This window comes from Lissotriton vulgaris, chromosome 4_1 (genome assembly GCF_964263255.1).
Source record: "Lissotriton vulgaris chromosome 4_1, aLisVul1.2, whole genome shotgun sequence".
In the NCBI taxonomy this organism is placed as follows: Eukaryota; Metazoa; Chordata; class Amphibia; order Caudata; family Salamandridae; genus Lissotriton; species Lissotriton vulgaris.
The window spans coordinates 14,856,178-14,928,266 of record NC_141691.1 but is presented as its reverse complement, the minus strand read 5'-3'; the positions used below and the strand labels follow the sequence as shown (position 1 = coordinate 14,928,266).

The 72,089-nt window shown below is 44.8% G+C and overlaps 1 protein-coding gene across 1 annotated transcript; it reads right to left on the bottom strand.

Annotated features, from left to right (window-relative positions):
* Window positions 1-30,004: 30,004 nt before the first annotated feature.
* On the bottom strand, window positions 30,005-55,795 carry LOC147718225 (indolethylamine N-methyltransferase-like). Its single transcript, XM_086966647.1, has 3 exons — window positions 55,616-55,795; window positions 41,818-42,025; window positions 30,005-30,651 (listed from the first exon to the last, which is right to left on the bottom strand). Exons 1-3 carry the CDS (start codon window positions 55,761-55,763, stop codon window positions 30,225-30,227), a joined length of 783 nt encoding a protein of 260 aa, XP_086822773.1. The 5' UTR covers window positions 55,764-55,795; the 3' UTR covers window positions 30,005-30,224.
* Window positions 55,796-72,089: the final 16,294 nt, after the last annotated feature.

Below are 72,089 nucleotides of genomic sequence, written 5' to 3'. Positions count from 1 at the left end.
CGGCTTTCACCATGTGCAATGGAAAAAAGGAAGAAGTCAGGCTTCACATTTGCGACCCGCAATTCAGCATCCGCCAGGCAGGCAGTGGACAGGGTGTTTTCTGGTCACCAACATTGATCGACGGAGCATCAGATGGAATTTAGGAGTACCGCAAATATGAGGAATGGCTTGATGCATGCAACTTCCCAAATTCAACAAGACAAGTACAACAACATACAGAATTAATATCCATTATTTCTACTTATCTTTTAAGTAATGGTATTGCTGTGAACGTCTATGAGTGTGACTCTGCATTTCTTTTCAATCTGCTTCTAAATTCATCCCTCCAGCCATTGTATAGTTTTACTTTGCTATTTTTCAAACTAATTTAATGAACAAAGTGTTTCTCTGAGTGCTGAGATAGGCAAAAATGGATGATTACTGCAGGCCTGTACTGTTGCATTCTTTCATTCATTAGGAAGTACTACTTAGTTTTGTAAGGCTACATTTTGGCACTGTTCTAGTGTACTGTCACGTGCTATAGTATCTATTGTACCGTTCGAATGCTCCGCTCAGGCCAATCAAGGTTTCAATTTGTTTTTTTACTTATGCTGCAACTGCCACTGTGTACCACCACTAGTACCACCGCAATTATGCCATTTCAACAGCCCAGGATTGCCATCCTTAATCGGCATTTGCCATGCAGCCAGCCCTGTGCCTAGCCTGAGGTACCGGGCTTTTATGGACCCGGCAGTGCCAGGGGAACACCCAAAGACCTCTTGAGTCCTTCCTGTTTCGGACCACGGAAACACAAAGTCTTCTAGATGATGTCAAGGATCGAGTTTATTGGCTGCAACCAGTAACAGGTATCCTAGAAGTACAACAGCATGAAGCACATGTATGTTCTCAGGAGACTGCTCATTTTTACAGAACCAGCCTTCTCTTTTTATACAAAATATTACACTTCAGGCAAGAATTCTTTGTTTTTACAGTCGATCATATAAATATTTCTACTACAAAGAAAGAGCAGAGTCATTATGGCAAGCCCATATTTTAGTTTGTCCAGTTCGTGATAGATTACCCAGCAAGGCCCAGAACTTCCATCAGATATCGATGAACCCCAAATAAAATCGGGCACCTCCTCCTTGTAAAAATAGTCATAAAGAAAAAACAGGGACAGATGTGTGTGTGATTAGCCATAGCTTGTATGCGATGAACGGTTTATGACATGTTGTGCTTTGATGCTAATCTCGCTTGGTCATTGGGATGGGGACTGCCCGAACAGGTTTGGCTTGAGGCAGTGGAGTCAGCTCACCCAGGTCACAGAGGAGTCAGCAAAGGTGTACGTGTCCTTTCAGATCGAATTCGGCCTTGGTCATTTGACTATGTAAGGGCAACCACAAAATGGATGCCGCTCACAAAATGGAACCCGAGGGTTCAAGACAGAAACTATGATTTCAGGGTGATTTCGTCACTCGATCATGACGCAAATGCATAGGTATTGTGTTTTGATCATTACCGGTCCGCCGATACCAAAATCGATGCTATTTTTGACACGAGCGTAGAGCTTCGGTACCACATAATAGCAGGGTCCAGAATTTTCAGTACCACAGACCCTCCTTTTTCCCTTATATAGGCAATAACCTATACTCATGCTAATCTGAGTCCAGGTCTGTGTACATAAAGTCATTGAGATGCTGCTGTAGCATCATCCTATTACTTACTTCATCTCCTGATACAGGCTTCCTTACACATGATGTAGCACAGAGGCCACATATTGCAGGAGCGCACTGTACACACAGGCAGAACATGAACAGAATGGCTAAGACCATCCTAATGACTATCAGAATTTTCCATCCCCAGGCAGATATCAGTTCCCAGAACCACCCCATTAAGACCAGTCCCCTTTATCCACGTGAATGGACTCAGAGATCTTATGTAGTTTGGAGATGGCCTGGTACACTGTCGGAGCATTATCGGGGATGAAAATGCAGCAACTGGATTGGATCACTTTACATACCCCACCACGATCTGCAAGTATGATATCTAGGGCAACCCTGTTCTGAAGAGTCATAAGGCGGTCCAACTGGAGCTCCGCAGTCAAGTTACTAAGGGCACCAGCCGTTTCAATCACGGTGGATTCAACTACCCTTGTCAATTGGCGAATGTTCCTGCTGTTCACCATAGGCCCCCAAAACGGCAGAAAACCTTTTGCGAAATCCCCAAACTCGTGTTCCGAAGTGTCGTCTTTACTCACAACACCCCTAACTTTCCTTGTCCTATGGTAATCTGCTTTGGCCGTGTAGGTGGGTGGCAGCAGGAACGAGATGAAACATTGAGGTTCCGTGACGATTTGAACCCGTGTTTTCAACATTGTCGTAAATACATAATTTTGGTATCAGTGAACCGCAAATGATCCATTTAGCATATCCTGGTGTTTTCGCTATGCTACGAGCAAGAGCACTCCTGTTACAAACACGTTTCTGATCTACCCATGGCATCCATCTTAGATTACGGCAGCCATTTTGTATTTCTTGCCCTCACATAGTCAATGGACATGCGATGACCTCTGATTACTTCATTTCAATTAAGGACACGTAGGCTTTGGCCGGCAATTCACCTCTCTAGTGACACGTGCACCTTAAGACAGAAAACGCCATGGTTGCATGACTCGACAGAAACTGCCTCCTCTGCCTGAGGCCAGTCCTGCTATACTGGTTCTCGTGTTCGTTGGCCTGATCATGATTAAGCGCCCGAAGCTGGTAGCCTTGCCCATTTACGAGCCACAAACATCTCCTATCCTGCTTTTCTATCTCCTGCACCTGGCTCTGCTCCTTTCCTTCTGGGCCTTTATTAGGGGGAGGTAACGAAATTTACGATGAGGCGGTCCGGCTCTTGAATGAAAAGTTGACATGAGATTTTGATGGAATAGTGGGAACCCCTCGTTCGTAATGTTTTGACATCAGATATTGTTGACAATTCCTGTGCAACGCCAAATATTTATTGTTTAGAACACAAAGGTTTAGGAATGTACTAACATGTAAAGAATTTGCCTGAAGCCTAATATTTAGTATATAAGGAGCAACCCTCTTTGTACAAATCGAACAGGCTCCTAGATACTGCCCGTGTGTAGTTTCTGTGACTTCTGTGTCCCTGCAGTAATAAACCTTTGGTCTTTGACGCCACCATCGAGAAGCCCGTGTTTCTGTTTATTTGTGCACCGAGACAGGTAGAACTCCGGGGTCTTCGGGTGTTATCCCTGACACCTCTGGACGGAACCAAAAAGTCCAGAACTCCAACATGTGCCCGAAAAGTCAGGGGGCAGCCATGTATATGCTCTATCATGGCAGATGAAGTAGGTACCCTTAGCTGCTAAGAATGAAGGGGAGGTCTGAGACGAGAAAACATATGTTTCAGTACAGACACTCTTCCCTAACTGAGCTCTGGGGTTTTTGCCATTTCCCTGCAGACATAGATGACCCTGATGAGGTACTATCCAGATCGGGGAGGACTTCTTTGCTCGCTGGCTCTCACTCAAGGAAATTCCATATTTTGTTATATTCCATCTACTGTAAGCCTTCAATTCGTCTCTGGGAATCGTTCTTTACGTGTCGATATCTCTACTCATATTTCTGATTCCTGCCACTAGTGCCTTGTTGCTCGAGTTTCTTTGTGGGGAATATGGTTCGAGGGCAAATAGGAACATTGTTTGAAATGCCCACAAAGAACCATAGTAGCTAAATGGCAGGACAAAATACGGGATACCTTTATCTGTTGTGTGTGGCATAAGTCTACATACCCAACAATTTGTCGTGTTCATTACAAACTGGTGTTGGTGTAAGAGCTGAACGAATGAGTTATTTATAAATTTTAATCTTCTAGCAGACTCGTGTTCAGGTAGAGGGTGAAAAGAATGCGTGGAAAAAGTAGGAGGAGGTGTGGGCTGTGTGGTGTGTGCAAATGATACTCGAAAGGTGAATAAAGCATAGCCTATTAAAAACATCATTATAGTACACAACATGAAAATGCATATTATCAAAAATCGTGTTTTTGCCATCATAGTGCATATTCTGGTTTCAAAGTTCGTTGATCTGGCAGGTCTCTCCATCTTGGGAAACTCCATCCTCTCTAATTTGCTGCCCGCGGTGGGAGGTTGTTTCTGCTGAAGAGTGCTTCTGTCAGTCCAGAGTAGCTCCCTTGAACCAAACAGAACTGTCGACCTAACCATCTCCAGCTGCATTACAAAGACTGTGGCAACCGGGACCCTAGCAGCAGAACCGGATGGCGGTTCGAAAAACAAAAATGAGCAAGTTTCCTAGATGAGAGCTGCACAGTAAAAATTAAAAAAGGTTTATTTGTCCATAGTCATAGGTCTTGGCCTTAAATTGTAACGGTTTCTGCCAGGCGCTGTCTGGTCCAGAAACAAAAGTTCAGGCTCGGTAGTGTTCAATCGAATTGACGGAGGCACAGCCTCTTGCAAAATATTGTTGCTCTCCTTTTCAGAATTTGTCCCTTTTAAACGTGCATCACTGAAGGGTAGGAACCGAGGCACAGTCTCAGCCTCAGAGTCAGCAATTCCCTCCTGGACCCATCGGTCATACGGAAGAGGCAGAGGGACCCTCTTGCAATGGTTTCCGTGCACCCAATGTTTCTTTCCCTCCATTCGGACAGCAGATCTCGTGGAGAGGAGGACTAGGTGGGGACCAGTCCAGCGGGGCTCATCATTCTTTGTCCGCTGGAAGTTTTTCACGAGGACATAGGTTCCAGGATCAATAGGGTGTCCTGGAGCTTCCGATGCCTGAGGTAGAATGTCATGGACCTGTTGGTGTAAAACACGCAATTTACCGTCAATTCATACAGATAGTCGAGCAGTGCAGGGTGCTCTATTTCACTGAACCTGGTGGGCCTTGGCACTCCCCATATGTTGGCCGGGCGGCCGAACACAATTTCATGTGGACTAAGTCCCACTCTAGAGTGAACAGTCGTTCTTGTGGATAGGAGGGCCAAGGGCAGAGCGTCAGGCCATTTAAGACCTGTGCTTGCTTGGATCTTGGCAAGTTTCAACTTTAGCGTGCCATTATAGCACTCTACTAGTCCAGCTGATTGGGGGTGATTTGCAGTGTTGAACTTCTGTTGTATGCCTAGCCCCTCACACACTCTCTTCATCACTCGTCCCACGAATTCCCTCCCATTATCACTCCAAACCATTCTGGGCATTCCAAACCTAGGGAAGAACTCTTTGACAAGGGCTTTGGCTGTGGATAAGGCAGTGTTGTCCTTCAGGGGGTATGCTTCGACCCATTTTGAAAAGGCGCAAACAACAACGAGTACGTATTTCAAATTGTTGCACCTTTCCATGTGGATGAAATCTAGCTGCAAAACCTCAAACTGATACGTTGGAGGGAGGCGCAAAATGACCAGCTTGAGTTGGGGTTCCCCTACAAGGATTGTATTTCAGACACACCATACAATTCTTGACCACATTCTCTGCACACTTAGGGATTCCATCATTTTGCCATACTGGAGCCAAGAACTTACAGATCCCTTTCACGCTGATATGAGCCATTCCATGAGCCATTGTCACCACTGCAAGCACATACGCATTGGGTAACAACCATCTCTGGTGTTCTGACAATTCAATCCAACAACCATTTGCATCCAATTTACCCCTACTTTCTCTCCATTCATTCACCTCTTTCTCTGTGGCTTCAGTTTGGATAGACTTCACACTCTTAATCGTATCTTCGCACATACCAACATCACCAATCCATCTCGCAGGGCCTGCAACATACATTCGGCTCATTACATTCCTTGCAGTTTCTTTTGCAACTTCATCCGCAAACGCGTTTCCACGACCAACATCATCAGTGACCTTTTTGTGTGCACTGCATTTCACAATCGCAACTTGTAACGGCAAGGTCAGTGACTCGAGAAGCTCATTTACTAACTGACCATGCTGGATCTTAGTACCTTGCGACGTCAGGAACCCACGTTCTCTCCACAATCATCCAAAACTGTAAGCCACGCCAAAGGCGTATTGGCTGTCCACATTCACTCGCTTCCCTTTTGCCAACACACATGCTCTTGTAAGTGCAATCAACTCTGCTGCTTGCTCCAAGTTGTGGGGGATACGTGCAGCTTCAACAATCGTATGCAAAGTTGTCACAGCATATGCTGCAGTAGTATCACCATTCGGCAACTTGAAACACGAACCATCAACCCATAAAGTATCATTACATTCAGAAAGAGGAGTGTCCTGTAAATCTTTTCTCCCTCTTGTCTCTTCTTCTGTCCTAAAACAGCAGTCATGTTCTTCGACCTCATCTGTCTCTACTGGAATGGGCAATAAAGTGGCTGGGTTCAGTGTATCGCATCTCTTTATGTGTACATGATTCGCTAATAGTGTCAGCTCATAACTTGACAATCGAGCACTAGTTAAATACTGTGTCCTTGTTCTGTTTAGCAAAATGTCTACTGGATGTGGGACAATGACAATCAGCGTATTATTCATCACTAGCCCAGCATACTGTCGAATACAGACAGCTGCTGCCGCAGTGGCCCTCAAGCAACTTGGTAAAGCCTTAGCTACCGGGTCTAAAGTCGCCGAAATGTATGCGCATGAATGCTGTTTGCCCCCAAAAGATTGTGTCAGGACTGATAATGCGCAACCTTCTTTCTCATGGACATACAGTGTAAAAGGCTTACTGTAGTCGGGGGTACCCAACACAGGAGCCAAACACAATGCATCACGCAATTCGTAAAAGCTTTTCTGACACTCTTCAGACCACAGAATGGGTTTCGGTGTATCTTTACGAGTTAATGCCACCAAAGGTTTGGCCAACAAGGAGAAATTTGGTATCCATTGTCTGCAATATGATGTAATGCCCAAGAAAGCACGCACTTCTCTCTGTGTTCTTGGGACACTCAATTTCACAATTGCCTGAATTCTCTCTGGGGTCAGTTTCCTTCCCTCCTTCGATAAGAGGTGACCTAAGTAGGTCACTTCTTGTCGACAATATTGCAACTTTGAAAGAGAGACTTTGTGGAGCAGATCACACAAATGACGCAACAATGACAAAGTGCCTTGCTTGCAAATCTCCTCAGTATCTGCAGCTATCAGTAAATTATCGACGTACTGAATAAGGGTAGCGCCGTCAGGTTAAACAATTGTGTCAAGCTGTGATTTCAGAGCTTGACTGAATATTGATGGACTTTCGCAGTAGCCCTGAGGAGCGCGTTTGAAGCGGAAACTTCGGCCTCCTAAATTGAAGCCAAAAATATCTCTGCTCTCCTCGGCAATCGGGATGCTGAAGAAAGCATTCTTTAAGTCAATCACTGAGAACCAAGTGGCTGAAGCTGGAATCATAGTCAATAGGGCGGTGATATCAGGAACAACTGGAAACTGTGGCACAACAATCTTATTCACTTCTCTAAGGTCAATTACGAACCTATAGACACGCTGTTGGGAAGGATCAGTACGCTTCAAAACCGGCAGAACAGGATTGTTACAAATTTTGCCTGTTGTCTCTTCAATGACATCTTCCTCAATCAGATCATAAATGATCGCTAACAACGCCTTCTCACCTTCGCTAGAGATCTTGTATTGGGGAATACGTGGCATTCTAACATTTGTTTTCAGCGTTACAACATAAGGCGCTATTTCCAAAAGACCCACATCATTAGAGCCAGTGGCCCATAGTATATCCGGAAGAGAAGACAATTCTGTTGGAAGTTTTTCCCTTGACAAATTCATTGGAGAAACCACCTTCTTACCCAGAGTAAGTTGTACTCCCGAAGAAAAAACAGTACAAAGTCTCATATAATCTCTTTAACAGATCCAATCCCAACAAGTTCTCACCACAACCTGTTGTAAGAATGAGGGGTGCTTCTAATTCACATGGCCCAACAGAAAGAGACATAGGACTAGAAATCGGGTTCCTAACCGGGGCACCAGAAAAACCTACTGAAACATTCATTTTGCCAGACAAAGGTGCACAAGGAAGTTTTGAGTGCATAATAGAACTCTTTGTAGCACCAGTATCCAACAGAAAAGGCTCTGACACACCTGATGTAATCACCTCAACATAAGGTCCATTCTGATCTACTGGAACTGAAACAACTCCCTCTCTTTGTCCGTGGCTATCCTAGCAATCATTACCCTCCATATTCTCATTTTCTGCATAGTAGTCATCAGCATAGTACTGAGCTGTCCTAGAAAACGTGTTATTCTGCTTGTTGAAACTATTCATAGAATTCTGAGGCGGGAAAGAAGGAGCATTCTGGGGTAAATTTCCACGGCCCCTACCTCTACGAGCCTGTTGAACACCTCGACCTCTTGCACCAGAAGCACCATTCATATGCCGTAACAAAACTGGACAACTGCTCTTGAAATTACCCTCTTCCTTGTAATAAGCACACTGATTCGGACCATACGGTAAACGATGTTGAGAAGACTTGTTTCTTTGCGAGTTTCTCGAATACTGCTGGGGTTGCTGATAATTGTGCTGACTAGCAGTATGAGGCGGATAAGCTTGCTGCAGAAGGACTTTAGTTTTCAATTCTTTAGTCTTTTTATCCGCTTTCTCTAACTCATCTTTGCGTCTATTCTCATAGTACTGGGCTGTAGCTAGAATCTGTGCTGATGTGGAAACCGCCCAAGCACTCTCAGAATCCTTCAACTTATTACATATTTCAGGAAGCAAATTATGTACAAATTTGTCAACAAACAATCTCTGGCCACCCTCAGTAGCCATATCCTGACCACTATGATCGACGAAAGTCTCCTCGAACCTTGTGAAGAAGTCAGACACAGTCTCATCTTTCTTCTGTTTGCATGCTGACAACTTGTCCCAATTCACACGCAATTCGGACATTAAAGTCTTCATATACGCAATAATCCTACCAGGAAGTTCTGCTACTAAAGGCTCGGGCTTAGAGCCACCAACTTGTCTAGCAAAAGCAGCAGCAATATTAACCCATGTATCGCCTAACTCTTGGTCATGATCTGCATGACGAATCTTTCCCCATAAGGGCTGTGGAACAACATTTCCAAACAACATGTCTATATCGGCTAAATTCATGATACAGGAGCTGGCAGTCTGTGATAACTCCTTATAATACCCTGCTGGATTTTTACGGGGATCAGGCAATGTCTGTTTGAGCGCTAACTTCCGACTTCTAAGTGTTTGTTCATTCTATTGCTCTTCCTCATTATCCCTGAACGCAGCGGCAGCTTGTACCATTGACATACCTCGTTTATTTTTCTTTGCTAATTTCATTTCTTTCTGTTTGGCTTCTTTGCGCCATAGGCGAAAGGAGTCAAACATCGCCGGCCGGGCTTTCTTCTTGAAAAGTTTCACCTCTAGATTATCTAAAATCTCTGTGTCAAAGCTACCATATTGGGGCTATTTTAAAACACCATTGTTTCTGGTGTATCTGATCCACACTTTATTATATGTGATAGGGCCTACGCCATGATTCACATAGAGCTCATACATTGGAGTTCCAATCGGAGGAACCGGACACGAGTCCTCCAATCGGGAGTCCCTACTACAACCCAGACAAAACAAATTTCCAAGTCTGCTAATACCAGGCAGCTTCACTCTCTAGTCTAGCTTCAAGCTTCAAAGGATTATCGAATACGATAGTCTCGTGAATAAACGAGTCCCTCGGCTTTGGCGCTTGCAAGTTCCAAATCAAAGCTATCCTAAAGGATATCAAACTAAGAACCAAACTAAGGACTGGGAGACGCTCCACTTATACTTAACTGAAGTATCGATGATCGATGACGTCACCAGAAGACTCATCTATCGTTTCGCTCTACCAATCATCAAGGGTCCAAAACAGGGCGATAGTCAGAGCAGCAGTCCTTCGTAGCCGTCGGGACGCGGGAAACCTCGCAGCAAAGACCTTCGGAACCACGTCGACATGCAGGGGTCGCTGAAGTGGCTGGCCGTCCTCTGGAATTTTCACACGAAGCTCCTCACGAACATCTGCCTTGGACCGATACCGCTTGATACCGCCCGAGTTGGGCGCCAACTGAGGTACCGGGTTTTTATGGAACTGGCGGTGCCAGGGGAACACCCAAAGACCTCTCGAGTCCTTCCTGTTTCGGACCACAGAAACACAGAGTCTTCTAGGTGATGTCAAGGATCAAGTTTATTGGCTGCAACCAGTAACAGGTATCCTAGAAGTACAACAGCATGAAGCGCATGTATGTTCTCAGGAGACTGCTCATTTTTACAGAACCAGCCTTCTCTTTTTATACAAAATAATACACTTCAGGCAAGAATTCTTTGTTTTTACAGTCGATCATATAAATATTTCTACTACAAAGAAAGAGCAGAGTCATGATGGCAAGCCCATATTTTAGTTTGTCCAGTTCGTGATAGATTACCCAGCAAGGCCCAGAACTTCCATTACATATCGATGAACCCCCAATAAAATCGGGCACCTCCTCCTTGTAAAACTAGTCATAAAGAAAAAACAGGGAAAGGTGTGTGTGTGTGATTAGCCATAGCTTGTATGCGATGAACAGTTTATGACATGTTGTGTTTTGATGCTAATCTCGCTTGGTCATTGGGATGGGGACTGCCCGAACAGGTTTGGCTTGAGGCAGTGGAGTCAGCTCGCCCAAGTCACAGAGGAGTCAGCAAAGGTGTACGTGTCCTTTCAGATCGAATTCGGCCTTGGTCATTTGACTATATAAGGGCAACCACAAAATGGATGCCGCTCACGAAATGGAACCCGAGGGTTCAAGACAGAAACTATGATTTCAGGGTGATTTCGTCACTCGATCATGACGCAAATGCATAGGTATTGTGTCTTGATCATTACCGGTCCGCAGGGTCCAGAATTTTCAGTACCACAAGCCCTATTTTCAAACACGAATTAAAGGTAAGATAAGCGTTCAGGGGAGGAAGAATAATGGAATAGTATGAGAGACGAGAGACTGGCGGTAGTACTTGTAAAGTCCTAGGACAATTGAATTCACTAACTCTGTGAGAGGCACTTACTTTTGTAACCATTTGGGCAATTACTTACACAATTTGAATCAAGAAGCCACTTAAGTTTCAGAAAAACAAACTTACAGTTAACCCCCGCTCCAGCCTCAACAGCATTAAAAACAAGTAGCTATGTTTAAGTTGAAAGTAATAATTATTTATATCCCTAACAAAAATAAACTATCCCGCAAGACCCGACCCAACCCCCTACCGAACCCCAAAGAATGTCCGTGAAATAAAAAGTCCCCAAAGTCCCAAAAACCCAATTCCCACCCCCCAAAAGTCTTTAAAAAAGGGGGAAGGGACAGTCTCTCCTTCACTAATGCCGCCAACGGCGTACTTTTTGAGCCAGGTGGTCATGCTCCTTGCGGAGGTTCCTGAGCAGGATTCTCAGTTCCTTCTGCTCCTGCTCAAGGTAGGACACCCTGAGGGTTCGGCGGTGCACATGTGCCTTGCATCTGCTGTGGGGGGCAGCTGATTTTTTGGCTGGTTGGCGGGTGGATGCGGTACCACGGCTCCGTACCGCTGGAGGCCTGCGCTGACTGGCTGACTCAGGGAGCGCGGAGGAGGATGCAGCTGTCCCTGTGGATGTTGTGGTCGACTGCGTGTCCTCCTCCTCCTGGGCCACCAGCCGCCGATATTCGGCGACAGTCGCCTCCAGTTTCCGTTGCCGGGCCAGTCTAGTCAACTCCTTCCGTAACAGTTTGGAAGGAGCATCTATATGAAGAAAGAAAAACATAGTCTGTAACCAATGCTCTTTAAGATTAACACAAAATAATTCAGCAGAAAGTTGTGTCACAGTAGAACTAGCAACTTGCAAGCACAGTACATAATATTTGTGGCCTGTATCTATCTAACCTCCCACTTCTTCAGCCTTGCTCTAACATTAGTGGGAGTTTCAGGAATCAATTCTATGAGCACTAAGGACTCAGTACATTAGAGTCAACTATGAAAGTACACCAGTCTTATTCTTCTTCTTCTCTCTTGTTTAGCAAACTTGGTACGTTAACTTCTGGAAGCCGGCATAATGCCAGCACAGTCAACTTGCACGCCATGATGACACAGGCTTGCGTTACTATACCAGTCCAGTACATGCAGGTGGTGAAGCTCTTACGTTTCCATTCCGGGTGGCACTGAGAATGCTCTTTTACAAGGGCTACTGCTTATTTAATTTAACTTTCACCCTACAGTACCAATGACTACTAGAAAAGGAAAATGAAGAAGATAAATATTATGATTACCTATCCCTTCACAGGATATGTATTTGATTACATATGGAATGACTTTAGGTGCTTTGTTTTTTATTGAGTGAACACTGATAGGCCACACATGAATGCCAGAGTTGTACTAAAATTATTAACAGAGGTAGTGAGTGGCCCCCGTAATCGCCGAATATATACTGTGCTTGCAATACAAAGTACTGCTACTATTCATGGTAGTATTCAGAAAAAATTGCAACTTATTTTCCTTGCCTTTCCTACAATGGAACGGACGTGCAGGTGCGGTGTTACATGCTCTTCAAAGTAGCACTTAGTTTATCCAGTGACTGTCTACTCTCTCTACATACACATATGCTATCTATGAGTCAGATAGTACCATGATCCAGGCATCCATCCATTCAAAGTAAATGTCAATCATTCTTCTTAATGTCTCAAGTTGACAAACCTTACTTTTTCTCATGGTAAAAGAACATTTTCATTTTATTTAGGAAACAGCAAGCCATGCATCCGTGCTTGACTTGCATTTTAATTTCAACCAAAGGATATATTGCGCACACATACAGTTTCTGTTTCACCCACCCAGGCAGTCCTCTTTCCTTTCTCCTTCCACCCATCCTTGCTTCGTCCTTCAACCGGACATGTATCATATTCCCAGCCACCTCCTGCAGCATTCAAAAACACGTATCATTCTTTGCCATCCCTCAATACTTTTAACTCGCTCATCCTTCCACACTTACTTACACCCTTCTTTCCCTTTTTGTTCATCCCATCCATTAACTTCATCTCTGATCTGACTTGGATTCTCGAAAAACTTTCACAGCTGAGTTGAAGTCAATTTAGAGGATGCTACTACCTGGTTAATAAAAACTTAGTTCTAAATTTGTAAGTCTTCTTAACAGTTTAGTATACTTGTACTGTACAACATATACACCCGTGCAGAGAGCACACGCTGCAGTCTCTATCTCAATAAGTAAGGAATATAATAGCTTACCACTGTCCGCCACTACCGTGGCAACCCCCACAGAAGCTTCCACTGGCTGTTGCACCGCCTCCACCCCTGGAGTGCCCACCTCTGCGCTGGCCCCGGCACCGGTGGATGGTTGTGCCGATGTTCCGCCTAGAAAATACATTTCAGATTCTTAGATGCCATATACACCACTCCCTAGTATTTTGTCTAGGAATGAAAAAAAATCACTACGACTACACAAACAAATGTAATAATTTGTGACTGTCTAGTCAAAACTAAAAATTGCACTTTTTTTCAGGGAAGGGTGTTGTCTTGCTACACTTTTTGGTACAACTGATGAATGCTTGCTTTTTAACATGCACCGTTTTTCTCATAACAGACAGAAGCTTCCCTTCTAAGAACAAGAACAACATCAGATCATCATCAGTAGGACGGAGTCAGGAACGATTCAGCACCACAAAGAGGATTTGAAGTTCCAACCAGGTGAGGACTCGCCCATAATTAATGTCTGAGAGCACTAAGCACTTTTCCATTTTCAATCCACCGTTTATGTTTTATGATGAACTTGATTTTAATAAATGTTTTTACTTTTAATAAAGCTTTAAAACTCACATAGACTGTGTTTTTTAGTCATGAGTGAGTGAGCGAAAGGGTTTGCATTTTGCAAGCATGAGTCCGTGGCTCTGACAGTTCTGGACTCTGACTCCGTAGTCTTATGTCCTGGGTTGGATAATCAACATTGGGGATCAATCAACGATGAATTGGGGAGCTAAATGACTCTGTCACACTAGCTAGTCAGTAAGGAGATTGGGGGTTCGAATTCTGTTATGACTGAGGTATGTGGAAAGTCTAACTGCACCTATTATAATTGATAAACAATGCACTATTTAGTGTCCATAGTTCTGTTTGTGCAGAATTGTCCCTGCAACAATAGTAGTATGGATTGTCCTCCTATCCAATCAAAAAGTAAACTAGTATCTTATTCTTTCTGGCTGGTCATTGACAGTTTATTGTTGGGAATTGTAAACATTTAAAAGACTTCAAAAGACATTATGGACAACCCAGAGGACTGCACTCAGTGCATAGAGCTATTGCTGAATAGAATGGGAGTTTCGTTTAACACCTTTTGCCAACTGTGCTAGCTTAGTTAGCTACACAGACAGACTAATAACAATAATCTAGTAGTACCACAGGGAGTCATAGTAGAGGCAGGATTAGAATTTAGAAACAGTCTACAAGAAGATCAAACACGATGTAGGAAAAATCGAATTTGGGGCATACCCAGCAACACCCATGGCCTTTTGACACTGCCCCAGATTTAAGAGAAATTGTAAATCTGAGGCAGTGCCAAAAGCTTATGGCTCCCCAGGGGAGGCGTAAGGGAGGCGCAGCGGGAAGAAATATCTATATTGCTCCTCGTTCTTCCTTTTTCTATGTGTGCTGCATTCTGCAGAACACATGGAAAGAGGAAAAGCCTCTTGTGATTATTTTTGTACAGAAAGGTTTCTCTTCCTGTACAAACAAAATTATCCCTGCAACGCAGGAACCCTTGCACCACTGTTCAAAGGTGCCTTGGCGCAGGCCGTCCATTGTGCGCCAGTGCAGGGGACAAGGATAGGAATGCACCATATCTTATAGATACGGCACATTCCTGCCCTTTTCTTTTGCAGTAGGGAAGAGCAGCAGGAAGGCCTGCTGCACTGGCGTACGGCAAAACCTCATAAATGTCCACAGAGCTGTGTCCCCAGATAGCTCTCATAAGTTGTACGTGATCATACACAAATCTGGGTTACCAGGTCATGAATTAGCCCTGTAATAGCACATTACAAAAAGAAATATCTAAAAACGAGAGGTACAGCATTAAAAGCAGCCCCAGAGCCCGAACATTCTGGCTTGCGATAATCTCCCGTTGGAAGGGGCCACAGTGCTATGGTCCAACCCACATTTGAAAACAAAACCTATGACAATTGCTACACTCAAGAAACATATTTTATCAACCTTTTCTACCGTACAAGAAAATGTGTTTCCTTTTTAATTTGTATTGCAATGGTGTTAGTTAACTTATGCAAATAAATGTATTCACTCATTCATAGTGCCTGACTCCCTGTCAATTCAAATATCATTTGGAAAACAGTTTCAGGACTCAATAATGTAACACATATTCCTTCAGCCTCACATGACTGACCCTGGTGGTCTGTGGGTCACAGTCCATCAGAATCTCTAGCTTGGAGCCTGCTTTTATGCCAGAAGGGTTATGGTTTCTTGATCTTGCCATTTTTTGACATTTCAAGTTGTAAGAACATATCAAAGAGGAAAGTGTTACAAGGTAGGTGTAGAGGAAGGACATGAGAGTGGTACAGGTCATAAAGATGGCAGGTGGGGGGTAGTGATAGCATGTTAGAGTCTGGAGATGGGAGCATCAGAGGGTGGAATTCTGGGCAGAGGGAGGGTGGATATGGATACAAGATTCCACGGGGGAGTAGGCGTTAGGATGGTTGAAGTGATTTTAGGTGTCAAGATAGCATTTTTGGGGCGAGGTAGCGGTCTGAGAGGTGATTCAAGTATTACAGCACCAAGCCAGGTCAGCCTCCTGCAGCTTAAGGAGTAGTGCCTGGTACATATACCCTAAAAGCATTGTGGAACATTGCTAAGCCAGTTGAGGGTTGGGCTAGTATGGTCACTATGATGGAAGGTGTTAGACCTGTCAGCCTTAGGGTAGTCTTCCCCATTTATTTTCACTTTTGCCTAATTTTTCCCACCTACTTTTTGTTGGCCTAAGGTCTCTGGGCACCTTCCCATTGCTTATCATTGGTAAGGTGCAGGTGCTCTCTTCCCCTAACATGGCTGCCACTGACCCCTGCTACTGCAGCGTGGTCTTTATAGGCACACTCTAGTGGCCAGGAGCTGGCTGGAACCCTTAAACATTGTTGCAATACCAGCCTGCCAGCCTGCCCGGTAAACAGTCAAAATATCGATTTTTTTATTTCGACTTACACTTATATCGAGTTGCTAATATCGATGGGACAGAATATCGATGGCCAGAATATCGATGGCCAGAATATCGACCCTAAGGTAAGTAATATCGAAATTACTTATATCGATAGCATATATATCGATGTAAGTAATTTCGATTTACTAATATGTTTTAGAAATATTAGTTAAGTATTTAAATTAATTGTTATAATATGTGTTTAATATGTTTTTATAAATAAAAAATATATAAAAGTAAATAATATGTTTTACTACCAGAGCGGGTTGTGGGTTTATAGGGGAATAGGGTGGGAAGTAATTTATTTGTAATTAAATAATTATTTTTCAATGATTAATTTATTTTGCAATTAAATATTAATTGGCAATGAATTATTTTAATTGATTAATTGATTAATTAATTGATAATTTATGTATATTTTTAAGTAAATTATATGTTTTACTACTGGAGCGGGTTGTGGGTTTATAGGGGAATAGGGTGGGAAGTAATTTAATTGTAATATTAATGAATTTTGGGTAAAGGAGTATTTTTAGGGTTCAGGGTCAGTTTTGGGTTTTTGGATAAAGGGGTACTTTTAGTGTTCTGGGTCAGTTTTGGTTTTTGGGGTAAAAGGGTATTTTTAGGATTTAGGGTCAGTTTTCAGTTTTGGGGTAAAGGGGTATTTTTAGGGTTCAGGGTCAGTTTTCAATTTTTGGGTAAAGGGGTATTTTTGGGGTTCAGGGTCAGTTTTCAGTTTTTGGGTAAAGGGGTATTTTTAGGGTTCAGGGTCAGTTTTTAGTTTTTGGGTAAAGGGGTATTTTTAGGGTTCAGGGTCAGTTTTCAGTTTTTGGGTAAAGGGGTATTTTTAGGGTTCAGGGTCAGTTTTCAGTTTTTGGGTAAAGGGGTATATTTAGGGTTCAGGGTCAGTTTTCAGTTTTTGGGTAAAGGGGTATTTTTGGGTTCAGGGTCAGTTTTCAGTTCTTGGGTGAAGGGGTATTTTTAGGGTTCAGGGTCAGTTTTAGTTTTTTGGGTAAAGGGGTATTTTTAGGGTTCAGGGTCAGTTTTCCCTACTGTTGCACCCACTGGAGTGGGAATAGTAATTATTGTTAAGTAATTATATATTATATATGATTTGTCATTATTTTTTTTTTTAATTAAATATGTATTATTATTTTTTTTACCATTATTACATATATTTAAATATGTTTAAGTAATTAATAAGCATTATTTACAGTATTTTTTATGTTATTTTAAATTTTAAAAAAATCGATATATTTAACAACCATATTTTTAACATCGATATTATTTTTTCGATATTTTGGTACTTACCATGTTGTACATAGGGCGTCGATATTTTTGCTATCGATATAATTACGCCGATATTTGTGTAGGTCGAAATTCTGTCTGTCGAAATTCTGTCATAGATCCAGCCTGCCCATAGCTAGAGTGAGGAAGCTCCTGGAACCTTCTGGAATAGGGGAGTGAGCACGAACTGCCACTGCCAACTGATGCTATAAAAGGAAAGGGAGGGAAACTTTCTAGTCAGTTGGGGCATTACTGACCTGGGGGACCCTACCCAGGAGACTTAGGCGGTAGGGCCTAGTCAGGAGCCTATACCACTGGGGGTGACATGGTTTAGATGCTGCCCAGCAAGCTGTGTGAGGAACACTGAACTAGCCCACTGATCTGGCCCAGCGGGAGGGGAACCCAGGGACCACCTGAAGTGATCTGCTGAGGAAACTTGACAAGCCTTCAACTCAAACCCCCCCTCTCTTCAAGTAACTTCTACCAAGGGCGTAGTAACCAGCTAGTGCCAAGAAGACCTTCTCACTGCCCACAGGACTGGTAGGGAATCAACTGGGTATTGGCGCTGTGTCACTCCCTGACTTCACTTGGATCCCCCTTGCTGTTCTGCCACTGTAGTTTGGCCTGTCCTGGGCTATCAGACCTGCAACTCTGTCTGATTCCCCTATCCATCGCTTTCCTATGGTGCCCCTGAGTAGCGCTGTGAACTGCTGACTGGCAAGCGATGTGCCCCACCTGGGGAGCGCTGTGAACTGCTGACTTGCAAGCGCTGTGACCCCCTGAGAAGCGATGTGAACTGTTGACTGGAAAGCGCTGTGCCCCCCTGAGAAGCGCTACTGCGTGGAGACCCTCTGTTGGCCCAAAGAGAGCTGCCCGAGGCGCGATCGTGAATTGCCCCAAAGCGCTACAAGGACCAAGTGCTTTAGCTACCGGGAGCTTATCAGCTGTGCCCCCTTTTCGTGCTTTCCACCGAGTGTGCCCCTTAACTTACTGCTTCAGCCCAGGGGCCCTCTGAGCCTCGCTGACATTGTTGCGGCCCGGCGCTTTTCCTGAGACGCCAACACCGCCTTCTGCATCCCCTCGGCGGCCCCCGGAGCCAGGAGAGGGCCACCGTGAAATCTTGTTAGGCCCTAGTAGGCCTCGCTAGTCCTGAAGCTTGGATCTGGCATCACGTGACTGGGGCGCCCGTGTTGACTCCGCCCGCTGTGTGCTGATTGAGTCCCTGTGCTGTGCCCCACGAGCCGCTCTGCTATTGGCGGTCAATGGGCACCTGGGCCTCCCATTGGTTCCCGGTCCCTGCAAGCACTGAGGGAGGACCAGGACCGGCTCTGACACCTGCGCGGGGGGCAGGTACCGGAGCCCCCGCCTGTCCCCAAATTCACCGGAGAGCACAGTAGTGAGAGCGCGCCTCCGTGTATCATCCCCAGCTTGCTGAACCTGCGCAAGGGCCCGAGAAGGAGCCAAAGAAGTAAGGTAAACCCCCGGGGAGGTTCTAAGACTGTAGGTGTGCCTCGTTGGCCCCAATAAGTACTGTGGACTGGGCAGGAGCCCTGTGTCGTTTGAGGAGCCCTCCAGGGGGCTCTTGTGACTATCCCTGGGGAAAAGTTAACACCTTAGTAGGGGAAAGGTTTTTCTGTTATGGTGGCCTGATTCTTATTGGAATTGTCATGCTTATCTCCTGAGAGTAAAGTCCCGCCTATTCTGACCAAAAGAAATGCTCATTTTGCCGTCAGGAAAGGTTATTAGTGCCTGTTGCCCATCTAATGAACTGTTGGAGTTTACCTAAAATAAACGCTTATTTCTAATTATTGAACTGCTTTATTCCAGCCTTGTGAAATGGACTACATTTGATAATAAATGGCTTATCTTTGCAGCTAGATGGTTCCAGTGACGTCCTTACCATCGAACACTGCTAAGTACCAGCAGAGGGTGAAGGTTAACGGGAAGGAGGTAGAGACTCTGAGGAACACATGTGCCAGCATGACCACCGCAGTGAGGCAGCTGTTGTCCCCTGAGCAAGTAGTACCTGATGTATTCAATCCAGCCGTGTTCGTTGACGGCAAGCTGAGCTACTATCCTGTGGCTCAGGTTCCCTTCGAGTGGGGAGGAGTGAAAGGCCCGTTGAGAGTTGCGATAAGTCCTGCCTTGCCTGTGGACTGTCTGCTAGGAAACGACCTGGAACATACCTCCTGGAAGTAAGTGGAGTTTAAGGCCCACACTGAGATGCTGGGGTTCCCAGGATGGACTTGCGTAGTCACGCGGTCCATGGCTGCCCGGCAAGGAGCTCAACCCGGGCTGGAGCCTGAGACCACGGCCCAACCCAATGCTGGTCCTGAGAATACCAATACCAGCCTCCTTGACACGGTCAACCAAGATGGAGTGGTCGACCGTGTCGAAGGCTGCCGACAGGTCCAGGAGGATTAAGGCTTGGCTGGCGTTAGAGTCAGCACCTCTGCGGAGTTCCTCCATTACAGAGAGAATGACCGCCTCGGTTGAGTAGGCTGGTCTGAACCCAGCCTGTTGAGGGTCCAGGAAGTTGGAGTCCTCAACGAAGGAGCTGAGGATGCTGGTGACATATGACTCAAGTACCTTGCTAAGGTAGGGAAGGAGGGAAATGGGACGGAAGTTGGCCGTGATTGTAGGATCGGCGCTGGGTTTCTTCAAGATGGGTACTACTTCCGCGTTCTTAAACTGACTGGGAACCTCGCCGAGCAGAAGGGAGTTGTTCAAAAGGGCCAGTGGAGGGGTGGGACAGGCTGAGAAGGCAGCCCGGAGAATCGCGGGGGGGCAGCAATCTGTGGGGGAACCAGAGGAGACTTTTTTAAGTAGACTAATGAAGACTTCTTCTGATATCGGGGGGAACTGAGTCAAGGATTGAGGGTTGACAGAGGGTGCAGCCTCAGTTGAGGGTGCAGCCGGGGGAGTGGAGGAGATGCTGTTTTTGATTTTGATAATTTTTTCTATAAAGAAACAGTTGAGGGAGTCACAGAGTGCTTGAGACGGAAGGGGTTTGAGAGTTACCCTATCCGGGTGTGAGAGCTCGTCAACGATTGCAAAAATATCTTTTGATTTCTGCGCAGAGTTAAGGATTTTGGTGGAAAAGTAAGCAGTTTTTGCAGCTGATATGGCTAGTTTGTATTCTCCCAATAATTTTAGGAAGAGTTGTTTCTTTACAGGGTCATAGTTTCTGCGCCAGCGGCGTTCGGCCTGGCGGAGACCTAGTTTTAAGGTTTTAAGACTATCAGAAAACCATCGATGTGCGTCGTGGGGGCGCTTGGATTTTATTAGTTTAAGGGGAGCAACCTTGTCGCTGGCCTGTTCTAGCCAGTCGACTAGTGCAGCTTCTTGGGAGTCGATGGGGCCTAGAGTGACCAAAGCCGAGGGTGATAGAGAGGTGAGGAATAGGTCAAGGTCTGCTTTGTTCCAGTTGCGAGCTTGGAGGCTAGGGCCTCGGCTGCGCGGGGGCGGGGGAGGAACCAGGAGGAGAAAAGAAATTAAATGGTGGTCGGACCAGTGACAAGGTGAGATCGTGAGCGACTTGATTTCAAGGTTATAGGTCCACACCTGGTCAAGGGTGTGTCCCTTGGAGTGAGTGGGTAGATGAATGTGTTGGGTACCGTTAAGCCCAGTTAAAAGATCGGTGAAAGCCAGGGATTGAGGGCTTTCATGGGTATCTGCCGGCCAGTAATTGAAGTCTCCCAGGACTAGGAGTTTAGAATTGTTGATGATGAGCTGAGAGAGCAGGTCACCAAAGTTCGAATAGAAATTGGGCATAGATTGTGGGGGACGGTAAACCAAAACGCAGGTAAGAGGGGAGACAGAAGATTCAAGTCTGATTCCCAGACAGTCCACCTGAGGGATGTTGAGGAGGGAGAGGGAAGTGAACCTGAGGGAGAGATTGATAATGGCGGCTACGCCGCCTCCTAGTTTGCCCGCAGGCCTATTGGCATGAAGTATATAATACCCTGGAGGGGTGGCTGCTAGGATGTCAGGGGAGGAGTCCTCAGTCAGCCAAGTCTCGGTTAGGAGAAGAATATCGGGTCGGTCCGAGTCTAGGAGGTGGAAGATGTCAAGTTGGTGTCTGACAAGTGAACGAGTATTAAGGTACATAACCGCTAATTCCATATTGGCGGGTGCCTGAGCAAGTGGGGGTTTAGGAGGAGAAGGATGAGCTGAGGGTTCGGAAGTGAGAAGGGACGGGAGGGACTGTAGCTCAGGAAAGGTACTCCGGGGTTGATAAATACCTAGTTGTTGCAGGCATGTGGAGCTGGTGGTATCCAGTGACCTCAGTGAATGTAGGGCAATCAAGTCCCTGGGAGTGAGGGTAGTAGATTGGGCAGAGTGACATGGCCCGGGCCCCGTCCGGTCGCGGACGGGCGCAGACGGGCTTGCGCTCGTCCGCTGCGCTTCCGGTATGGACACATCCTATATGCTGGTAGAGAATTGGTGAAGGAAGGGGCGTGGCCTAAATAAGTCCTAAGGTTCCGGTTTCCAGCAGCGCTTGTTATCAGCGCTTTAAGTATGCTGGCGAGCGGGGGGCGTGGCCTAAATAAGTGGGCGTGGCCTGTGCACCGCGAGGAAGGCGGCGGTTCAATCAAGCCGAGCCTCGCCCTCTGCAGCGCTGGATCCGCTGTGCAGGGGCTCGAGTGTCAGGTAAATAACAAGGATTTAAAAAGAATAGAACACAATTCAATTTTTAAAAAGAGCAGTAAGAGCGTGGCTCCCGGCTGTGCCTCAGGAGATTAGTGAAGTCCAGCAGCGCTTGTTATCAGCGCTTTAAGTATGCTGGCGAGCGGGGGGCGTGGCCTAAATAAGTGGGCGTGGCCTGTGCACCGCGAGGAAGGCGGCGGTTCAATCAAGCCCAGCCTCGCCCTCTGCAGCGCTGGATCCGCTGTGCAGGGGCTCGAGTGTCAGGTAAATAACAAGGATTTAAAAAGAATAGAACACAATTCAATTTTTAAAAAGAGCAGTAAGAGCGTGGCTCCCGGCTGTGCCTCAGGAGATTAGTGAAGTCCTAAGGTTCCGGTACATGGATCCTCGAGGGCCTTAGTGGTCCCCCAATGCTACCGGGCCTTCTTATTGGAATTGGCAAATGAAATTCATTTGGCTGAATACCTGGGCCAGGACAAAACCTTTGCGCGGTTAGTCCCACATTTTTATTGGCCCAGGATGAGGGTTGCCTCTGATACCTACTGCAAGACCTGCAGTACTTGCCAGGACAGTGGCAAGACTGGGACTAAAGTGAAGGTCCCTTTGGAACCGCTACCGGTGGTCGGGACCCCTTTTGAGTGGGTCGGAATCAACATCGTTCGGCTGTTGGACCCGCCGACCTCTGCGGGACACCGGTTCATCTTGGTGTTAGTGGACCATGCCACTCGGTACCCGGAGGCTATTCCTCTGTGGACTGTCACTGCACCTGTGGTGGCACGGGCCCTGATGGGGATATTTACCAGAGTGGGATTCACCAAGGTCGTGGGGTCAGACAGGAGCACGAACTTCATGTCGGCCTACATGCATGCCATGTGGAAGGAGTCTGGAGTGACCTACCAGTACTCCACTCCTTAGCACCCCCAGACTAACGGACTCGTAGAGCGCTTCAACAAGACCTTGAAGGGGATGATCCAGAGCCTGCCAGAGGACTTGAGGGGGAAATGGGACATCCTCCTCCCTTGGCTGCTGTTTTCGTACCCCAAGGTGCCACAGAAGGAAGTCGGGTTCAGCCCCTTTAAACTCCTCTATGGCCATCCCGTTAGGGGGCCCCTCAGCCTTGTTAAGGAGGGGTGGGAGAATACTTCGAAGAAGCTTCCCCGTGATGTCGTCAGCTACATGCTGGCGTTCCGCAGCCAGATGGCCAATCTGTGGAAGAAAGCCTCAGACAACTTGGAGGCTAGTCAAGCCGTCATGAAGTCAAGGCAAGTCAAGTCAAGTCAGAAATTTGTATAGCGTGCTACATACCCTGAGGGTCTCAAGGCGCTTGAAGAAGGGTGGGGAGTTATTTGTCGAAAATCCATGTTTTGAGTTGCTTTCTGAATGCTAGGTGGTTCTGAGTGAGACGAAGGTGAGGGGGAAGTGAGTTCCAAGTTTTAGCTGCTAGGTAGGAGAAGGATCTACCTCCCATGGTGGTTTTGTTGATGCGAGGTACAGTGGCAAGGGCTTGGTTGGAGGATCGTAGTTGGCGTGAAGGGGTGTAGAAGGATAGTCGTGAGTTGAGGCATTCGGGTCCGATTTCGTAGAGTGCTTTGGGTCCGATTTCGTAGAGTGCTTTGTGTGCGTGGGTTAGGAGTCGGAAAGTGATCCTCTTATTGACGGGGAGCCAGTGGAGGTTTTTCAGGTGATCAGAGATGTGCTCTTGACGCGGGATGTCTAATATGAGCCTGGCTGAGGCGTTCTGGATACGTTGTAGTTTCTTCTGGAGTTTTGCGGTGGTGCCGGCGTATAGGGTGTTTCCGTAGTCCAGTCGGCTCGTGACCAGAGCGTGGGTGACTGTTTTTCTGGTTTCGGTGGGGATCCAGCGGAAAGTTTTTTTGAGCATGCGAAGAATGTTGAAGCAAGATGAAGAAACGGTGTTGACTTGTCTGTTCAGCGAGAGTGAAGAATCCAGGATGACGCCCAGGTTCCGTGCGTGGTCCGTCGGGATGGGTGCTTTTCCAAGGGCCTCAGGCCACCAAGAGTCGTCCCAGGCGGAGGGGGAGGTACCTAGGATGAGGACTTCTGTTTTGTCTGAGTTCAGTTTCAGTCGGCTGTGCTTCATCCATTCGGCTACTTCTTTCATCCCTTCGTGAAGGTTGGTTTTGGCCGTGTTAGGGTCTCTGGTGAGTGATAGGATCAGTTGAGTGTCGTCGGCGTAGGAGATGATGTTGAGGTTATGTTGGCGTGCGATGGCCGCAAGGGGGCTCATGTAAACGTTGAAGAGGGTAGGACTGAGTGAGGATCCTTGAGGTACTCCGCAGATGACTTCAGTAGCCTCTGACTTGAATGGTGGAAGGCGGACTCTCTGGGTTCTTCCAGAGAGGAACGAGGTGATCCATTCCAGCTTTTCCTTGGATTCCGATGTCTTTGAGGTGCTGTAGAAGGGTGCTATGGCAGACTGTGTCGAATGCTGCGGAGAGGTCGAGGAGGATGAGGGCGACTTTGTCTCCATTGTCCAGTAGAGTTCGAATGTCGTCTGTTGCTGCGATGAGGGCGGTTTCGGTGCTGTGCTTAGCTCGGAAGCCGGACTGTGAAGAGTCAAGGGATTTGTTGGTTTCGAGGAATGCGGCGAGCTGGTTGTTGACAGCTTTCTCGATGACTTTGGCCGGAAATGGAAGGAGCGAGATGGGGCGATAGTTTTTGAGTTCTGTGGGGTCAGCTGTGGGTTTCTTCAGGAGGGCGCTGAGTTTGGCATGTTTCCAGCTTTCCGGGAAGGATGCGGAGTTGAAGGAGCAGTTGATGACGTCTCAGAGGTGCGGTGCAATAACGGAGTCTGCTTTGTTGAAGATGTGGTGAGGGCAGGGGTCTGTGGGGGATCCTGAATGGATAGAATTCATCAGACGGATGGTGTCCTCAGTTGAGATTGGCTTCCAGTCCTTGAGGGTGTTCAGGGGGGGTGGGTGTCCTGCAGGGGATTGGGTGGGTTGGTCTCCGGGTTGGTTGTCGAAGCTGTTGTGGATGTCTGCAATTTTATCATGGAAGAATGAGGCTAGGGAGTCGCAGAGGGCTTGAGAGGGGGTGATGTCGTTGGAGTTGGCTGAGGGGTTGGTGAATTCCTTGACGATGTTGAATAATTCCTTGCTGTTATGGGCGTTGTTATCTAGACGGTCCTTGAAGGCTGCTTTCTTGGCATTTCGGATTAGTTGGTGGTGTATGCGGGTGGCGTTTTTGAAGGCGTCCTTGGTGCTGGTGGTTGGGTCTTTTTTCCAGGCCTTCTCGAGGGAGCGACAGAGTTTCTTGGATTTCTTAAGGTCGTCGTTGAACCAGGAGGCCTTCTTGCTGCCTGGTTTGATTTGTCGTTGTTTCAGCGGTGCTAGGATGTCGGCGCTGTTGGATAACCATTGGGTGAGGTTGGTGGCTGCTTGGTCAGGGTTTGAGGAGTGGGCGGGGGGCTTTTGAAGAAGCGATGAGGAGATCTGGTCGATGGTGATTTTGTTCCAATTTCTTTGCAAAGTGGGTTGGGGGTGGTTGTTGGTTGTGGGCTTGTTGTAGGTGAAGTGAACGCAGCTGTGGTCAGTCCAAAGGAGAGCTGTGGTGTGGCTGAAGGAAACATGCTTGCTGGAGGTGAAGATAGGGTCGAGTGTGTGACCTGCGATGTGGGTGGGGGTAGTGACAAGTTGTTTTAGTCCGAGGTTTGCGAGGTTGTCCAAAAGGGTGGTGGTGTTGCGGTCGTTGTTCTTTTCAAGGTAAAAGTTGAGGTCTCCCAAAAGGATGTATTCCTCGGAGGGGAGCGCGTGTGGAGTGATGAAGTCCGTGATGTCTTCACTAAATTGTGCGTGGGGTCCTGGTGGTCTGTAAAGGAGGGTGCCTCTGAGTGTGGTCTTGGGGTCGGTGTGGATCTGGAAGTGGAGGTGTTCAGAGTTGGCGAGATTGACGTCTGAGCTGGTTGAGATGCGGATGGATTTCTTATGGACGATAGCGATGCCTCCTCCTGTTTGGCCGGTACGGTCCTTGCGAATGATCTTATAGCCTTCCGGGATGGCAATGGTGATGTCCGGGGCAGAAGAGGCATTCATCCATGTTTCTGTTAGGAAAGCGACGTCCGGAGAGATGGTGTCTAGTAGATTCCATGGGTCAATGGCGTGCCTGTGGACCGAGCGGGTGTTGAGCAAGATGCATTGTAGGTGGTTGGGTCGGATATCTGTGGTCTGATTGTAGATGAGGAGTTGGTCTTGTTACCGTCGAACTTGCAGGAGTAACAAGAAAAGGGTCCATGGGTGTATCCAGGAGCAGCTTGGGCACAGTTGAGGGAGCGGCCGGGGGAGTGGTATGACCGCAACGCTCGGATGGTGGAGTTGGACACTGGACAGAAGGTGTGGGTCATGGAGCTTGGGGAGCTTAGTGCCCTCCAGGACCGGTGGACTGGTCCGTACAAAATTGTGGAGCGTCGAGGCCAGTCTACCTTTGTTGTTGACTTAAAGACCCCCCGTCAGCCCCATTGGGTGCTCCACATCAACCGCCTGAAGCCTCACCATGAGAGATCTGAGCTTGCTCTCCTCATGGTGACGGATGGTAGCGAGGAGAAAGAGAGTGGGCTTTTTTCAGACCTTCTGGGGGCCAAGGAGAAGGATGGTTCAGTGGAGGGGGTTGTCCTCTCCCCATCCTTGACCCAGAACAACAGAGGGACTGTCGCCAGCTGTTGGAGCAGTACGCCTCCTTGTTCTCCCTCACGCATGGAATTACGCATCTGTGTACCCATGATGTGGACACCGGGGACAGTCTGCCAGTAAAAACCAAGTCTTACCGGCTGTCCGATAAAGTTAAGAACAGCATCCAGAGTGAAGTTGCCAAAATGCTTGAGCTGGGGGTGATCGAACCTTCCAGCAGCCCTTGGGCTAGTCCGGTTGTGTTCGTGTGGAAAGCGGCACCACAGGGCACCACACCAGAACTTTGGTTCTGTGTGGACTATCGGGGATTGAACACTGTCACCAAGACAGATGCTCACCCGATCCCGCGGGCAGATGAACTGATTGACCAGCTAGGAGCAGCCCAGTACCTCAGCACCATTGATCTAACATCAGGGTACTGGCAAATTGCCATGGCCGATGGAGCGAAGGAGAAAACAGCATTCTCCCCCCCCGAGGGCCACTTTCAATTTAGAGTGATGCCCTTCGGGCTCAAGAATGCTCCGGCCACCTTCTAGCGGTTGCTGAACCAGGTGCTGTCTGGCCTGAAGTCCGTCTCACCGGCGTACCTGGATGACATAGCTGCCTTCAATAGCACCTGGGAGGAACATCTTCAGAATCTACAGGAGGTGCTGCAGGCTTTGCAACGGGCTGACCTGACCATCAAGGCTAGGAAGTGCCAGATTGGACAGGGATCTGTTGTCTACCTGGGACACATGGTGGGTGGGGGTAAGGTGCAACCCCTCCAGGCCAAAATTGAGACCAGATTGGCCTGGGAGCTCCCCAAAACCCAGACTGATGTCCAAACTTTCCTCGGCCTCACTGGCTTTTACCGCCAGTTCGTCAACGGATATGGTACCATCCTAGCCATCTTGACTGAGTTGACGTCCAAGAAGCCGCCCCGAAAAGTGATCTGGACGGCTGATTGCCAAGAGGTATTCGAAACACTGAAGCACGCGATGTGCACCGCTCCGGTGCTTGCAACACCTGACTTTTCTAAGGAATTCATTGTGCAGACGGCCGCCCTCCCCGCGTGAGACTGTAGTGGGGCCTAGTTGGCCCCGATAAGTACTGTGGACTGGGCAGGAGACTTGTGTCGTTTGAGCAGCCCTCCAGGGGGCTCTTGTGATTATCCCTAGGGAAAATTTAACCCCTTAGTAGGGGAAAGGTTATTCTGTTATGGTGGCCTGATTGTTATTGAAATTGTCATGCTTAGGTCCTGAGAGTAATGCCCTGCCTATTCTGACCAAAAGAAATGCTCATTTTGCCGGTAGGAAAGGTTATTAGTGACTGTTGCCCATCTAATGAACTGTTGGAGTTTACCTAAAAGAAACACTTATTTCTGATTATTGAACTGATTTATTCCAGCCTTTTGAAATGCACTACATTTGATGATAAATGGCTTATCTTTGCAGCTAGGAAATGTTTACCCCCCATTGATTGACACGCCGATTCCTGCAGCGACGAAGTGACTGCTGCTGAGTAATGAAATGTTATTTAAATGTCTTAAAAGGGAATTCCTTGCGTATGCTGACTAGGAGCAAGGCTGTTACCAGGCCTACCGTTATTTAAAATTTAATATTTATTTATTTAAGTATTTATGGCCAAGAAATGGAAAGCACGTGTTTTTAAGGGAAAGCAATGAGTTAATGCTCCTGTGATTTTTGACTGCCCTGATTTTGATCCCAGATAAAACATATTTATTTGAATACAGCATTCTGGTGTGGACTCAGTCTTTGCGTGCATTTGTTGTCTCAGTAGATGTGTGTGTTGGATAATCACTTAACACCTAAGCTTCGGGTGCCTGCCTGATCGATCCAAGCTACCCCCCATGGGACTGGCGAACCCAGTTCCTACAGAAGGCAGTTGAAGGAATGCAAAGTTTGGTTTCTATGAAGGAGTGAAGAAATTATGCCACCTTGTTTGAATGTTTTGAGGGAGAACAAGACTGAAAGGAATCATCAGAAAATACTGAGTAAGATGAAGCTGAAGATTTGGAGGTCTTGGATATCGTTGGGACCCAGGTGATAGTGCAAGTGAACAAAAGGGGATGAGTGGCACAGGTGGGAAGAGAGCCAGGCACACACTGCAGCTCAGTATAACATCCCAGGATGTTTATGGGTGTCCTATTTTTGCCAGTTTCTACCTGCGAGGCGGTGAGATGGTGTACACATGAGATGTTTGCAGACCCCAAAAAGGGAGAAAAGAGGTGTTATTATTGTGCAATGCAGCATTCCCAATATGTACCCATGAGAGGGAAACATTTGGTGGTACTGTTATTGGAGCCATGTGCTGTCTGAGACTGGCATGGCGCCCACCGCCCCTTCGACCAGGCTCAACAATCGGATGCAGTGGCAGGTTGAAATTCCGGAAGGCCTTTAATGTGAGTGATTATTGCAAATTGAGAAAAGTTTCTTGATGAAACTCGACTAGGTTTTAAAACATGGAATATAAAACTCAATAAGACAGCAGTATCATGAGATATGTGGGGATATTCCTCATCATTCAGATTAGGCTGAGAGTTCCTGGATGTTTTATTTTCTGGTGCAGTGATACCAGGTGGCCAGTAATGATACATGTGCACATAGTTGCATTTATTGTTAAAACAATACAAGAGATTGAGAGTAATTGTGCTGATTGGACTCACCTGGAAGAGCTTAGCACAGTGTTTTAGAACCTAGCCTGAGCAAGTGACAAATGTGTGATGTGGGCATAAGTGTGGTGGTTAACATTAAGGGAGGATGTGACCTGACTGGAAGACAAATTACACGCTCCCCACCTTCAAAGGGGGTCAGACAGGACAGCTCACTCTTATGCCCATTTTACTGCTTAGATTTTCTGGCAGGTAAAGTAAAGTCCAGTGTTCCTGTACACCATACATCTGAGTTCAGGAGCCCGAGGTCACTTATGCATAGATAGAAGAACATCTCCACTGGAGAAACCACTCCACCTAACTATTAATCAGGCACAAACTGAGCTATGATGATGTGGAAATCTAAACTAGTCTGTGCTATGAAGGACCACCTAGCACTTTCATTTCCATATATTCACCAAACCTTTAAACAGTGTTATCATAGCTAACCTTATAAGTGTTTTAACACATGGATGCGCATCTCCTTAAGATCCATGGGGGGAAGAAGACAGCATCTTTTTGAAGAAGGAAAGTTGTGGTTCTAGGTGTACAGTAATAATATGAGGTGTAGCATTGAAACAGTAAAAGTTTAATGGTAGAATGAAGCACACAACTCAACAATGGCACAATTTATTGAAAAGTAAAGTAATCAACACTAGGATCACTGGGCCACAAAGCCACAGAAAGGGAACTTGACTGAATTATAGTCTGGCTGTGAAAAAGTAAATGATCAAGGAGTAAGAAAAGAGGGAGAAGGTAAAGTATAATTATAATTAGAGCAAACATTAGGTGAAACAGGAACAATTTGCTGATTGATATGCCAGTTTATCAATTAGCTATTTCTTTTGAGCCTTCACATACATAATAGCTTTATAATCTGCCACATCATGCAAACAATCAACTGTCCTATGTAACAACTCTGACTCCTGAATGACATATCCTGCATCAAGCATAGATGTTCTCACAAAATCATCTTCGATAGATAGATTTGGAAACTTGAAGCCCTCAACCACGTAATATGTTTGTCCCAGACACGCTATAAATATGAGATATCCTCCACTTTTTACCAATTTCGTGACATTTTTCAGGGCGCTGCAGAATTCCTTTTTGTTGGTCACGTGACACTCCAAGCAATGTTTCAAGAAGATGCAGTCAACCAGGGGCAGGGTCGTCGGAGACAAGGGGTTGCAATTGTTGACATTATATTTAAGAACTTTTGTGGTTTTTCCTCGCAGCACATCTTGCCTCTCCACCCATGTTTCCCTAAAAATAAAGATATTTGTACAGTTAGTACCTGTATTGGTAATATTTAATCATGTTTTTTTCTCCAACTGATGCATCCCTCTTGTTCTATGTAAAGCCCCATCATGCACTTACCTTAGGCCAGACCCTGCACCCTTCCCTGTGTGAAAGCTCATCCCACATTGTAGCCCCTTTGTTTTCTTAGTTATACTATGTTATAACTTATTTAAGATAACCAGAACACGAAAGTGGTGAAAATATTGTTTTTGCTGAGTTTTTACTAGGATATTTCAGTGTTTTGTTTATTTTTTACATTTCCTCCTGTCTCATTCCAAAACTTCAAAATAACATCTCTTTTGCCTTTGTTATTTTTAATTTCAGGATTTTGTTTTACATATGCATGTGTTAAGGTTTTTAGAATCTAATCTAACTTATAATATCACTTTAAACTTTGAATTTCTTGGGTTAATTGATAATGTTTTTAATTGGTCTAATGTCCACCCTGTAGCTTGGTTGTAGGGCCTGTCGTTTGGCCATGCCCTGCAACCAAGCCTATATATGGCCAACTCCCTCTGTGCTTGGGTTCCAGCACAGTGGGAGTATTATTTTTTTTGTATCTCTCACAGACCTCAGCTCTCAAGCTTCTACCCCATTATACTTTGATACTATACATTTGATGAAGCTTCTAAGGTACTGAAGTACAATGGGGTGGATGCTTGCAACATGGGCACCACACGTCTACCACAGTACCTCATGGGAGGGCCACACTGGGTTGAGTGATTGTACAGCGATATCGCTGACTTGATAAAATTATTTAATTTATTACGGGAGGGCTCTCCTTGGGACTCCTCCACACTCTTAACCAGTGCCTGGGTGTCAGGGTTTCCCTGGCCTGGCCTCTTACGCCCTTTTTAAAAAAATCTGTTCAACAGACCGGTCCTTGAGTTGTGTAATGGCTGTCACAACATTTTCCGGAATAGTTTTGTCTGGCTAATTGATTTACATGGGTTATTGAGGTACTGTCATGTGTACCATGATACCACATTGGATGAGGGTAGAAAAGGGTCCCTCACTCAATGGCATTCAAGATATTTTTTTTTAATTGTCCTTACCTATGAATCTATATGCGACATAATGATACAGATGCCAATAATGTATCCTGCAGAGTAGGCATTTCATGACCTCCAAAGTACCTCTTTGAATGTAAATTTCTCAAAAAATCTTGAATGCTCTACCACAGTTGGCATTTGAGATCAAAATGCTCTATAGGAATTAACAGGAGAAATTCATGTTTGGATAGAAGTATTTATGAAATTATAGGGGAAATAAAAGCAGCCACATTTTAGGGTTTTTCGTAAAGGAGGCCAAGTTTAGCTGACATTTGAAATACCCAGTGCTGGATATGGCCCTTTTTGCACGATTATCCCCAAACATTTTGTTTCTTCTTCCTATTTTTTCCTGACCTGCTGTTGTTGGTTTTAGGACTCTGGGAGCTATACCACTGCTGATCAGTGCTAAAGTGCATATGCTCTCTAAATAAATTCAGTAATGGATTGGTGTTTCCATGATTGGTATAGGTGATTTACTTGTCAGTCCCTAGTGGAGTGCACTGAGTGTGCCATGGCCTGTAAATCAAATGCTACTAGTGGGCCTGATGCAATGATTGTACCACCTACATGAGTAGCCCTGAAAAGGTAACTCAGACCTGCCACTTCAGAGTTTGGATGCAGTTTGTTACTGCCATGTTGACTTGGCAAGTGCACCTACTCGCCAGGCCATAACCTTACCTTTTCTTACCTGTTAGTCATCCCTAAGGTAGGACCAAGGTACCCCTGTGGGCAGGGTGCAGTGTAGGTGAAAGGTAGGACATGCCCGGGTGTATGTTGGGCATGTCCTGATAGTGAATTACTACCAATTTCATTTTTCACCATTGCAAGGCTACCTGTTCCCCATAGGACAGACTGGGGAGCTTGTTTATTTCATCCTTTAATCACAAATTGCCCTGGAAACTAGGTAGTACAATAAAGTTTACTATGCCTGAACTCAGAAGTTAAAGATGAATATTTTAGTGATGGTGATTCTTACAATTTGTGTTTGAAAATAACACTTTTCGAAAGTAGGGATTTTATTGCTCAGCCGTCCAGCAAGCCTCTGCCGGGTTTGTGGATTGACTGTCTGGGTTTTGGATGGCAGGGGCTGGGGAGCATCGAACGTTCCAGATAGTCTAGTTGGTCAGGAAAGGGCTGAATAAACCTGGGCTGCATTTAGAGTAGGGGAGGAGATTTCCTTGCACCTGAATGGGCTTGGTCTCTCCTCTGACAATGCTGTCTCCACCTCCTGCCAGGAAGCCATACCAGGAAGGGCATAACTGCTTCTGGCTGGGCATAGACACTCACTGCCTGAGAGGAAAATGATTTTGGGGTATACTTATTGGGGCCCAAGCCGCTGTACTTTAGAACTCTTTTGGTCCAAGAAGATTGCCAAGATGAAGAGCTGGAGAAGCTTTGAAGAGGAACTATCACTATGCTGGGTGCTTTGCTGCGTTGGCCTACAGTGGCTGTTTCTGTATTGGTCAGTGAAAGGATTGAACTGAACTTTCTGCAATCTACTTGTGTGACTTTCTCCAAGGGCTTGCGGTCGAGCTTGACCCCTTGAAGTCTCAGGAACAGCAAAGACTTTCAGTTCTTCTGCCCTCAGCACTGGGGACTGTGTGTTTTGTGTTGCAACAGAAGAAAAAGCAAACCAACGCCATCTATGATGCCACTGTCAACTATTTGTCGTGAAGGCACCGCAGAGGGCACTGCTGCAACACATCACCGCGACCCTGGTCTCACTGACAATGACTGCTGATGCTGCCACCAAGCCACTGCTTATACAGTGAACTGTGGGCACTGCACTCCGCACCGCCTCGCTTCACGATGCTGCCTTGGTATCCCCGACAACGCTCCACACCAAAATCAACGCCACTGCTTGTACTGTGGTTCGAGGGCACCATTTGTAAAGTAACACACTGCCCTCATGCTGCACCACAGCCTTGCCCTACCAACGCCAGTGCCATCGACTCCAGTTCATCAGCCGATGATAGTGCTTCAGCAACGACAATGCAATGCTTGCACTGTGACCTACCAGCACCGCAGCGAGCACCATATTCACTTTGCACCACGACCCTGGTCTCACCGACAACACCATCCGATGCTAACACTGAGCCACTGCACTCACATGAGGGCATCGCACGTTGCTCCACTGCACTTCACACCGCAGCACCCAATGCCTGCCAGCGCTCCTGACTTCAACCGAGAGGAGTTTGATCTGCAACACGTGTGACTTTGAGTGCCATATTGACTCCTGCACCGACCTCTGGCACTGACGCCTGTGTACGCTGTGCTTTTGGTAGCGCTACAAGAGGTCTGCATTTCTAAAAGGTACTGTTTGCGGCTCTTTCTGACACCGTAGCTGGCCTGCAACATCACAGTCAGCCAGAACTGTTTGGATTTGTTTGTTCACAACGCAGTGATAGCCCAGAGAGAGCTATCAACTTCAATGTACTATTTTTCAAGGTTTTTTTGATAACAGAAGATTTCTATGTACTGTATTTTGAATTTGTATTGTATGTGGTCTTGTCTTGAGTATATGAAAATATTTTATATTTTTCTAAACGTTTATGGTGTCCTTTTGTAGTGTTTACACTGTATTACTGTTGGTTATGTGCAAATGCTCTAGAATAAGCCTGACTGCTTGTGCCAAGCTTATCTTGACTAGGAAGAAGGTCCCTATTTGGACAAAGGTACCTATCTCTGCCAACTAGAGACTCCCATTTCTAACACCCAGACATAATATTCCAGAGTTGGCAGGTGGAGCTGAGCAAAACTCCTACCACCCTATTACATTTTCTTGATTTTGGGAACTGTGACTGTCCTAGAAGTTGCAGAGTGCAAACCTCTTCTTGGCATGTACCATGTGAATTTTTTCTTCTGATAGTCAGGGCCTATGCCATGAATAGATTAATATATAGCAAGTAGAGTGCATTAAAAGCTTCTTTTTTGACTGGAAGCCAGTTGAGCTCTACTAATGAATCTGAAACTGATGCATTTATTGGCCTTTGCTTGAAGATAAGTGCAAAACACTTTTATTTCCTCATGACTGTGGTTTGTTATGTGGGCAGTTACCTCCTAATGCAGCACAGCTACATATCTAAGCCCACAGTCAATCTTAATCAACTGAACAACTTCCAACCCATCTCTGGACCCATATTCATTATACTATGATTGAGAAGGCCATCAACAAGCAAATCATAACCTACCTCGAATGTCACCATCTCCTAAACAACTCACAATCAGGATTCAGAAAGAACCACAGCACCAAAATAGAACTCATCACTGCCAATGATAACATTCAAATCATCCTGGACGAAGGAGAAACAGTGGTCCTCATCCTGCTTGACCTCTCTGTAGCCTTTGACACTGTCTCCCATAGCACCCTCATCAGAAGCCTCCTCAAGTTTGATATAGAAGGATCAGCTCTCAAATGTGGAGTCACACAGGGATCAACAATCATCAACATCATCCAATCCAAGATATAACGATCATCTCCTATGCGAGATGACAACCAACTCCTTATTTCTGTGATGGGCAAGACAACCACTACTAGGACCAACTTCACCAACTCCATGACCATGGTAGTAGACTGGACGTGACCCAACTGCCTGCAACTCAACTCCGACAAGAAAGAAGTAACAACATTCCAATGGGAGTCAACCTAGTGGACACTGAATAAATATTGGAATCATCATAGATGACTAGCTCAACATCAGGGCTCAAGTCAGCGTAGTGCGCACCTCCTGATCCCATAACCTACTCATGCTATGAAAGATCGTCAAATGGTTGTCTTGGAACACCAGACGAACCATTACACAAGCACTAATCACTGGGAGGCTGGACTACAGCAATGCTCCCTTCACCAGAACCTCTAAATAACTCTTACACCGAATCTGGACCATTCAGAACAAAGAAGCCTAAAACATTCTATTTTGAAGGTGTAGACCTGTCTAGAGGGAAACTCTTTTAGTTATATGTGGGTATGGTTTGATGAGAGGGGTTTGTGGGTACCTCAACAGAAAACTACAAAACATTCTGTGGCGAGATCGATAGCTGCCGTTCATGGTATTGCACAGAGACTTGGAGCAAAGCCAATCGAAGCCATGCTTATTATCTAAAGATCCAAATGTATTGCCACCGCAAAGTATGGGTCTGCAATCTGGGGTTATAAGCCAGAAGACAAATAGGCAAAAATTATTTTCTCAGGGACCTGCTGTTGGTCCCTTAATCTACCGCTACATTCATTCTACATCAAGAATTAGGCCCTGGCTTGATTTCAGACTTGATGGTCGGGTGCTAGTTGTATGTTGGCTAACCATCTGGTTTAAGCCAGAATTGGTATTGAATCGAGCGATTGCCCGGGAATATGTTTCCATGGAGAGAGCAAGCTGTATTCCATGGCTGCGATATGTTAAAATGACTTTAAGTAAGCTAGGGTTAAAAAACACTTTTTTAACATGATGTTTTAAGAGAGAGAGGAGAGTGAGATAACGAAAAACTCAGTGAGAGTATACCACTTGCTAAAAATGTCACCACTAGTTGAAACGTATCTGAAAATTGTCACTAAGCCTTACCACCACTTCCTTATAATCAGATTTAGTTTTAACCTTATGCATTGTCTCTTAGCAGAACCTCAGGGTCGGAGAAGGGTGAAAGACCTAAGGCCATGCATGTGTGATAGTTTTTCTACTCAGGACACCATGCGCTTTACAAAGTTTTGAGATCACTCTAGCGATATGCATAGAACGTTTCTGATACATTTTTTGACTAGAAATGCTTTACTCAGGTCAGACCTTCACTAGTATATTTGCAGATGCTGTATGACCCCCGGGAGACTTTTAGTCTGAGAAGTTTCGCTGGACAATATGTAATCTGGATCGTTTGCCTTCTCCTGAGATCTTATGGAGAATAATTATTTTTTATTCAGCCTTTTCTATCCTTATCTTTTCTAGCAGTAGCTTGTTTTATCTGTTTTTTATGCTTTTGGCAATGACATTTTTTATAGTACCCAAGTTTATTTAGGACATCTTTAACCTTATTGTTGTGGTATATGTTGTTCTCTGTGTACTTTTATGGCTTTTATTCACCGAATAGAGTGGTTTTGACTAACAGACATATAATCATCTAGCTTCCTCTAAAGGATAGTATTTGAAGGAGTCTTTAGGTGGAGAAATGTGATGAGGGTATTTTTGGTAATTGTGGTGAATTGTGGCTAAGTCCACCAGTTTTGTACTAATAATTGATGAGAATCTTTCCATTCTCATAGAACGGATCGAATATGGTGTGAAACAGTCATTTCTCTTTATATTATAAATGGGATATCAGTCTCAAAATTGTGGGTGTGAGTAATGAGTTTATGTTTTAAAAGCTACATGTCCGCTAGAGTTCAGATTATATAGAGTAGGTAATGTGTCCATTTCTTGATGGGGGTTGAGTTTAGATATTAGAACATTGATCTATAAGATATTTTAAAAGTCCAGGTCACCAAGCTTAAATGTATATTTAATGGTTGAGAGGGGAAGGGATCAGAAGGAGAGCTAAGGCTCTTTCTCACTGCTATTCATTTTTCTGCAGAGTCATTAAAATATTTTTTCCCTTCAATCTTCCATTAGATATTACACCAAAGGGAAGCAAATGAGGAGTTTAATTTTGTTTGATTAAGTTCATAATCTAGATTACAGATAATATGGGCTGTGCTTAAAAGAATTGCAGTGGTGTAGTCAGTGATTAAAATATTTGAATAATTATGGAGCTAAGGATGGGGAAGAGATGTTGAACCAATGTATGCCTTGTCTATTTGGTACCTGTGATGATCTGGTAAGTTAGGGCCATCAAGGTGTTTTGGTAGTCTGACTTTCTTAACTGCTGTCCTCAAAGTTTGAAATTTATATGATCTCTAAGACTCCGCAAGGCCTCCAGAAACTGTTAACCCGTTTCCAGAATTTCTGTGTTGCAAAGGGCCTAGTAATCAACGTGGACAAAACTAAGTTCTTAGTCCTAAATCCTCCAAGGAAATTGGGCCGCCCTCCTATTCTTAATTCTGTTGCCTTGGAGAAAGTATCCGAATTTGACTACCTCGGAATTCGGATTATGGATAGCATGAACTGGTCACCTCACATTGCTAAGATGGTACTCAACCACAAGAGAGTAGGAGGTGCCCTCCTTAGGGAATTCCGTTCATCAACGAGGAGGTCGCTTACCCCAGTAATTGACATCTACAAGGCTAAGGTAGTAACATCAGCCTTGTATGGGGCCGAACTGTGGGGGCATTGCTGTCTGGACGCCTTGGCAACAGCAGAGAGCAAGCTCTTAAAATCCATAATCGCAATCCCTCCGAGCACCCCAACAGTACTGGTGCTGTTGGACACAGGCTGTAAGAACATTAAAGATCAAGCCCGGCTTCGCCCACTCCTTCTATGGACACGTATCTGGAGGGGTGAAGAGTTAAAATCGTATGCTGATGGGTTGGCGGAGATAATGAGCCTGGGCGGTTGGGCAAAAATTAAATGGTTGAGAGATACCAAAAAACTTTTGGAGGAAATCGGACTGGGGGACTGTTGGTTATCAAGATCGGCTCCACCAAAAGAGGTTCTGAAGAGACTATACTGGAATTGGGTTGCGGAACAGTTAGTTATAAACTCGGAACATTGCAAGTCCACAGCTGCCTTTTTAACTGTAAAAGATGCAGTAGTTTTCGAGCCTTATCTTGACCTAATTACTCTTCAAGTTGACCGAGCACTGTATTTTAAATTTAGAGTGGGCTCCCTTCCACTTGGGGCTCTGGTATCAAAGTGGAAATCAGGTGCTCACACGTCCCCTTATTGTGCATGTTGTCCCACTAGGATAGAGTCCATTACGCATATCCTATTCAAATGTCCGGACTATGCAAAGCCCAGGAGTTTTTGGCTTAAACCCCTTTGCCGCAATATGGGCACACGTAGTTATCTAGTTGCCCTGCGCATCCTAATGATGGATACTTCCCCCCCTATTGTATGTGGTATAGCCAAATTTTTAAAACAGTTTTGGTTGATTCGATGCAAGAGACTGGCAGTAGCGGTTTAATTCACTTTTAGCTAATTTATTTGGCATCACATGTCCTTTTATCTTTTTAAATGTGCATTTAATATTGCTTTTTAAACAATGTTTTTTGTAGTTTTGTAAATAGCTGTATTCTGTGTACGCTTACAAGATATCTTGCATATCGAATAAAAGCTTATCAATCATTAAATTTATAATGATATCCAGCGTTTTAAAGAAATCATCAGATAGAAGAGATGGGGGCATGATTATGAGGGAGTGATCAATGGAGGATCAACATTTTGATGATGTCTATGTATCCATCCCCACCATGTGATGTGCTTGGGGGCCATTTGTCTAATCGATCATTAATGTGTAGGACTGTTTTATTTTCATTTGATCTTATGGATAGCATCAACTTTTTTTTTCACTCTATACCCAAGTATTTCATTTGCGTGCTTATGTTTTAATCCTGTATTGCTAGTTGACGAGGTAATGCAATGGTAACTAGGTTGGAGAATGTCTGTCTTGTCTTAATTGAGGTTTTATACACCAACCTGTGCATATTCGTGTATTGTGTCAAGGATAGCTGGCATGGCCAATGTGGCTTATTCTGGAAATATCAGTACATTGTCTCCATATGCTGATAGTTTTTGGGGCCCACTGAAAACATTATACCTGGAATATTTATGTTCATTCTTAAGCTACTGAGGAGGGTTCTAAACCCAATAAAGACAGTAAGAGGGAGAGAGGGCAGCCCTACTTGGTGCCTTCTTTAAAGTAAAGCTGCTGGTTAAGTTACCATTGGTATTTATTTTGGCTGAGGGATGGTCATATAGAGATAGAATCATTTTGTATGTTGTGCCCTAAGTTGAAATCATCTAAAGTGGCTTGTAGAATTGTCCAGGAGACTTTTCAGAGCAATCTTCAGCATCTAGTGCCATGAGATAAGAGGGGTTCCCCAGGGTATTTGCTTTTTCAATAGCATGACTGAAGAGACTAATGTCTGCACTGAATCTGCCTTTAATACAGCCAGTTTCTGAAGGCTGTATTATCAATTGAAGAATTGGTTCCTGTCTAAGAGCTATTTTTTCAACAAAGTTGCAGTCAATATTTATAAGAGATATCAGACAATAGTTTGTCAGTAATTTGGGATCTTTGCCTGACTTTGAGATGTGTATCACAGCTGCATCTGACGGTGTACGATGACCGTTAGTGTGAGTGATCAAAATGAATCAAAAGAGGCTGCAACTAAGATGGCCCACAAGTGCTTCAAAATGTAGAAGGGAAGCCACCAGGTCTTGGGCTTTCCGTGTTTTTAATGAAAAGGTGGCTTTAACAGTATCTTGATGGGAAATGTGCTTGTTTAAAAGTTTTCTTGAGTGAACCTAATTTGAGGGATGCACATTATATGCATGTTGCTTTATTGCTTCTGAAACAGAGTTTGAAATTGAATTGGCAGAAAGATAAAAAATTATCTGAATCTTTAGAGGACAGATTATTGTGGACACAGAAATTAAGGCCTTTTGTTTTTCTTAGATGAGAAGGTAGGGTCTGTTACTTAATATTTTGCTAAAGTTGCATTTACGTTTTACTGGAGTGTCCTGTGTCTCTTTAGAAGGCTTACAAATAAGATTCGTTTCCGTATTTTTTAGGCTGTCCTCTTTGTTTTTGTGGCTATAAATTTTATCATGGTTCAGAACATTTCAATCAATTTGGGGTCTTCTGAAAGGATATTGTTCATGCTCCAGATTTTGGATGGGGACAGTTTGTGAAGGAGAGTATGAGATAGTTATGTTGGCCCGATCAGATATCAAGATCACTTCAATAGTAAAGTAAAGTTGAGCGATCCTCATCTACTAGTAAGTAGCCTATTCTTGAGAATGAGTTAAGCGGGTGGGAGAACAATCTACAATCTTCTCCAGTAGGATTAGCTAGGCTGCCTAAATCCTTAAGTCTACATGTGTTTCACAGATTTAGCATTTATTGTGTGACCTATTAGTTCTGAACATACTTTTAGACATTCTATCAGTAGTTCTATCCCAAAAGAGATTATATTCCCCTCTAATATTAGTTTGGATGTATGGGAAATCATAGATAGCTTTTTGTTTATTTGTAACCAAAACACAGGTTTGTCAGATGTAGGAGCTTACATATTCATCATGTAAACTCAGTTGTATTCTTTTGTACTTTAGTAAGTAGCCATTCCCCTTTATAATCCCATTCTATAGATGTGATTTGGTGGTTTGAGTATTTGGATATGAGTGTTGCTAGCCCATTCTTTTTCATGATAGTTAGAGAACAAGCAACATTGTTGACCAACCTCTATGTGATAGGATAGACTTCTCAATCAGATATCTTCCCTCATTCCTTTTTCTTTTCTTGAAGTTGCACAATATTTCCTTTCAGTTTGCGGCAGTATTCTAGGGTTTGAGGCTAAATCTTTTCACCTGTATTAACTCCTGTAATCATAAGGGTCAATAGATGTCACCCCCGCGATCCCTGGCTTGTCCCGCCCAACCTTAGAACTACCTTTGCAAACTCCAGTTTTGAGGTCCCTGCAACACAGGGGCAGTTCCTTGTTTTCTGCAATTTTTTATTACACTAATCATGAATAATCGTAATTGAAATAGGACCTTGATATAGTGTCAATCACAAGGCTTTTAAATGTATATGGTGTGGGTGCAGGTGAAAAACAATGCTAATACCAATAAGCATTGGTTTGTTCATTCTCAAATAGGTTTGGCTTTGGGTTAGAAGTACAAAAGTAACACTAACATGATGTAGACCTTTGTGAATCTGGGCCTCAGTGCGCTAAAGCAGGGAGAAGTGGTAGTGGCACATTCTTTCTCTCTTCCTATCATGCAACGCAGCTCAGTAAAGGTTTTTGCTATGTTCCGTTGTGTGACTTTTTCTGAATTATTGTCATGAAATCTGTGGCTTTTCATGAGTTCTATTACACACGTTTTTTAATGTCAGACATTTTGAAAGTGCAAAAGTCTGTCCAAACCCTCACCCTTTTAGGCATTTATTGTGCCCTCTATTTGTAGTACACCAATCAGTACAGAAAACATACCTGTTGCCTTGAAGCTCACAAGTCAACTTGGCAGCGTGGCTGCAGTCAAGAGCCCCAGGTGCATTTTTTAGCCATTTCTCCACCTCTGCGATGCATTTATCAGTCGAGCCACCGATAACGATCTCTGTGAAATAGTCACAGGCTGGAAGAATGTAAGGGAAGTAAGGACCAATGGACAACAGCATCAGAGTTTCTCCTTTCACATCACCTGGTTGGAAAAGAGTTCATGAATAGAAATAATATTAAAATCAATAGAAATGCCCTTGGGCAATCTTATTCAATTATTTATAATTTTACAATTTTATTATTATCATTGCTTATAAATAGCAACTGACACCCAACAGGTAACCTGGCGTTGTGATGCATTGTTCAGCTGACTACGGAAGAGACCGTGTCCCCTGCCCAGGAGAGAGTTAGCAGGATACCAGAGAGCATACTCGGGGATAGAGCAAAGTTTTTATCATTTTTCAGAGCTGCAGGATATTGTCTGCTAGTCTAATATCAGATGGAAGTTTATTCCAGAGGCAGGAAGCCGCCTTGCAGAAGGCCAGGGGCGGCTGGTCCATAGGGGCGCGGGGCAGTGCCCCACAAAAGAAACTGCTCACTGCAGTTTGGGCAACAGGAATGTAAGCAGACGAATTGACAGCTTTCACAATTCGTCTGTTTACATTTCCGGCCAGCTGGTGCTTCAGGGGTTAAAGTGCGCATGTCTCCTGCTCTCTCCTGCGCACGCAGGTGAGAGCAGGCTTCCAGAAGATGGTCTAACTGCGCATGTGAGTGAGGAGCGTTGCCCCTCATTCACATTCACACACCATTAGGATGCTGCGCATGCCCAGTATAGTGCATGCGTCTGTAGATAGGTTCCAGCCCGGGCGGTGATGCGTTTTGCGCAAAGTCGCCCCATGCCCTATCAAATGCCAGGATAAGAGGAAACAAGGGTCCGCCGCCCCCCCTCCCCCATCCCCGTCGCATTCGGTCTCCTGATTTGGCGCCGTTAGTATTTCCTGTTGAGCGTTGCAAAGGAGACGTGGGACCGAAGAAGATGCCTCATGCCTGGTAAGTTTAATTCATTGCATTAAAATGTAACCCACCCCTCTCCGCGCGGTTACCCCCTTTCCCCCTAGCCCCCTGATTCATGGCGGCCGTGACTGGAGTTGTTCCACCGGCCGGCTGCCCCATATAACAATTGTGGCCTTATATTACTGTGTAGAAAACCCGCCCGCACTTCCCAGAACACAGAGATAAGAAGCCCCAGGCAGATGACAAAAAGATTTCACTTAGAACAGAGGAAGACAGTCTGTAAAAGTATGAAAACCGAAATGAACATGCATTTTCCTGTGCAGAAAACGTTTTTCACTAAACTCTTAAACACACTGAATGAAGTAACAATGCAGTCATTTGACAGGTGTAATGATAATATAAGATCCCTTCTACTAATTCTAATTCCAATATTGTAGTTTATTAAGCAATGTAATACCCACAACATATCGGTTTGCCCTCATGCATGAATGAATGATGGATGCAGGATGGATGCAGGATGGATGGGTGGGTGGATGCATGAATGAATGATGGATGCAGGATGGATGGGTGGATGGATGGATGGATGGGTGGATGCATGAATGAATGATTGATGCAGGATGGATGCAGGATGGATGGGTGGATGGATGGATGGATGGATGGGTGCATGAATGAATGATGGATGCAGGATGGAGGGGTGGATGGGTGGATGGATGGATGGGTGGATGGGTGCATGAATGAATGATGGATGCAGGATGAATGAGTGGATGGATGGATGGGTGGATGGATGGATGGATGGATGGATGGGTGGATGCATGAATGAATGATGGATGCAGGATGGATGGGTGGATGCATGAATGAATGATGGATGCAGGATGGATGCAGGATGGATGGGTGGGTGGATGGATGGGTGGATGATGGATACAGGATGGATGCAGGATGGATGGGTGGATGGATGGGTGGATGCATGAATGAATGATGGATGCAGGATGGATGCAGGATGGATGGGTGGGTGGATGGATGGGTGGATGCATGAATGAATGATGGATGCAGGATGGATGGGTGGGTGGATGGATGGGTGGATGCATGAATAAATGATGGATGCAGGATGGATGGATGGATGGGTGGATGCATGAATGGATGCAGGATGGATGATGGATGGGTGGATGGATGGGTGGATGGATGGATGGGTGGATGCATGAATGAATGATGTATGGATGCAGGATGGGTGGGTGGGTGGATGGATGGGTGGATGCATGAATGATGTATGGATGGATGCAAGGTGGTTCGGGCTCGCTCGCTCGCTGCGGTGCAATATGCAAATTAGTTTACGCCTCACCACTTTCAAATATCACCAACCGCCCCTGCAGAAGGCCCTGCCTCCTGATTTAACTTTCTTGACTCGATGCACCCTCACCAGATTAGCCGATGAAGAGCGAATCGTTCAGGGAGGGGCATACCATGAAAGCTTCTCCTGCAGGGATTTAGATCCATGTCCATACAGGGCCATAAACACTATGCACAGTGCCGTAAGTTGCATTCTCTGTGAGACTGGCAACCATTGCAAATCTGAGAGTGCCTGAGACTTAGTTAATTCAGTGACTCCATACTTTTAACAATTAGGATAATCTACAGTTTTTTAATAGATCTGCAAAAAGATTAGAATAACCCACAGAATGCAGGAGAACTTGAGTTTGAAAAGCAATATGGAAATTCCAACAAATATTAGTGGAGAGCCTCCTTGGTGATATAACCCTCTCTTGTTTGTTGCATCTCCATTCTGATTCCACTGAGGTCTTTATCACCCAATTTAGTTGCCACGGTCCATCAAGCAAAGCATTCTGTCACTCCTGCTGCTAGCATCTTTTTTCTTATTTTTAATCTTTTTATGTTTTGCCTTTTACTTTTTCTTGGTTATTATAGAGTTTTTCTTTATAGTTGGTCAGCACAAGACAGCAGCAAGGTAAGTGAAAGCTTTTCCCCAAACTTTAAACATGCTCATCCACGGCAAGAGGCATTCAGCCCTGGTTGCTTTGCCAATCAGACTGGGGAGGCTTACTTTATTCAACACTGTCATATCTCCGTAGGAGAGTGTTTTGAGGCATGCAACCTTTCAGTATAACAGTCATTGCACTGTGATACTGGGAGGGTGATTAGGGAGGGCACAGGACCTTCAGGTGGAGATGCTGACTAGTAAGGTGAGTGTTCTGTGCTGCTGTTTTCCCACTGTGTCGTGGACTCGTGGTCCCCGTTTGCTCCTGGAGAGGAGAAAGAGGGCCTGCTTAAAGTGACATGACTCCAGTACCAATAACCACACCTTTGAGGTAGGCGTGTCCATTTTCCTCACCTATGATTCCACTCAGGCAAACTTAAGCCCCAAGAACAAGCACAGGAAACAGGCGCCGGCCCCCAAACAGGGGTCCAGTCACTTATGCGTGAGCATGCATAATGCAACGCTCCTCCAACCCAGGGGCTACTTGTTTGATGCTTACTCAGAAGAGTTTAGCAATGTTTTCAATGATGTGTTCAACGCCAAAATAGAACCCATCTTCTCAAATCTAACGCCTATTGAATTTAAATTGTTATAGATTCCGGACTGTTCCAAATATCGTTCACCGGGACATTATATTTTATTGTGTGGTGCATTGAATAAGGCCTTTCCTGCTCAGACATTGAGTTTGCAATAGAACATGATTAGGTACGAACTTTCTCAGCCTTGCAGCATGATAAACATTGTTTTCTTGGGTACCTCTGTCCCATTAGACCCATCAGTCTCTACCTCAGGATTTATTGTACAATAAGTCTCTCTGCCTATGCCTGCCAAGTCAGTTAACCTGAATGTAGCAGTCTTGTGGAATGTTCCCTCCTTAATGATGTCTACATCAGAATCCTTTGAGAAACTGAAAATAAAAGTGGTTAGTTGGTTAGACTTGCACTCTAGTATCGGCTAGCAGATATATCGTTTTATCAGTATGGTTTGAAGGGTGAATTTAAGAGGTGGTCTGTGGATTGTTGTGTTGTGATAAACTTTAGTGGACCCACCATAGCCCCACTTGTTTAGACTCATTTTGATCTTCTAGACAATCTAATGCTCATGCACTGCCCCTTGGGTATTCACGTAGGCCATAAAGGGTTTGTCACACCATCTGGAAACAGGTTGCACAGGAGCAGGTCTCTCAATCAATCAATCAATCAATCAATCATAACACTTGTATAGCGCACTACTCACCCGGAAGGGTCTCAAGGCGCTTGGGGGAAGGGGTCAGCTACTGCTCGAACAGCCAGGTCTTGAGTTGTCTCCTGAAGGCGAGATGTTCCTGGGTCAGCCGAAGGTGGATGGGGAGGGAGTTCCTTGTCTTGGCCGCCAGGTAGGAGAAGAATCTGCCTCCGGCGGTGGCTCTTCGGATGCGTGGTACGGCGGCGAGGGCGAGGCTAGTAGACTGTAGCTGGCGGGTGGGCGTGTAGAAGGTCAGGCAGTCGTTGAGGTACTTGGGGCCCAGGTCATGGAGAGACTTGTGTGCGTGGGTGAGGAGCCTGAACGTGATCCTCTTGTTGACAGGGAGCCAGTGCAGGTCCCTCAGGTGGCCGGAGATGTGGCTGCGTCGGGGGATGTCCAGGATGAGTCGGGCGGAGGCGTTCTGGATGCGTTGGAGTCTTTTCTGTAGCTTGGCTGTGGTTCCGGCGTAGAGGGTGTTTCCGTAGTCCAGTCAGCTGGTGTTTAGGGCCTTGGTGACCGTCTTCCTGGTTTCGGTCGGGGTACATAGGAAGATCTTGCGAAGCATGCGTGGGGTGTGAAAGCATGATGAGGAGACGGCGTTGACTTGTCTGGTCATCGAGAGGGAGGAGTCCAGGATGAAGCCCAGGTTACGTGCATGGTCTGTTGGCTTGGGAGCGGTGCAGAGGGCTAGAGGCCACCAGGAGTCGTCCCAGGTGGAGGGCGATGGTCCCAGGATGAGGACTTACGTCTTGTCTGAGTTCAGTTTCAGGCGGCTGTTCTTCATCCATTCGGCGACGTCTTTCATCCCTTCGTGTAGGCTAGTTCTGGCGGTGTCGGGGTCTCTGGTGAGGGAGAGGATCAGCTGGGTGTCGTTGGCGTAGGAGATGATGTTGAGGTTGTGTTGGCGTGCGATGGCGGCAAGAGGTCTCATGTAGACGTTGAAGAGGGTGGGGCTGAGTGATTATCCTTGCGGAACGCTGCAAATGACTTCGGTGGCCTCGGATCGAAACAGGGGGAGGCGGACTCTCTGTGTTCTTCCGGTGAGGAACGAGATGATCCACTCCAGTGCCTTCTCTTGGATGCCGATGTTGCTGAGGCGTTGGACTAGGGTGCGGTGGCAGACAGTGTCGAACGCTGCAGAGAGGTCCAGGAGGATGAGTGCAGTCTCGGTTCTGTGGTTGGCTCTGAAACCAGACTGCGAGGGGTCGAGGGATCCGTTCGTCTTGAGGAAGGCGGCAAGCTGTCTGTTGACGATCTTCTCGATGACTTTGACAGGAAAAGGGAGGAGCGAGATGGGGCGGAAGTTTTTGAGATCGGTGGGGTCTGCTGTTGGTTTCTTCAGTAGGGCGCTGAGCTCAGCATGCTTCCAGCTCCCTGGGAAGGTGGTGGTGTTGAAGGAGGTGTTGATGACGTCCCGGAATTGGGGTGCAATGGTGGAGTCGGCCTTGTTGAAGACGTGGTGGGCGCAGAGGTCGGTTGGAGATCTGGAGTGGATGGTGTTCATCGTGTGGCCTGTGTCTTCGGTGGTCACCGTGGTCCAGGTGCGGAGGGTGGCGGGTTGTGGGCGTTGGTTCGACGGTTGGGTGCGTGGACGGAGCGCCGAAACAGTTTTTGATGTCGGCAATCTTGGGGTGGAAGAACGAGGCGAGAGAGTCGCAGAGATCTTGTGAGGGATTGATGTCGTTGTTGCCGGTGCTGGGGTTGGAGAACTCCTTGACGATGCTGAAGAGTTCCTTGCTGTCGTGGGCGTTGTTGTCCAGTCGTTCCTTCAGTGATTTCTTCTTGGTGGTGCGGATGAGCTGGTGGTGCTTGCGGGTGGTGTGTTTGAGGGTGGTCCTGTTGTTAGTGGTCTGGTCGAGGAGCCAGGCTTTCTCGAGGGTGCGGCAGGTCTTCTTGGAGTCCTTGAGTTCGTCGGTGAACCAGGAGGCCTTCTTGCTTCTGGGACTGCTGGGAGGGTTCTTCAGTGGTGCGAGGTCATCGGCGCAGGCGATCAGTCGCTGCGTGAGGTTGCGGGCTGCTTCGTTGAGGTCCGTTGTGCTGGCGGGTGGGTTCTGGCAGAGGAAGGTGGTGAGCTGGTTGGCGGTGATCTTGCTCCAACTCCTGTGAGGAACCTGTTGCGGGTGGTGGTGGGTTGTGGTTCTTCTGAAGCTGGAGTGGACTCAGCTGTGGTCGGTCCAGTGGAGTCTGGTGGAGTGGCTGAAGGTGATGTGCTTGCTGGATGAGAAGACGGGATTAAGCGTGTGGCCGGCGTAGTGGGTTGGAGATGACTAATATCTCCTTCCGTTGTGTCTCCAGTTTTACAGAAAAGGTACTGATGTGTCCATTTGACTAATCTTGATACCTGTGATTGACCTATTCCCCTTGTTCTATCCTTGCCCCCTCCTGTTTTCTTGGGCATAACCCACCTGTGGATATCTTGGCCAGTAACTCTTTTGATGTTCTGTTGTTCTCTTGGAATATTGCAGGACTGGCAGCTACGTGTATTCATTATAATTGGGTGCATTTTGTCAAGAAATACCATGTGATTTGTCTTGAAGAAACATGAGAGGAGCAACAACTCTTTTACCTAGAACGATATAAAAGTTGTGTAACTTTGGCTGTGGCATTAGCATTGTCAGGGTTGCCTTCTTGCAGTGGAGATTTTTCTATTGGGTTGGTATTGTTATGAGGTTTTATACTCATTTATGTATAACTTGTATTTATATTGTGTGTATGTTACTATGAATATAGGAAGATACGATGTTCTTTTATGATAAATAACTTAACCTAATAAAGATTTACTTCAACTAGTAAGGCATGTTTAATATTTTGTAGTTGTTATAATTGATGTACAACTTAATAAAGTTGCTAAGACACTTGCTTTGCATCTTGGCTTTTAAAAATGTGAAACATTTGAACAGTTGCGAAAAACAGAAAATTGAAATAAAAAAGATGTCTGCATGATTGTGTATACACCTCTCTAAAAATCAGGGCAGCAAGAAGAATGGGAGGGGGCACAATGGGGAACAAACACACCCCAACCCTACTAAATATATCAGAGGAATGGGTAGACAAGATGTTGCTGCTTAACACACACTCATATTGACAAATGAAATGTTTCTACACTGTTGCTCTGGTGCTCAGGGCAGCTGTTGCAGAAAATATGCATATTGGCATGTAAAGGTCAGGCCAAGTAAACTCTATAAAAATGACTATCTGAGATGAGACTCCCTTTATTCTGGTCTTCCTGATTTGACATGTTGTCCTGTGGAGATATCATTTAATACCCAAAGCGAAGCATGGTGAACACAAAGCAGGCCCCCTCAAAGTCAAGACCCCACAAATGGTCCCATGTATCACCACCATTGATGTCTTACTGTCATGGGGGGTGGAGATGGTCCCCCTTTTGCTCTTCCAAGTTTCCCCCAGCATTCTGGTTATTCCACTCTGCATCACAAAGCTCACAACTCAAATGAGGCCAGTGCATTAGAGGGAAACCAGGACATGACTCCAGTACCAATAACCACACCTTTGTGGTAGGCGTGTCCATTTTCCTCACCTATGATCCCACTCAGCCAAGCTTAAGCTCCAAGAACAAGCAAAGGAAACAGGCGGCAGCCCCCAAACAGGGGTCCAGTCACTTATGCGTGCGCTTGCAAACAGAGATAATGCAACGCTACTCCAACCCAGGGGCTACTTGTTTGATGCTTACTCAGAAGAGTTTAGCAATGTTTTTAATGATGTGTTCAAAGCCAAAATGGAACCCATCTTCTCAAGGCTAGTGGCTATTGAATTCAAATTGTTATAGATTCCGGACTGTTCGAAATATCGTTTACCAGTACCTTATACTTTATTGTGTAGTGCATTGAATAAGTCTTTTCCTGCTCAGACATTGAGTTTGCAATAGAATATGGTTAGGCCAGAACTTTCTCAGCCTTGCAGTATGACAAACATTGTTTTCCTGGGTACCTCTGTCTCATTAGACCCATCAGTCTCTACCTCAGGATTTAATTTACAATAAGTCTCTCTGCCTATGCCTACCAAGTCAGCTAACCTGCATGTATCAGTCTTGTGGAATGTTCCCTCCTTAATGATATCTACAACAGAATCCTTCGAGAAACTGAAAATAAAAGTGGTTAAGTGGTTAGACTTGCACTCCAGTTTCAGCTAGCCGATATAAGGTTTTGAAAATATGATTTGAGGGGTGAACTGGTTGGGGTCTGATTTTAAGAGGTGGTCAGTGGATTGTTGTGTTGTGATCAACTTTAGTAGACCCATCATAGCCCCACAGAAATGTGAGGAAAATGTGTTTTTGTACTTTTTTTAGATTTGTAAGGGATACTGGGTAACAGAACCTAGCGATAGACGGTCAAGTCACCCCACCCTGTATTCCCCTTGGTGTTTTTAAAAATGTTCAGGGTGTGGGGGTATTGTCATGCCCATTTTGGGCAGCCGCTACCCCTACACAGATAAAAAATTAAATCATTGGCGTCAAGTTGAAGTTTCTGCCCCAGGAGGGGGCAGAAAGGCTGTAATGGTGAAGGGGTGTGGGGGCATTGGCATGCCCACTTTGGGCAGCCCCCACCCTAATTGCAAATGGCAACAAAAAATCACTGGCGCCAAGGGGGCTTTCTGCCCCCTGTAGGGGCAGAATGGGGGCTACCCCCAGGGGTGGCAGAAAGGCTGAAATGGTGGCAGCAGTGGGGGCATTGAGGTGCCCATTTCAGTCAGCCCCCACCCAAAAAACGTGCGCGCTGATCATCATTTAACTGAATTGGGGAGCCTCAGGAGCTGGGGAAGCTCTTCCCCGGGTCCCGAGGCTACAGTGGAGAAATAGAAATCACTCTGGTGCCTGCACCAGAAGAATTTCCAGGGCCATGTGTTGTGACAGCCGGGAGCCGTCATGCTCACATGATCACTGCTGCGCATGTTGGCCCCTGGCTATCGTGAGCATGGAAGGGGTTAACCCACATACTATTTCTGAATTTGTGCCGACATAAGGAGCAATTGAAATCCCCCACCCAATAGATACACAGGGGCTGCCACTTCCCCGCAATCTTATCAATTTCCTCCTTAAGATTAACAATAATGTCACATCTATTTGAATCAAAACATTGAAGTACCAATTAATTCAAAGTTTCTTGACCTGAAACAAATTAAAAAGCATAATCAGTTGATACCAATGTGAATCGATAACAGACTATGCTTTGATAGACCCGTATTTGAGAGCAATCAATGTCGCCAGTCCTCCTTTCGCTCGGCCTACTGGTGAGGCGATTGCATGGACATTAGGTGGAACAGTAACCATCTAACTCAAAAGTCTCCCTGGACCATGTTTCCTGGGTACAGATAATATCAAAAGCATTTACATATTTTAACATCTTTGGTGCTCATCACGAGACCAGCTCGTCATGAGTCACAATGGAGCTGCCCTCATGACGAGCTGGTCTCATCATAACGGTTCTGCTCTGCCCAAGCGCGATTGATTTCCATCCTGTGTGGGCGCAATAATCAATGGGTGGGGTCGTGACGAGACCAGCTGGTCATGAGCACAGTTCCACTGTGACTCATGAGGAGCACCGCGGCGCCGTGCTCACCCCCACCCCTGCACCATGGAGGAATTACCCACGCAGGGAATGGGTTAACCACATTTTGTCCTCTAATTTAGAGCTGATGCTGGCAATGTTCCAAGAAAGAATTCTAAAAGGACAGGTTTTTGCGGCCTTGTACCTGTCTCCTCCCTATAACTAACCAGCATGGAGTCCAAGCCTGACACCTCAATCCTAAATGTTGTGAGATAGAAGGGCCAGAAAACACATCCCAAGCCTCCAACTCATCATTATTAATAAAAGTGTCAGATTGTTTATGTAAGTGAAGATCCAAGTAGTTTATCCCCAGCTTGTTCTCTTCAGTTCTGTCCACTGAATGATGAAATTCCCTGGTTACCCCTCCTGTCATTAACATCTTGCTTGGGCTAGTCAATAAGCATAGTCAATCACTTTCTGTTAAACCAGACAATGCTTCAAAGTGGTTGAAGTGGAACCATATGGGGGGCTGAGGGATGGGGCTTCTATTATGAAGATGTGGGCAAGGCATATTGCCCCCTTGATGGGGAGGATAAAAAAAGCCCATTGGGTAGGCCTGTGTCCGTTCCAGAGGGGAGTATCCTAAGATGACATTGGGCAAAGTCCACCCACCTCTCATCATTAAAATTTTGGACCACACAATCATCTTCTCTAACTTTTTGTGTTTTCCCCAACCAGCTCATCCGCCTTGCCATTTTGATGTGCTTGTGCCAGTTTACCTGGGTCTGTATTTTACTGGTGCATCAATACACACATTTGTTAATGATGCTCTGACAGCTTTCACGGTGACCTGGTAGACCTGGCCGAGCATAGGAACCCCTGTCAGGACCATTGTGTAGGGGGTACACTCTGGGGGGAGGTTTAATATGATATTATAATCCTGCCTGGATGACTGGATTCCCATATTAGGCATTTTTCGTTCCCTAGGCTCCCTCTTTGATACCTTTCAGAGCTCAGAGTTCAGGGTTAGGTTCCCTTTGTTCACTGTTAACCCTCCTCTATTGACCACTTGCCTGGGGTTGCAGCTCTATTTCAGGAGCTAAGAAGTTATCCCTAATCTGGGGAAGATCTCATATATTGGCCTCTATAAATGGCTATACCTTGATATAATGCTGTCCTTCCATTCTTGGGAGCACCAAGGTTAGCACTTTTTTCCCCTCTCTATCACGCCTTTACCCAGAGAACATCTTTCATTGAAACCATTTTTTTCGCTGTGCTCCCCCCTGTCAACAACAATTGGCCAAGCTCTATGCTATGTGGGCCAGCCACGATAAGATAAGCTCCAGGGAGTCTGGCACTTTTTTACCAAATCGGGCTGACATCATGTCCACATCAGACAAAGTCTTTGACTTTACAGGTCCTCCTCCCCCTCAGGGTCTTCCCACAGAAGTAGGGAGGTTTTGTTTTGTTCTTTTAATCTTTGCCAAAGTCCAATTATCAGTCCCAGACCCAGTCCCAGTCTGGTCGATGTGCTTCCATTTTCCCCCAACCCCATTTTTGGCTCCTGTGATTGTTGGTGGCACAACATCCAAGCATTTTTGCTCACTTTCAGGGCTCAAGATAATGACAGTGGGTGAAAGTACAATTGGGGGTTCTTCTTGGAGAATGGGGGGTTACAGGTGTTATTTGGTTAGAGTCCTCTACCGTTATCAGAAGGACAGCCTGGGCAGAGACCGTGTTCGTGGTTGCAGGCAATGGTATTGGGCCCAGCGAATGACTTCATTCGGCCAATTCAATTTCTTTATTGAGAGCCCCCACAGCCTTCTGTAAGAAGCCGTCCAATGTGGCAAATGAACATTGAGGCACAGGCGTAGGTTTCTTTCTCCCTATCTCGGTGAAAAACAGAAGTCCTCAATGTGCAAATGCAATTTTCAATGAGGGTGAGTGTTGTTTCCCTACCATTCCAGCCCCTCTCCTTACTTCTGCTTTTGTCTGATGTCTCCAAAAATAGATCCAAGCGATGTGGCCCAGCCCGGCCTCCTCCGGCCGCAGGATCCAGCCGCTGCACTTATGCACCACCGGTTGTGAAATAACTGCTGGTAGGTGCTGGGAGTCCGCTTTGTTGGTGGCCGTTCCTCTCACGGTGATTGAATTACTGGCTTCCTGTGCTGCGGGATCCCGCCAATGTACTTATGCGCCTCTGGCCGTGGGATGGCTGCTGGGCGGTGCTGGGACTTGGAGTCAGATTCATTGATGGCCGTTCCCCTCATGGCGATGAAATTATGGGATTTAGTGAACCAGCCTCACAATTTGTCGCACCCATGTCTTATACTTTCCATAGCCCTGCGTATGACCTACTCACTGTCATTGAGACTAAAACAAGTAGTCATCTGACTATGCTTATTGTACTTCTCTGAGGGATGTTTCTCTTTAACTGACTGCAGGGCTGATTCATAAGTTGGTGGAGAGGGATCTCTTGCAGTGTTAAATGAGTTCCTTCCGCACCAACATAGTGGTCCATCCTCCTGAGTGAAGTGTACGCAAACTATTGTTTGACAATGGCAGGGATTACTCCTTCTCTGTGGTCCAGCTTCTCCAATGCCAATGAACTAATGGCTGTTAGAGAATTGGCCGTATGTCCACCCACATATTTTAGATGGACAGACATAAGCAAATTTCAATGCCAGTTACTGCCAGGAAATAACTCAGTAGTAAGGGGCACTGAAAGGTGCTTAATGCATCCCATCAAACTCGGAGTAAATTTCAGAGGCTTGGGGAATTATTCTTTTTTTATTTGAAAAAAGAAAATCCAGCTTTGGAATTTACTTTTGAAAATTAAGAACAATTTTTAATTTTGCTATACGGAGCCTCTTTTATTCACAGAGCTGTACAGTAAAGTTACACTACACTTGCACAAAACCCCTTGACTGTGATTGCTGTCAATACTTGAAATGTTCATCAACCAGATGGATATTTAAACATTTGTCTGTGATGACCTTCATAATGGTGACTGAGTAATTTACTCAATCATCCTGATGAAGTACTGTGCAACTGCCAAGTTACACATCAGACCCCAAGTCACTGTTATCATTACACAACATTTAGCTGAGGCCTTTGCAGGATTTCCATAGACTTTTAAAGCTAAACATAGGAGTCAACAATGCAAAGATAGTAGACACACCTTCAAGTTGGGTTTTGATGCTGGAGGTGAATGTGTTGCACTGCACTGTGCCTTTAGCAGTTTATTGTGTACCTTCATGTATTGTGTTTAGGGGTAGGTGGAGCCCAGAGTTTCCCTCTGTGTGATTCCACAGAGTTACATGAAAACTCAGCGAGATTCATCAAGTTCTGTGAATGCCTAAATCAGTATTTTGCATTGCTCATGCTTATTTTGAGCACTGGACGCTTGTTCTGTGCTGCCAGATCAATGCAAACAGCCCTATGTGGTGTGCCAGAATGCACTTCTTCTTTGCTGCCGCTCGAGTAGATTTTCTACTCAAACAGCAGCTTTCTCTGTACAAACCGGTCGCAAACGCCTGAATTGATAAAATCTGACTGGGTGTCCTAATAGACCCTGAAAATGGAACTAGGGGACACCAATTCTCAATTGTGCTTGCCAACTTACCATTGGCGAGCTGCGGATAAGAAACAACTCTGCCATACAGCGGTTGGCAGAGTACAGAGAATTATTTGTTGTTTAAGTGCATTTTCATCATATTCATTGACTAAAGTCAGAAAGAAGAAACTGATAAAGCTTGTGCTGTCAATTTCCTTTCCCTGTTTGTTATTACATTCACATCACACTCATATCTCAACTGCTTTATCTGATGACAAGATCAAGTGACCAGTAATTAATATACATATTATATATTTTTACCAGGAAACCAGAATTGGAAAAATCTGTGATTGTCAAATTAAATCTATTTTCACCAGCATGTCCAAGGTTTCAATGAATACCAGCATGTTATCTCAAGTGAAGTGCTTCTCCCGTCACCCACTATAGGCTTATATTGTACTTAAGACACACATACAGGTGTTATAGATTGGAAGGACCACTTACCCAAAGAGAAGGTTTTGTTCAATCGAGTGAATATCCATTTAACAGAATCTTCTTTAAAGCCAGAATTCTCTCCTGTGTATGTGTCATGCATTGCCTTGGGATCCAGGTGTTGGTCATGAATTGCTTTCAGGGCAGCAAAAGACGCCATTCTTGAAGGTACAAAATGACAAGTTGTACTTCTATGACCTGTGCACAGAGATTTATACTAAATAATTTAAATTGTAGATTAGCAAAAAACAGACATAAATCAGTTTTATTAGCCACATGCCCCAAGATGTACAGATAATTAATTCCAGACTTGTTGACAGTTAGCATCTGACTGAAGCTTGTAAACTGCTCATCTTGTTCATAAAAATAATTATTCGAATCATAACACAGACAGAGCAAGACAAACAAACAAAAAAATGCCCTATAAACTTAGTGGGAACCGGTAAAGCAGTGATGTTTCCCGGTCCTACTACTACACTAATATTATTTTTGTTAAACGCCATTTATTAATTTTTGTTTGTAAAATGTGTATTTGTTAGGGCAGACTTCAATTAGTGACATACATTAATCCCCAAACTTTGCCCCCTTCTGTATCCCTCATGTCCAGTTCCAAGCTTTGGTATATGAAATAGTTGCACTGTAGCACTTTGCATAGATACAGAGGGGGCAGGGGACAAGTAAAATGGGGCAGGCAAATGATTGAAAAATGTTAATTTATCACATGCTAAAATATTCCACTCACATCTACCGTCCATCCCAAGATGGCCGTACTTTATTTCCCAAACATTTCATTGCCCCAGGCTTGTATGAATAACACAACACAGAGTTCCCCTTTCAGGCCACTGCAAAAATGAAATGGAGCAAACCTACTCTTCTGAAAGGGAACCCTCGACAGCTTTTGATTTGCCTTACAAGTCATGCTTTTGCATGCGTTACTCTGCAAGATTCTTGGGTGTGTGTGGCTTTTCTTCACCGGCTCAGCTTCCTCCTCTGTTGTACCTTCTTTTTATGAGCAGCCACCAATGCAAATATCCGTACAAGACTGACCCTATAGGGTTCCATGAGTCTGTGCAGCTTCTCTTCCTCCCCTGTTGAACCTTCTTTTCAAGAGCTGCCCCCCAGTGTAAGCTTCTGTACAAGTCTGACTCGGGATGGTTCTTTGAGTCTGCATGGCTTCTGCTCACCCGGTCAGCTTCCTTCAAAGTTGCACTCTCTTTTCAAGAGTTCCCTTTCATTGAGGACAAGGCAGGGCTTAGTCACAGCAGTCTCTTCTTGTCCTTATATTTAAACCACCTTGAAATGTGGGGTGCCATCACACTTCTCTTCTTGAATTCTCAATATATTACCTCAAAAGTTTTATGACAATCAATTGACCCAAAAGTCTCCCAAGTGTCATATGTATTGTAAGGAAGAACAGCACTTTGACCCCTTGATCTTTATGGGACATCACAGTTTACTCCTCTGACTGTAGTTTGCTCTTTTTAAGCTCTCTGCTTTCTTCTCCAGAACAGACTTTTATAGAAATGGAGTATAAACATCACATGCCACCGCTCAGTTCTCAATTTGAGCTGCTGGTTGATGGTAGGGCTCACCAGCACTTATTTTTAGGGACTGACACTTTTTTCCCTCAGGGAGTGTCTGCTAGTGAAATAAAAAGGACTGTGGTGAATTCAATGCTATGCAGTCTTGGTATTCCATGCATCAATCCTTTAATATTACCACAGGAGCAGGGCTTTGGGCAACAGCACCCATTATTTTCCAATTTAAATACTGGCACCACTCACTGGCCCCTCCTCTCTCTTGCATTCAGATTCTCTCTCCTGTCTCCCAGTGCCTCACTTAAGCCTCTTCCTCCGGCTCCTAATCAGAGAAGGACCGGAGTGGGTGGCAGTTTCACTAGCACTCAGAGTGAGAGAGTCTGGCTCACACTGACCAGAAGAAGCCACCATGGTGTGTCATGTATCTAACTCCTGGGAAGGGCACTCTCTTTGCTGTCTCTTGGCTCTGGAACAATGATGAGCTCTTGTTACATGATGGAATCCCCTTACTACATCCATCTGGGGATGCTGCTCACCTTCCTACCACAGCAACAGCCCTGCCAGTCATTTAAGGCCTGATTTAGATCTCAGCAGCAAAACCATCGTTCATCCACGGTAGAGTTTAAAGCACTCAGCCACGCTGACATTATCCCACGCACCCTAGTGAGATGTGTGCAGTCTGAACTCCTGTCCGCATCAACAAAGCATTTCACTCCTACTAAACGATCCACCGCTTTCAACACTGTGGACTTCTCTGCTAGCTCACATTTCTCTGTCACCATCAGGGTGGCGGGATTGGACAACCTTTTTAGATTTACAGTTGTGCTGATTGTGTTATAGTGGCGGGTTGCTGACTGAGTGATTCCATCACTGGAATATGTCAACACTGAAATATTCCTCTTGCTTCATGAAGGATGCTCGAATCACACACCTGAGTTTTTGTGGCTAAATGTGTTCACCTGCAAACCATACTATAAAACACACTCCATGTCAGACCATGATACTTTGCCATTCCACTGCACCTCAATATTAGCAAGCAGGACTCTTGACAGCCCAGCAGAACTCTTATTAATTTATCTTCTTGTTGGGTCATAACATTTATTTAATTTTGTTTGTGCAATAATGGCAGGGAGGAGAAATCCCTGTTTTACAGAGGGAGAATTGGTAGCCAATGTGGATGAAATAATTTGAGTAGAGCCACAGTTGTTTGGGGCCCAATTCTAAAATGCAACCATTTCTCAGAAAAGGCAAGTGTGGGCCAGAATAGTTGAAAGAGGACATAAGGAAGAGGTGGAAAGTGTAATCACTGACCTCCAAGCATCATCTGGAGGCCCAGAAGACTGGTGGTGTTTCACCGAGCCCCCCTTAATCAATCAAGCAATCAATCAATCAATCAATCATTTGTAAAGCTCACTACTCACCTGTGAGGGTCTCAAGGCGCTGGGGTGGGGAATGCTGCTACTGCTCAAAGAGCCAGGTCTTGAGGAGTCTTCTGAAGGTCAGTAGGTCTAGGGTCTGCCGTAGGTAGGTGGGAGGGTGTTCCAGGTCTTGAGGGCGAGGTGTGGAAGTCGCTCTTTGGATACTGGGGACTGCGGCGAGGGCGATGCCGGTGGAGCGGAGCTGGCAGGGATGTGGAAACTAAGTCGCCTGTTGAGTTACGTTGGCCTGGTGTTGTAGAGTGCTTTGTGAGCGTGGGTGATGAGCTTGAAAGTTATCCTCTTGTGGACGGGGAGCCAGTGCAGGTCCCGCAGGTGGGGTGTGATGTAGCTGCGGTAGGGAATGTTGAGGATCAGACATGCAGAGGCATTCTGGATGCGTTACAGCCGTCTCAGGAGTTTAGCTAAAGCTCCTGCGTGAAGTGCGTTTCCGTAGTCCAACCTGCTGCTGACGAGGGCCTCGGTGACCGTTCTTCTCATATCGGTCTTGATCTATTTGTATCATAAATGAATCAAGCAAGGTACATGTGAAATAAAATTACATTGCATAATCCCAAAACAAAAAAACATATCCATGACATTGTCAGCCTGAAAAGACAAAGATGGCTACCAAAGTCAAACGGACAACAAATGTATGAGGGTGAAAAAGGTTGGGGCAAAGTACATACCTCAGTTGCAATGTGCATTAACCCGCTGCCAAGCTCAGAGAGTATGCAAAGTATACTTTTTACAACAATGAATAAGTTACCACCAATAGCCGCCCCTTCAGGGAAAATATTAAAAGAAAGATAAAACTAAGACCATGCGTAAAAGGTGCAAAACATTACAACGTGGTCAAAGCCGAAGTCTTACTACACTCAGATGGGCCTGGAGTGCCCTCAGTGGCCCAAGCATTAGGGACGCATTAGTTCCTGTTTTCCTTTCTTCAAACTGGCCCAGAATGCAATGTGTCTGGGCAAATCCAAAATAGCAAAGATCTTTGGCCATACTAAATTTGAATTATAAGGTCGGGGTGTAAGTGGGGAGTGTACTAGTGTATTCCCACATCTAACACTAAATTCCAGTTTGAAGCAGGCACTTTACAAGGCCACAACACGACAAAAGCAAGTCCCTTCAGCGACCAAACAGGGAATACACAAAAATAGTTTTGGCATCCTTTCCAAAGCAGCACATGTGTTAAATGTGGGTCAACAGACCTACCAATCACAATTTGGCCGCGTGGTGCAACGGGATAACAAAAAGCCCTACTCTGAATATTCTGTGGAGTTCAGAGGAGTCATCTCTGCCCATTAAAGTCACCTTATTGTTTGCACATATGAGGCACTTCATACCTCTTTCATATATGAATTAATGAATGACAATATTTGTTAAGCATACACCTACTCAAAAAAAGTGTCCCGGCGCTAGACAGAGAGTAGCAAAACAAAGGGATGAAAAGGGAGGCTAAAGTTTAAAGAGCCATGTCTTTCTGAAGAGAGTCTGTTCTTCCATTTGTCGCAATTCTACTGGGATTCTATTCAAGGTCTGAGGCTACAGGAATGAGAAGGATCTACACCCTGATTTAGTAATGTGGATGCTAGGAATGGTAGTGGCCACAGGATGAGCACAAAGTCTCCCAGATAAGTAATGGCGTATCCTGGATGGTAAGTAGACTGAACCAGAGTGGTTCATTGCTCTGTGCATTTGGAGAAGGATCTCAAATGTGACCCCCTTGGTCACAGGAAGCTAATGCAGGTTTCTCTAATGTGGCAAGACATGTGCTTGGTACGGTAGCACCAAGCAAGCAGCTGCATGTTCAAGCATCTGCAGTTTTTCTGCAAATATAGCAGGAGACCTGCATAAAGGACATTATCATGGTCAATCCTGGACAGAATTAATGCCCGTACCACTGTTATTCTTACTGATACGGAGAAAACATGCAAAAAAAAAGAACAGAGCACAACAGACCAGAGCATGTGCCTAAAATAACATAAAATCTGTATTTGTAAACCACACGTCCACCCCGAAGCGTACTTTGGCACTGGATGACAGATGTTTATTGTTACCCAACTCAAGGGTACTCATTTTACCGACCTCAGAAGTATGAAAGGCTAAGTGAACCAGCCGGAATTTGAACCGTGACCAAGAGCCCAAACACATACCTCAACAGTGGAGGAATTAGTCCGCTAATCCACCACACCCGGAGCCGCATTTTAATTTGATTTCATACCTATTCCAGGGTTCGAGCAAAGGTTAAGAACTGGCATAGATATATGCTAATTAAGCTTCTTACCGTTTAGACAGGTATAGGGCTTTTTTCAACATACATGTTTCTTATTATATTTCTCTTAATATCCATTGAATTGGATTTTTAATTATTAGAAAACAAGTGGTTTCAATATTTTTTCTAGCTGGTCTAATTCCAGAGATACAGTAGTTGTATTTTGCTATAGAGTGCAGCACATTAGGTTCAGTGGTCAGGATACCCTGGGTATGTTTGGAGCACTAGTTATGGTCAGGCTACCCTAAGTAGGTCTGGAGGCCCGTTTACACTGCTACTGTAGCGGCTGGCACAAAAGTGTAGCAGTTTGACTACCTTGGGTAGGTCTAGAGCACTGGTTGCACTGCCACTATTGCGGGTGGCACATTAGTTATAGCAGTCAGGCTACCCTGGCAAGGTTTCGAGCCCTGTTCACTCTGTCACTATACAGTATTTCACATTAGGTGCAAAGGTCAGGTTACTCTGGATAGCTCTTGAGCCATGATAAACGCTGCCAATATGGCAGGTGGCACATTATTTGTGCACTGTTAAGTCGACCCTCTGTAGGTTTGGAGCCATTGTTTAAGTACGACTGCTCTGGGTAGGTTTGGAGCCCTGTTTGACTGCACTTTTGCGGACGGCACATTACGTGCTTCCGTCGAGATACCCTAAGTAGGTAGGCAGACCTGTTCACACTACCACTATAGTGGGTGATACATTAGGTGCAGGGGCCAGGCTACCCCGGGTAGGTTGAAGACCTGTTCACACAATAGCAGTTGGCATATAGGTTCATCAGTCCGGCTACCCTGGGTAGGTCTGGAGCACTGTTTACTCTGCTACTATAGCTGGTGGCACATTAGGTTCAGCAGTGAGCAACCCTGCGTAGAACAGCAGGCCTATTCACACTACCACTATAGCTGGTAGCACATTTTCTTGAGTGCCTTTTCATTGCTTTTCCCTCATTGTCATTGCTTTCTCCTTGTTTTGTTCCCCATTGCTGCTCCTGCTTGGTGTCTATTTCCAGGGCTCTGCCTGGACCAGCCCATTGTTTCCAACTTTCCCCTCCCATGACCTTCTTAATGGAGGTTCTTGCTCCTGTCCTCCTTGCTTTGTTACCAGTTTTTTTTAGTGAATTTTTCTTGCTTTCCCTTCATTTTCATTGCTTTTTCCTTGCTTTCCCCAAATTTAAAATAAAAACAAAAATCATTTAGCAACTCCAGTGGTTTGAGACCCTCACAGGTGATTTTCCACTAGTTATAAATCCTTATCTAATTGATTGAGTGGCAACAGAGAGAACTGAGTTACTGAACTTTGTTACTGAGTGGAAACTGGCCAAGATGCCAAGGAATAGGCATTATATAAGGAGCACCTGGATTTGTATTTTGTATTTCATTCATTTCTCCTCAAGCTTCACCTTCCCATAAGGCAGTCCAGCCAAAGATTTCTTCCAATCCAGGACAGACCTGAGGATGGGTCGCAAGGCCAGGTAAACGGTCCTTCCTCTTCTTAAAACTCTTGAAGGTGCAGTTGCCATGTGCAGAGTACGACACTGCAGAAGCCCATGGAGAATTATAAGTTATAAAATTTTAAAGTAAGTGTTTGCACCAGCATTGGGGTTCTTCATTGTCACCACAACAGTTCACATAATCCAGTTAAGTCACAGGCAGGGAAGGTTCTTCTGCTAAAGCGGAGGAGCATCACCCCACTGCTCTGTGAGCTGTTGAAAGAGGAAATAACCTTATTATCATGTTTTCCTCTGTGTCTCAGCTGGTTAGGGGCTGGGGGCAGGATATCACACGAACAGTGGTAGCACTCTCTGAACTGCCCATGAATGTTTGGCCGGCCATCTCAAGCTTTATTACTGCAGTGCTCAGACCAAGCACAACACCGCTGTAAGGCAGAATTTTGATTGGTCAGGGGAGTCTAGAAGCCTGGGTGTTTTTTTCCTTACTTTTTGAATTTGCCCCCTTCTTTCTATACCACCACCCCTGTTAAGTAGCAGCCACCACTGGTCACAAGATTTGATCAATGAGACCTCTGCTGTCCTGCGGTCTGAAATTATTTTGGGGGGTCAGAAGAACAAATGCCCAATTGGACCATGTTTTATGTACAAACTGTGTTCTCCTTCTTATAGTATTGCTGAATTATGCTGCTGACAAGAGCGGGAAATCTACTGAAATATGAGGCATGTTATGCACAGTGCTTGTGAACACAATCTAAAATAGATTTCTTTTTTTGGGATTAATTTTCAAACATTATCAGCGTGGAGGCAGTGACTGTGCTCCCAAGCATGCACTGTAAACCTCCCAAGACAACTCTCCATGTTCATCATAAAACTATCTATGTATACCTTTAGATACTCCCCAGGTCCAGCACTGCTTTCAATAAATAAACGTTTGTCAGATGGTGCTCATTGCGAGCCTATGGGTGTGTGCTGTCTGTCAGGTGATGCTCTTTGGGATATTGACTCATCAGAATGTAAACTTCAGCTTAGAGCAAAGAAATGTAAATATGTGTACATATATGCCTCTGCATAAGGCAGGACATGACATCCGGTCTGATGCAGCTCTTACCCGGAAATATCACCAACCCAGGGTCCAGGTCAATTCTGTGGGACCCATAACACCAAAGTACAACACACCTAGTCACACACTCTTTACCCCAGACCCTTGCAAAGATTTATAAAAATTGTGTTGAGTGAAGGATACCTTTTAAGCACAGATTTTAACACAAACATTTGTTTTCATCAATGATTCTACTAAACTAATCTATGCATCAATGTACCCCGCGAATTAGTTTGATGGACCAATTAGTTGAGTAAGTTGATGGTGATTGTCAAGACCAGCTTAACCTCACTACAACAATACATTGATTTGCATAATTAATTTACTCTAAAATAATCACAAACACCTGAAATAATTTTAACGTTTTTATATTATTAATTAGCATAAAAGAAAATTAGCATTTATTCTGTTATTGTTAATTCTCACTCAGCATTGCCATTTATTCAGGAAATAAATCTAGCAAACTGTTTAATAAACGACATGAAGAGAAAATCCAGGTTCACATTAATTCCATTATTCTCTAAATAAAAAGATCAATCAATCCTTGGTCATGTGACTGAAAGAGAAATTCTTTGTGAAAACTATCAGAGATTCATAGTTAAAACATGCATTTAATTTTAAAGATTTCTACACTAAAACCTTCCTACCCATCACTAAACCCAAACTATACTTACTAACCCAGGCCTCCTCTGGGGCAACTTCTTACCCAGGTTAGTGTTCCACATAAGATCTCCAACCTACAGGGGTTATCAGTGAGCCTTCTGGCATAGTTTCAGGCTCCCAGCATCTCTGCAAACAGCTGTAGTGCAAACAGAATCTCTGCGTTCAGCTTTTCTCTGACAGACAGACAGACCCCAATTTTGGTCTGATATTTAAACTGTATTTGCTGGCTGTTTAACCTCAAATGTTTCAACTCATTTTCCTTTCTCTGATTAGTCATGACATTGCAGTTCTTAGCTCCCAAGTTGTCCGTTAATTGACAATGTATTTTTTAACTTTCAGGATGTCCATGAATAACTTCCTGATTAAAAAGCTGACAAATTCGACTGTCCATGCATTTCTTAACTTCCAGGATGTCCGTGAATAACTTTGTTTGACTGTCGGCATTCATCATCAGGATTTTAAATGTTCATTGGCAGTGATTCAGCTGTTTCCACGTGGTCATTTCCTGAAGGCACTTGACCTTTGTCCTTGGCAGACATTCAGCTGTTCTCGTGGTTATCATTTTGGCCCACAGCCACTCACCATCGTTCATATCAAATGGCCTCGAACACAGTCAGCTTAGGTTGCAAAGTTTTCAGTGAAGCACAGAGCATGGATGATTTTTTTCTCAATCAGATGATGTAAGTATTTTCTACTGCGCAGAACTGGGAAAAGCGAAGCCATTTTGAAACTGGCAACTGGCCAAAACTACGATAAACACAAATAGAAAATGCAAATACACAGAATATAAGTGTTTTTTGTCCCCACACCCACCAGTGCCTTTAAAACTGTTACCTTGCAGAAAATCACACACTGCAAGCCATTAAAAATGAAGCAGGAAAGCTGCATGCAATGCACAATGTACATTACAACATAGACATGCACTATTACCCCATGTAAATGCACAAGATAGATTAAAATGCGTTTTACATCATTAATTATTATGTTAATCAAACCTGTTAGTGCAAAGCATTTCCCACATGTACTGTGTGTGTTTTGGTTAATACACAGCAATCAAAATGTATATATTTACTTTGTTATGAGGGTGATTGATCTGAATGGGGTACACACAAAATCTTCTGTACCTCGCTCCATCAGGTCTTAGTGGGCTAATCGTGATGCTCCCAGGAGATGTAGTAAGAAAATGTATGTGGTTTTTTACATAGACTGCTTCCTATTAATCATAAGCCCCATCGATTCACATTGAAGTGTGATACAAGTGTAATAAAAGTGAAGAAAGTGCACATTACAGCTGTAGAGAACTGTATGTAAAAGGACTGAGAAAGGAAGAGTAATCTGAAATATACATAAAGAACAAGATACATATGTGAATGAAAACAAGGGGTGTAACACTTCCTCAAGTCATAGTCCGCACTGTAATAAAACAGAAAAGGAATATTGTGTAAGGTGTCACTCACTAAAACAGAACGTGATGGGAAAGTGCACAAAAGCTGTGAAAAACCACATGACCAACAGGGAGACATGGTTTATGCATATTATTGTGTGTAATGCACAGAGAGCCTTGAACCAGCCTGGAAGAAAGTATTGAATTGAAGGGTATTTATATAGAGCATGGCTACCCGAAGGCATCCCAGCGCTTATGGGAGGTTATGATGGAAGAGCAGAGAAAGAACATGAAAAGATATAATAACCATGTACCAGTGACAGCTCAAGGGTCAATGAGTGCATGAGGGAAAACTCCCTGATGATCCTTTTGAGGTCATACTTCATAGGCGGACAGTATGTTGCTGATTACTTTTATATCTCAGATTAGGATTACTTTCAGTCATCTCTTGTGCTCCATATTTGATGGAGTCCTGATGATGATCATGTAATTACAACAGGATTGAAACATTATTGACTTGCACACAACCCCATTATATTGTATTTTATAATTTGTGGGCCCTGCTGCTCTTTTTTGCTTTGATTATCTTCATCACATGAGGGTATCACAAATCAAAGAGGACCTTTCACAGCTGACACCAGCACCCACTCCATCATATTTTACATTTCTGCTTTTTGTATTTGTACACTTGGGGTCACATGTACAAACATCAGTGTTTGGTATTACCAAATAGCGTATGTTTGCAAATCACTTTTTGTTAACTACAACTACATTAGTGTACTAAAGTATGTTTTACACGTTTTGCTATTCCCAGTGTGACCTAATGCTCCTGAAAATTAATGAGGTAGGTATCACTTTACAACCCATTGGAAATAGCAATATTCATACAGATGGACGGCCCGATGGGGTCAGCAGACGACCAAGTCAGTGATTTCTTTAAACAAAGCAATCTTTTTCTTTCTTGAAATGCAGCCCATTTTCTTTAATGTTAAACAATAAAAAACATTATTTTCCTTTTTTAATAGTAGGCAGTGATCTTTGGGTCACTGCAACCTCTTAGCATTTTTTTTCAACTATTCTCAAAGGGAAGGGGTCCCTTAGAGACCCTTTCCCATTTGCGGAAGGGTTACCACCAACTATGAGTTGGTGGTAAAGCGAAAATATTTTTAGACCACATTTCGGTACATTTGTACAGACTATTCAGATTTGGGATTATGAAGGGGCACCCTAAACACACTCCTTCCAAATACGGAATCACAAAAACAAAACTGTGATATAGTAACGTTCCTGAATCACTATATTTTGTTTTACACTCAATCAGCTGAATGTCTGTTTCTGACCACAAAATGCTTCATACATGTGCCCCTTAATTACCTGCTGACTTGGCCAATAAATGGCCAATTAGTCTATTAAACTGTTAATAATGCATCTTCTAGCTATTGCCGTGGCCTTGCATTGCTTGAGAAATTTCATGCATGGTTTAAAATCAGTGCAACACTTTCATAAATATGGCTAAAGGGCTTTCAACAAACAAATTATTTACTAAATCATCAGTACTGAGCCTTTTAAATTGTGACATTTCTTTATTACGTTCTAAACACAAAACATTAAAATTATATACAGGTTGAAACTCTCAAGAAAAATGTTACCTACATATGGATTTCTTGTCATCCTATTGCTATATATCAGATGCATTCCCGCAAGCATTTGCTTTAATTAGTGAGCATTTTGTATAACATTAGAATGTCTCCTGTTGGCATAGACCTATTACATTACAGCTGTCACAATTGACAGGACTTGTGATGAACCATTGCTTCGCTCATGGGTTGCTAATGGAAATCTACTTTTCTTTTTGTGTGCTAAGCCTCCTATACTGCCAACACATTTGTACTTCTTGCCTTATATTAAGCTTATTCTGTGCCACTTGCAATGTATACTTCTGTGTGTGTGTTACGGTTCATTTGTTTATGGGATGCCTGCTACTTTGCAGTTGTAAAACATGATGTGCTTAATTCATCCATATCATTTCTGTGATAGTGGAGATGCAGTGCTGCTTCCTAGGCTGTGTATTCCTTTGGGGAAGGGAAACTTTCTTTGTCATTCTCTGTTCTGACTTTGCAGCTTAATTTACTGCATTCTGCTGTGGTAGAGAATTGTGGAGGGGGTTGTGTGTGTGTGTGTGTAGTTTACATTAACCCTTTTAACATGGTGCAAATTCTGCCGCAGAGCGGGCGTTCTATTCGGTGGGCGGGGCTGCGTCGGCCAATGGTCATTCGAAGCACCAGGGAGGTAGTGCCCCGCATTGCACGGAATGAGTTAATGTTAACTGTACTGAGCATATTCTAAATGTGTGATACAGATGCATCCCCTAGAGCATTTGTTCATGGTTGAGAAGCTTCTAGTCCCTCAATCTATCAATCAGGGGTTTATAATGCGCACTACTCACCTGTTAGGGTCTCAAGGCAGTAGGGGGTCATGGGGGCAGCTCCGGATCAGTTGAAGAGCCATGTTTTGAGTTCCTTCCTGAATGTTTGCAGCATTGGGGCACATCTGATGTTCACGAGGAGCTCGTTTCCGGTCTTGGCTGCGGTGTAGGAGAAGGCTCTCCCGCCTGTTCTGTTTTTGCTGATGCGGGGACCTCTGCCAGGGTGTGGATGGTAGAGCAGAGGGTCCTCTCGGGTACGTGGAAGAATACCACATCGGTGAGGTATTTGGGTCCGATGTTATGAGGGATTTGTAGGCATGGGTGAGGAGTTTGAAGGTGACCCTCTTCTCGACGGGTAGCCAGTGGAGGTCTCGTAGATGTTGGGTCATGTGTTCGCGACGAGGCGTTCTGAGGACATGTTCTGGCTGGTCTGGAGTTTGTGTAGTAGGGTCCCTGTGCTATGAGTTGCCGTTCTTTTGCTGCATCTCAGAGTATGAAGTGTGTTTGCTCACTATACTTTTGAATCTGAAAACCATCTCCCAATGCTACCTTTTTTCCTTTTGTATTATCACAAGCCATCCCAGGATGCTTTTTTCCAGTTCAGGAAACACTTGGCTTGGCAGTTCAGGCTGAACTGTTCCCATGCAGCACAGGGTCAGGACTAATTTGCATATAGCTTGGTCTGAACTGAGGTGGAAAAGTGAGTTAAAGAATGATGATCGATTCAACCCAGATCTGTGACCGGGCGTGAGTGTCTGACAAGTTTCAGTGCTCCGTCCATCCTCTGTTTGTGTTTACAGATCATAGAATACCAATTGAAGTCATAATAAATATTCAAAAAGGATTTTATATAAATGTAAATCTTATTAAAAATCAATTCATTTGGGGGGCAACACCAATTTATGTGCTTCAAGTGAGAGTGGATGTTCCTTTTAATAAACATAGGTCTTAAAAAATATTGTTGAGTATTTTGCAACACAGGGCACATGAACAATATGTGGTTAAGATGCGGAATATATAGCTGGCACAGCTCACATCTTCTGTCATTTTTCGGTGTTCTATCCCAAATATGTGTAATCACACAGAAAGGGAGCAAATTCCAACTCAGCTATTGGATAAACTTTCTGATCCCATGGGGCTAGGTCCATACTAAAAAAGGCTGAGATTTATTTGCAGATTGCTGTCACACACCACTTGATTATCCAGGTTGGACTTAGGGCAATATCTCTAGTGAAGCTCATTTTGTACACTGAGACCTTTATAAGAATCTTCAGAGTGGATTTGGGCCTAAAAGAATCAATATTCAAAATAAGCCAAAATGTTCTATTAGCCTGCTGAAAAGACCTAAAAAACGCGGACCGTTCGTTTAACAGGGAGAAAATTTCAAAGCTCAAAGCTGTCCTTAGTGTTCACTCCTACCCACCTACTAAAAAGTGTCTGCATCTCAATAACACAGCTGAGGAGAAGGCGTGCAAGGAAACTGAACTACATTCTTGGTGCAAGACATGGGGGACTCTCAGAATATTCACCTTACAAATCTGGCAACAAATGTGTCCTTTGGTCCCTTCAGAAGCCTGCCAGTAGCTCAAATCCAGTGCCTCACATGCATATTAAAACAAGGTAGGGATTTTAGCCCTGTGGACAGACAAGATATGCCGAAGATGGCATCTCCCACACATTTGGTCAAATCAATGGAGCGCTTTAGCCTTAGAGAGGGCCCTGCTCACAAAAAGTTGCATGTGATCAACATCCCACCAATTGTTGGAGAAAATATTCCCAAGATAAAGATATTAGTCAACTATTTCAAGTCTTTCAGTGCCCAAGAACAATTAGAAACATCCAGTTAATCTTCTCCCATTCATGCAGGTGGATCAAAACTTTGCTTTTCAAAATATTTATCTCAAAAAATGGGCTTCAACATACCTAGGCAAAGCTTCCAGAAAAATGTTGCAGACCAAAAGGAGTACAGTCCAAAGTGGCTACACCATCGGCAAATAATAACATAACATGTGTATTTGTAAGGCGCGCATTCACCTGTAGATATATTGGCACTGAATAATGGATGTTTATTGTTACCCAACTCAATATTACTCATTTTATCGGATAGATGAAAGGCTGAGTGGACCCACTGGGATTTGAACCTGTGACCATGAGGTCGAACACAGGCCCCTGCAGTGGATGCATTACTCCACTGAGCCACCAAACCCTGATAATAGTGAGTCAATAGACATTGTGCAAATTCAGGGGTGGGTCACCCATCTCTTTGTGTAAGGTGCCTGTAAGGTCACAAAATATATAGGGAAAACAAAATGGGAGCCAGCAGACGACCTTGCTTGAGAATGTTATGAGTTTTGACTTTGCAGGATTAACCATGTGTCCCTCCCATCAGGACTTGGTACCAAGTTTCCATATGTGGTGTGGAACACCCAAAAGGAGAAGCTTCATCAGCAGCATTTTGCAACCCACTCTATCAAACGCTGTGGAGAAATCAATGAATGCCGTATATACTGGCATACCGTGAGAAAATGTTTTTCAATTTTTTAGAGGACACCAATAGTATCCAATGTGCTATGATTCCTCCTCAAACTGTGCTTGTTCAGGGAGAATGATCTTCTCATCTTCAGACCACTGCTGTAAATGACTAAGCTCTTGGCAACTGATTTGCCAGCAGCATTCTGCAAAGCGATCTGTCTAAAACATGTGAGGGATGGCTCAGGGTCCTTCTTATACAATGGGACTATAACACACCCCTTCCAGGACTGGGGAATTTTCCCAGTTTGGTAACAATGATCAAACAAGGGGAGAGAAAGGGTCCCCTTTCGGCAGCCTCCTTTTTAACACCTTCAGCGCGGCGCGAATTTTCACGCTGTGCTGAAGGTTCTAATGAGCCAACGGGCTCATGACGGAACGGTTCCGTCATGAGCACAGGCCACCCGACGCTCATGACGGAACCGTTCCCTCATGAGCATCGAAGGGGTTATTAACCCTGATGATAAATGTATCAGGCACAAAGGCACCAGAAGTTCAATTATTCTTTGTAAATGGCACTATCTCCTCTACTGAGGGTCACCATACACCAAGACCAAAGCCCTGTCCATAGAAAGAGACTTGGAGAAGGCTGACTTGGTATTATTCGCCCTAGAATCACAGTATTCAGCAATCAAACTTCAGTATTTCTTGTGTTTCTGGCCCTTGACTCTTTTAGACTGATCCGTTTTGAATCATGTTCTCTTCTGCTCTTAAGGAGCTTACAACAAATGTTTTAAGTCAATTGTGCACTATTGACCAAGTAAAAACCACAATTTCTGTTTTAGTATCAATACGTTTATTTCCTGACTTAATACTTTTAGTGAAAACTTGGACTGTTTAGGTAATCAGAGCCAACAGAACTTTAGTTTGTTGGAACTCTTCCATGCACAACTCCAAAAAAAGAATAGGAACCTGGAGACAAGTCCCACTAGATCGTCACACCCCTCTTCAGTTTGAGACTAGTGGCAACAGTATTCTTTGTTGTCCACATGGAACATCCAATCAACTTAGTTAAACCAGTCATACCCAGACGGCGGTACCCAAAGTCCAACTCCTGAAGGTTCAAAGCCACTGATCCTCCCACTATACTATGGTTACTCCTTTCAATAGGGAAAACAGTGAGTTTCTCACAGACACAAAAACTCAACGGAGGGGGCATGACAGGTGTATGTAGCAGCGTCACCCATTGGAGCTCTCCCATTTACTAAAATTAAAAGAACCCATTTTTTTTGCAGGGACCAGAATTTTTGGAATGGACCATATTTCTTCTTTCTCAACATGGAGATACATTGCAGAGGCTGAATTAGACACTTTGGCATTTGCGTCTCCCATGATATACACCAGGGACATTCTTCCCTGATGGCAACATTTTAAACAAAGGAAAAACTGAGCTTGCCCGATAATCAAATGGTTTCCCACATGGAAAATAAATGATACCTTTCCTTTCCTAGCTTTTTCAGTGCCTTTTTTATCTCCTTTTTACACGTTGGAATATTCACTGACTTAGGTTTCCCCACAGAGGAGCACTGGTCCAAAACCACAAACAACGTATTGAAACGTGGCTCTTCATTTTCAAATGTGCAAGCATTTTCTGGAGGAGGCAACTGAAGTGATATACCAGCTTGAATAGAAGCATCGCTAGACCCACTAAAGGCATACTCATCTTGGACTTGTTGTTCACACATTTACCCTTACAGGATTTCACTGC

Bases quoted from the DNA above. Each gene is read 5' to 3' on its own strand.
- LOC147718225 (XM_086966647.1), bottom strand. From the start codon at position 55,763: ATGGCGTCTTTTGCTGCCCTGAAAGCAATTCATGACCAACACCTGGAT. The intron at 42,026-55,615 runs GTAAGTGGTCCT...TTTTCCAACCAG, and splicing joins GAACAAAACCTTCTCTTTGG to GTGATGTGAAAGGAGAAACT. The intron at 30,652-41,817 runs GTATGTTTTCTG...CTTTATTTTTAG, and splicing joins TGTGAGCTTCAAGGCAACAG to GGAAACATGGGTGGAGAGGC.